Source organism: Anastrepha obliqua, chromosome 2, assembly GCF_027943255.1.
Source record: "Anastrepha obliqua isolate idAnaObli1 chromosome 2, idAnaObli1_1.0, whole genome shotgun sequence".
NCBI classification, from domain to species: domain Eukaryota; kingdom Metazoa; phylum Arthropoda; class Insecta; order Diptera; family Tephritidae; genus Anastrepha; species Anastrepha obliqua.
In genome coordinates, this window is record NC_072893.1 from 123,576,063 (window position 1) to 123,648,151 (window position 72,089).

General features: G+C 35.1%; 2 protein-coding genes across 2 annotated transcripts; both read left to right on the top strand.

Annotated features, from left to right (window-relative positions):
• The first annotated feature begins 8,637 nt into the window (after window positions 1–8,637).
• LOC129239019 (FAD synthase) lies at window positions 8,638–13,231 on the top strand. The gene is made up of 4 exons (XM_054874284.1): window positions 8,638–8,968; window positions 9,927–10,177; window positions 11,735–12,085; window positions 12,149–13,231. The coding sequence occupies exons 2-4, from the start codon at window positions 10,010–10,012 to the stop codon at window positions 12,566–12,568; spliced, it is 939 nt and encodes a 312-aa protein (XP_054730259.1). The 5' UTR covers window positions 8,638–8,968; window positions 9,927–10,009; the 3' UTR covers window positions 12,569–13,231.
• A 4,040-nt stretch (window positions 13,232–17,271) lies between these two features.
• LOC129239018 (atypical kinase COQ8B, mitochondrial) lies at window positions 17,272–22,706 on the top strand. The gene is made up of 6 exons (XM_054874282.1): window positions 17,272–18,744; window positions 18,820–18,978; window positions 19,102–19,292; window positions 21,747–21,939; window positions 22,080–22,250; window positions 22,309–22,706. The coding sequence occupies exons 1-6, from the start codon at window positions 17,536–17,538 to the stop codon at window positions 22,495–22,497; spliced, it is 2,112 nt and encodes a 703-aa protein (XP_054730257.1). The 5' UTR covers window positions 17,272–17,535; the 3' UTR covers window positions 22,498–22,706.
• The last annotated feature ends 49,383 nt before the right edge of the window (window positions 22,707–72,089 follow it).

Genomic DNA, 72,089 nt, shown 5'->3' on the forward strand with positions numbered 1-72,089 from the left:
AGGATGCATAAACATTTTTTGTGCAATTGGGTTGCTGATGTATTCAAAACTCAAAACGAATCCAACGCCATGTGAGTACTGTAGAAAAACTACAGTTCCTTTATGGCTCAGATGTTATATTGGCAGAAATTGTTTGCTGTACTTAAGGCAGCAGAGTAAGTGAATAAAGAAAAGTTCATTAAATTCACGTGTCAACCAAAGTTCCTTAAAAGGCTCGAACGTCTAAAAACTGTCCGCAGAATGGAAGAGCCATGAATTTTTGTATGTACGAGGACAGCAGTGCAGGCATTTGCAAAAGGTCTCAAGGCTGATTGAAAAGGAGAGCTACTTTCTCAAACAGGGTAGAAAAGAGCTACCAAACTCTTTTCTTGGGAGCATAAATCATGAACAACGCCGAGCATCTTTGCTGTACCTATTCGTCTTTCAATTTATTAGAGCGTGCAATGGCTGAGTTATGGTGATCCCGTAGTTCTTCTTCTTCTAAACTCCATAGATAAGTCAGCTAAGCGGATGATTCTGCTCGCCAATGAGCACAAGATGAAGTACCTGCTGTCATCAAACAGCCAGCGCATTCTCGTCTCCGCCCCCATGTTGATACTAGCAGTAACAAAGTCTTCGTTTACTTCAGCACCAGCATCATCAGCCAATCAGCCTAGTGACCAAACGGGGAATCTTTCTACTTTTGGACTGAGTAGGCAATTTAGTATTAAAGTTCGAACTCGACGAAGAAGTATCTTTCTTTATCAAATATCTCATTATTTGAGATCTACTGATAACAGCAGACGAAACGACGCCTAAGATATTGAGTGGTGAGGTTCTACGCACTAGACATGACTAGTTTACTGAGGCGGTACTCCTTGGTCGAAAAAAACTGAGTCATTCTGGAACATGGAACCGGCTGTCGAGGGAATGAGGTTGCTGGCTACATTTAATGCAATTAGCCGGCCGGTACTAAACGCAATGCGCCCGTCTGGTAACCTAGTACTAGTGATTCGCAGTGGATAAAGCTTCAGACCTGTCAAACTACTGCTATCAGACAACCACGGGATGGCTTTTGATGTCTGCGCTACAACAACTTCACAACGAGGCTTCCACGCTCCCGGTCAAGGAGCACAGGAAAATGCTCAGTAATAAATTTCTGCTTGGATGTTACCGTAGGAATCATCGCTGCAGACATTTGTTAGAATCTGAGTAACCTCACAGGCGAATCAAGAGATATCTTTTCCACTACACCATCGAGATCGGGGACCAAATACTACTGCTACTACTGGCTCGGACAGTATATAGATAGACGCTAAATTCACCGAGAGACTCTCACCACCATCCTAAACTTCCGACCACCGAATGCCGTCCAACTACCACCCAATGCAGGCGAAGAGCTTCAGTTTCCTTGTGAGATCCTCGTAACTGTGGCTCAAATACGGTGTAGATATTGTATAGTTTAAACTTCTACTTACCCAGAATCGACCCCAACATATTCAATATTTGTTCGGTATGCGATCGTAGGTACACCGTACGGTACTAACCCCCGTTTTACATGCCATCTCAAACCCACTCACCTAATACTCTCCTCCCTCTGGACCCCACCTGTCGAAAGAGCATGTTTCTTGGGCCTACCTTTAGATGAGTTAGACGATGACAATCGGTGACCGCACTGGCAGGGCCTAGTGAACAGCTACAACAGCAATAACAAGCCTTAGGGCATTCGAGAAAAGGATTCTGTTGAAGATGTATAGAGCTTTTTGCGTTGGAGACGATGAATATTGTATGGACTTCATAGTGATGCTTTAGCTTCTCAGGTATTCAATGCGGTTAATGTTGCTGCTAGTAGAAGGAAAGGAAGGTATTATCGACGTTGAAAAGATCAAGTGGAGAGAGTTGTTGTTGTTATTATATTTGTAATGGCCTAAGGAGAAGGGAAAATATAGACAGAGAGAAATGTACTACAAAACATAAAGCAGGGAGACTAAAATTTGATAAAGCCATCTTATCAAGGAATAACTCGAGTATCAAGTGGAGAGAGTTGTTTTTGTTATTATATTGGCATAAGAAGGTGAGAAAATATAGACAAAGAGAAAAGCAGTACAAAAAATAAAGTAGGGTGACTAAAATTTGAGAAAGTTCTAACACTTCATAGTCATCTCATCAAAGAGTAACTCGAGTATGCAGTTCCAGCTCACAGTTGGTAGAAATGTCCGCCACACAATGGTGGAATGACTCTTATCGGGTATGATTTACAATAGCAAAGCCTTCATACCAGCTGTTCTTAAAAATCATGAAATTACGGAAATATCAGAGAAGAAATTTATTGTCACAACAACAACACCTACCGCATTTATTCTATACCGCGTACCTTGTTTTGTTGTTGTTTTGCGCTCTTGTAATTTTTGATTTTTTCTCTAACCACTACTGTCAAAATTTCATTGTCAAGTTGCTTTCAAAAAACATCTAAAGCTGAGCTCTGTTTGTTAGCCACAACAATGTACTCGCACTAAATATTTTCAGCCACGTGCATTGTTAGGTGAGAAGAAACAAATACCTAAAACTATAATGGGAAAAAGTTGTGTTATCGTTAAAATCGCATTAAGAAGATACGCAGGGTTAGCACTCATTTATACTCGTACAATAAGTAAAAGATAATGGGCGCAATAGTAAAATGAAACGTTGTAATTTTTCAGCTGACTTAGCTGCTTAGCTCTGCGTAATTGTCAAATTAGAAATCATTCTTTAGTTAAACTGAAATGTTATAGGAAATACATTTTGTATTTGCGAAAACATGTATAATTTAATGTGACCTAGAAAATGAAACAAGTACCTGTTCAAATTTGATGACTCACATTTTTATAAAAAATGCAGCAAAAAGACTCCATTATCTTTTGACGGCATTGAAGGCTCTACTTAAAATTGTTAGAATAATCCGATATAAATTAAATAAGCACCGTTTTGTGCGCTAGCTTTGTTGCCTTTTTCAAGGTAATTTCATTATGCTTCTCTCATAGAAACACTCGTCCCTCTTGGGTAAGCAAACTAGGATAGTAAATTTTCAGAAACTTCTCAAGAAGCGAGGTTTTTAGTTGCGTTGGTAATTACTTGGCTGCTGGGACGAACTAAAAGATGGATGTATAAGAAACCTCCTACCAAGCTTTCGGAGCACCTGGCGTACCACTATCGATGTGTGTGGCCCTTCGTTGCCCAGATGGAACACAATTTCCCTCCAATAGGCAAAAACTTGCCACTTCCATTTAGTTGAGAGTACAGATTTGAATTAAAAGGTAGGCAGTAGGTAAGCAAAGTCAACAGGACAAGCAGAATGCCTGAGACAAGGTTTATGGAAACGAGTTCAAGTATACATTTTGTCAAAAAAATATCGGGAATTGTTCATTTTAATTCTCTCAGTCAACCGCAGATGTACTGTGCAATTTTCACTATGAATAAAAATATCGAACAAAGAATTTGTCTTAAATTTTGTGTTTTGAACGGGATTTCGTGTAGCGAATCGTTGAAAATGTTGCAGAAAGCCTATGGCGAGTGCGCTTTATTAAAAACACGGGTCTACGAGTGTTATAAGACTTTTGCAGAGGGCCGAGAAGTCATGGAAGATTTGCCCCGATCTGGTTGCCTATCAACGTCTTCAACGAATGAAAACATCGACAAAGCCAAGGAAATGGTGATGGAAAACTATCATTTAAAAAACCACCTCAAAGTCGGTCAAAAGTGAAAGTCATGCTACTCGTTTTTTTTTTATTATCATGATGTTGTGCACTCGGATATTATTTGGAAGTTATGCGGCGTTTGAGAGAGAATGTGCGTAGGAAACGGCCCAATCTGTGAAAAGGAAACTCACCGTCTCACAAGTCTCATATTGTGAACATTTTTTTGACCAAAAACTCGACAAATATCAGCGAACAACCACCGTATTCATCGGATTTATAGCCCCCTGTGACTTTTTTCTTCTCCCAAAACTTAAATTGTACGCCGAAGAAACTGAAGAAGATCTCTTCAAACGCCTTTAAAAGGTGCTTTGATGACTGGACTAATCGTTGGCATATGTGTATTGCTTCGAATGGAGCCTATTTTGAAGGCAACAAAATAAACTTTGATGATTAAACAATTACCTTGCGTTTTATTCAACAATTCCGGGCACTTTTTTGACAGAATATATACCATAAGTTCGATAGGTTCCTAATTTCACAAGTTTCTTACGAGGTTAATCTAAGTGGACTAATTTGGACGCAAAGGGACACTGAGCTGGGCATGTCTGTATTCGAAATTCGGAGTTCCGGATAAAAAATTTTGTAGGTGCTTTAGAGATGAGAAAGAGACAGAAGCGGACAGGCAACACTTCAATAAACTCGCTCCATATTCTCCAGAACCACTCGCTCGCGGAATATTACAGTTTAGGTACCGTCTTGCTGGAGAGGCTGACTAGATTCACCAAACGGTCGGTGTGGTTTAGGGGCATACAAGGATAGGAAAGCAGTCTAATCTAACCGTACGTTTTCTAATGTGAAGCTTGCAATCCACTTCAGTTAATAACCAACTGGATAGCTACTAAATAGCTTGAAATAAAAAAAAAAAAAAATTATCTTTTGAAACGGCATATTCTTGAAACTCATTTAGATAAAGACGGCGTCAGGCGTTGAACTTAAGGTGACTCGAATACCATACAAGCGATTTTCTAATATACAAAAATGCCGTAATGCTTGGTAAGCGGGCCAACTCAGCTCTAAGATATGGACAAACGAAATAACTATTATTTACCGTTAACTCAGGGAAGCGCACTTGTCGCCAGTGTCTAAAAATAGCGCTCCTCTTTATGAGTAATTTTGATTAGGCATGACAATTGTGCCTGCTGCTCGCACATTCTTATCACTTCGAATTATCTTACCAAAATTTAATCAAATGCAGGTAATGAGAAACTTTTTGATAAGATAATCGTTGGAGGTGCGCGTCGCATAGAAGTATGTACACACAGGCATGACTCTATATATGTATGTATGTATGTATTGATAGACATGTTTCCAAGTGGATTAGGGAAATATTGCTGGGAGATCCAGTTCAAATTAAGGCTTGCAGAAAAACAAAAAAAAAATTTTTATTATAGAAATAAAAAATAATGATTTTTTTTAAATAAAATTGGTTTACTAATTTACGAGTTTCATTATTTTCGTAGTAAAATATGTAGTAATAGTTGTTTTGCGGCGCAAAGGTGTGATGGTACGTGTATGTACATATGTATGTGTGTCACCTAATTGAAATGCCTAACGCAAAGTGGTTGAATTCAAGCGATATCATACATCTTCGATGTGCCCAAAACACAACATGCACACATATGCACATGTACATATACATACATATATGGAGTGTATGGATGTTTAGTAAGGAGAATAGGCACCCCACCTCTGTATTCGCATAAATAATTACGCTTACACTGTTGGACGTGATTACTTCAAACAAACAATTTTTCCCATTAAAACGTCAGTAAATTACTTTTCAGAAGATGAACAACCCAGATTGAATGTACGAGGTGTGTTCAAAAAGTATCGCGAATTTTGAATTTTCGCAGGTTACGTATATTCGAATTTCGTTTTTTTTGTGGCGATATGTTGGTACTCATATCTCTCACTCATGCCGACGAGTTCGGCCATTTTGAATGTGCAGTTAACTGTTGACAGCTGCTTTGCTTGCACGTATTTCGGCTGGCCTTCGCCCGAGCACTTCAACAACAAACGAAAAAATTGATGAAGTGAAGAAAATGGTATTGTCCAATCGTCAAATCACCGTTAGAGAAGTTGCTGAGGACCTAGACATATCGATTGGCTCGTGCCATTCGATTTTTTTTCAATGATTTGTGCTTGAGACAGGTCGCCGCAAAAGTTATAACTGGTGACGAATCGTGGATTTTGGGTTATGACGTGGGAACCAAAGCTCAATTATCTCAATGGAAGCTGCCGCACGAACCAAGACCGAAAAAAGCGCGCCAAACTCGGTCGCATGTGAAAGTTTTGCTTACCGTTTTCTTCGATTGCAGAGGCGTTGTGCGTCATGAGTTCTTGCCACAGGGTAAATTAGGGTTAATTAGGAATATTACCTGCAAGTTATGCGCAATTTGCGCTAAGCAATCCGCCCGTAACGCTCGGATTTGTGGAAGAACAAAAATTGCTCTTGCATCGCGATAACGCCCCTGCTCACACATCGTTGCTTGTACGCGACTTTTTGGCCAAAAACAACACACTAATGATGCCACAGACACCGTATTTCTCAGATCTGGCCCCTTGTGACTTTTTCTTGTTCCCGACACTGAAGGGGCCCATGAAAGGACGACGCTACGCTACGATTGACGAGATAAAGACGTCATCAAAGGAGGAGCTGAACAAGATAAAAAAAAAAGATTTTTTGAAGTGTTTCGAAGATTGGGAAAAACGTTGGCACAAGTGCATAATATCTCATGGGGATTACTTTGAAGAGAACAAAATAGATATTAATGAATAAATAAATAATTTTTGAAAAAACACAAAAGTCACGATACTTTTTGAACACACCTCGTAAGTATGTAATTATAAGTACAGGCATTATTAGTAAAGTATTTACATTTTCTTTCTCGCTATTCTACCCGATGTTACGTCATACTGCGCTATGTTATGTTGAATTTGTTATGTTGCTTTTTGGTTTGGTAATATTTGTTGAGCTATGGCAGAGCTGTTTTATTTATTATTATTATCATTTATATTATTTAATTTTAGGCTAATAATCTTTGATGGTAGTTGACTGGATTAATTAAATGATATTAATTTTTTTTAATTATTATATTGTAAATTAAATTTTAAAATTGTATTAATTTTAATTGAATGATTTTATATATGTATATTATTAATAATCATGTTTCATGTAAATAAATAAAATATTTTTAATTATAATTTAATATTCTTTCATTTATTCTGCTTTATTTTTTATTATTTTTAGTTTTTAAATTTTTTTATATTAGCTTATTTCTATTCATTTAATTTTCCTTTATTACTTAATTTTATTTTATGCTACTTATTATTATTTTCGTTTTGCTGTTTTATTAACTTTATTTTATTTTACCTTATTTTTGAGCTTAATCCATCTCGGTTATTGCCGGGGATTACATATCCCGTAGTCCAAGTTCTACGCCCATGCGATTTCTATTGCCTAAATATTTAGAAATCTACGAACTATTGTACATGTGTCCAGTATGGTCGACTTTTGCATGATTTCTAAGAGGTGTTGGCAGTCATACTTCTTCAAATTTTTGATTAGATGCTTAGGCACTAATCCAGTGGAAGATATAATTATTGGAATTATATTCACCTTCCTCGCTTTGTACATCTGTTTCAGTTCTATGGCCAAAGCAGCATACTTCGATACTTTGGTGGAGTATGTGCTTTGGATGTTGCGATTAAGGGGCACCGCTATATCGATTACTTCGATCGTTTTATTTGTCTTGTCGAACAAGATAATGTCAGGTTTGTTGGCAGCTGCGGTTTGATCTATAGAAATAAATCTGTCCTAGTACAATTTAAAATTTGCATTTTCGATTATTGCCTTTGGTTCATATTTAAAATACAAGACTTCTGCTTGTAAGAGACCGTGTTTTATCGCAAGTTGTTGGTGGAGGATCTTTGCTATATTGTTATGTCTCATGACATATTCACGGTGGGCAAGTACGCTACATCCAGCAATTATATGGTCGATTGTTTCGCCGTAAATGCCGCACCTTCGGCATTTATTTTATTGTATTTTATTTTATTTTATTTTATTTTATTTTATTTTATTTTATTTTATTTTTATTTACAATATTTTTATTTTTTTTCATTGTATATTCTTTTCACATTCTTGTAGTTTACTCCATTCCACTTCATTTATTTTAATTAATTTTTTTTTTTAATTTATTTTAATTTTATTTTAATCAAATGTTTTATTTTAACTTCTCTATTCTATTTATGATATTGTTTAATTATTTATTTTATTTTATTTTGTTTTAATTTTGAATTTTCTTTTAGGTGTTCTAATTTAAATTCGTATGTTAATTCATATTTTTATTTTAACGAGTTTCTTTTATATTACGCTATTTAATTAAGTTTAAGTTCGTTTTATTTGAATTGAATTTTCTTTATTTCTTTGCTTCTTTTTATTTTATTGTATGTGACTTTACTAGTTTTAGTTTAGTTCTAGTGTGTAATTAGAAATTATATTATTTAATTTTATTGTATTTTAAGTATTCTAATATTATTCCGCATTCTTTTATTCTGTTTTTTTATGTCTTTCAATGAATCCGTCTTCCGCACAATTTTGTTGCCACATCCTCGCTACCTACCTGTTTAGTGGTTATTTACAGCATGAATATATATCCAGTTTGTGTCATTTAAGAGTCTTATTAGGTTGTTAACGTCTAAACCTAACAGCCTTGTTTTACTTCACTTACTTTATTTTAAGTTTTTGATTTTAATTGAATTAAATTTACATTAACTTAATTTCTATATAATATTCCTTATGTCGGCTACCTAACCTAACAAGTATGTGGTTACTTGTATATCGCCATCACTAATCGGAAACTCAAACGAATATATCGATTGTCAGACAGCCGTTGTAAACACACCAATCAGCTGTGATGGCGATGTTTCTTGTGTCAACACGTCAATCAAAAAAGAAAAAAATTGCCTTCAAATGTGGTTAACATTTTTTTGATTTGCTGGTAATTTTGTTGGTTTCTGCTTTTACCTGATGCTATCTGACCATATCGAATAAAGTCGATTAAATGCATTGATTAAAATCAAGTAAGGGCATGCTGCTTTACGGTTCATTAATTCGCGGTGAAACATGAATAAAAAAATGAATTAGAAAGTGATGGAATCGAAAAGCAAACGTATTCATTAAAGCCGAGTTACCGAGTCTTAAGCCAAAGCATTTGTGATAGCTAAAACGGAGAAATTGGGAATCAGTTGTGGTAAGTACGTGTAGTGACCCGCTTTCGGATAGCTCGGAGATGACTTGCACATTGTTTTGCTAAATTGGGGCGATATGAATGAGTGATGTAATTGCAATGACAAGAATTGTGATAATCCCGTTTGAATGAAAGTTGGGTTTGCCTTGGCGGAACTAAATAGATTTACATGTGTCCGGTAAATGAAAAATTTTTGCCCAAAAATGTATGTGGACGGGACGTTTTATGCTGTTACAACAACAAAATGCTTGTTGCCGCTACAGCCGGGTATATTTTGCCTCAAGGATAGGGAATTATATTCCAGCAGCATTCTGCAAAATCGCTAACGCTTTATGTTGTTAATAGAAGATAATTTTTTTGAGATTCCCAAGATAAGATATCTGTGAGCAAGCGCTTGACAATGATAATTTATTTCCTGTCTAAGTTAGCAGCATTAACAAGGAAGGCTATTGAGATACATACATGTGTATGTATGTACTTTATTCCATATTTAGTGGATCCATAAGTATGGAGCAATGTAATTATAATTTTATATACGTTAACAATTGCTATTTTAAATTCTTTAGCTGCTTTATTTAAAGAACTGTATTGTACCACATTTTTCATGTTTTTTTATTGAATTTTTATTATATGAAAGCTTTTTGTTCGTCTAGCCTTTTGATAGTGCCTACTTAACTTCAGGTATATTAGTTGAAAGGCGCACGTTCTCATTACAAGTGCAGCACAAGTACTCATTATAAATTGCTCCTGACTTAAATCACACTACTTGAATATAATTTTAGGTTATAATTTACCCATTTTCGTTCAAATCCATAGGGAACGGATACATTTTTAGAACTCTTGTGATATGAAATGAACAGAATATTTGATTTTCTTAAAACTGTTCCAAATTATTAAATACCTTTAATTGTTAACAGTAAAAATGAAGTAAAATTTTCGCTTACCTTTGGTTTCTTTTCAGATATAAATAATAAAAAAAAATTAAACAAAATATCAAAATTTTATATAATACTTGCGATATAGATAACATATTAGTTCGATAAAATGACGAATATCGGAAATTTGTTACACTGTGTGTCCAAGCAAATTCAACGCTCGGATCGTGACGCTGCCATAAGTTCCTTTTTAGCTACAACTACGGAGACAGAAAATATCAAACCTGACCACTGTGCTATTAAGCGTGTTGAGAAATTGGAGAAGGAGACATATGCGGTAAGTATATATAAGTTAACACAGAAAAAGCACAAAAAGATAAAATTGTAAAACTTATTTCCATATTTTTTTATAAAGACAAATCCACCTGGTTAAGGAAATACACCGCAGTTAGTTAGACTTCAAACTTATATAGGGAGGAAAGTGTCCGAATAAGTGGAGAGGGCGGTGTGGTCTATTTGCGCATGACTGGCAAGTGTTTGTACTGACAGAATTTAACCCGATTCTGTAGCTCGAGGGGTTACAAACCGTTGTCCTAAGCTGGTTACATGGTTCGGTGGCCACTACGCCGGTGTAGCGCAGTTTCTTCATATAACCAAAGAACGATTTTTTTTGGAATGATGAAAATGCGCAATACTGTAACGGAAAAAATTATAAAAAATCAGTCACTAGCAGTCTTTTGCACATATGTTCAGCATGTGAAGGCACCCCGCACTACACTGACCACCTTTTCACATGCCCCCTCAAACCCACTCATCTAACACCCCTTTCCCTCTGGAACCAACCTGTCGAAACGGCAAGTTTCCTGGGCCTACCGTTAGATGAGCTAGACGAAGACGACTGGTGATTTACATTGCACTGACAGGGTTTAGTATTGCTGCTACAACAAAAACAACAGTTTTTTGCGCTAAAATTTAATACATTATATTGTAATTTAATAAGGGTTTTCCAATAAGAGGTGTTATTTGGATATTCAAAAAAAATGCTATTTAATATAAATGATCGGATGTCTATTTTATTATAAAGAGGAAGGTATGCCGTTAATAGTGGAAAATAACATCAGGCAAATGACCACCACGACCACGCTTACAGGACAATATTCTTTTCATGAAATTTTCCATAACCGAATTGCAAAGTGACTGCCCTATGTTCTCGATAGCGAATCCTCACGAATTCCACCTTTGAGGTCTTGAATCGGCCCTGGGCTGTTGGCGTAGACCTTCTCTTTCACGTGGCCCCAAAGAAAAAGTCACAAGGTGTTAAATCAAAAGATCTCGGCCAATCGGTGGCCAATTGTGATCACCTCTTCGAGAGATAACAGGGTCCGGAAACTTTTCCCGCCGCTTGTAGAAATTAAACGTTGTCCAGATCAATACCATCCAATTCTAGACATAAAAAAATCGTTAATCAGCTCTCGATAGCGATAGATAACACCTGTTATTGGAAAACCCTTATTTTAGAATTAATTTTGGTATCAATAGGCACGCCAGTTGTATGAAAAGGGCTGTAAAACAGCATAGCGAGAATTTTTCTATAAATTCTGTATATACAATTTAAAAATTAATGAAAATGCCGCAAATTTTGGGGAATTTTATAAAAAGTTTGCAGCTTGCCATTAGATGGTTTCTCTTGTAGTATGAACATATATTTTTTAATTAAAAAACAAGAAAAACAAAATTTTCAATGTGTGGTGACCTTATCATTATGTCACTCACTTGAATGCGTATAATATGGAATTGAGTTGTATACTTTCCACTTAATGCTCCCGCCTTCATATAACATAAGGCAAAGATAAAAGGTTAACGAAAATTAATCTTAATTTATCTTTTCTCGCAGCTCTTCGCGCAAGTTTTGCACCTGTATCGAGCCGAGCAATTGATGTTATCGTTTAATGGTGGCAAGGATTGCACTGTTCTACTGGACTTAATTCATGCCTACTTTAAGCGCAACAAATGCATTAGTCATATACGTTTGCCGGTATTGTATATTGAAACGGATGATGGCTTTGAGGAAGTCGAAGCGGTGGTACTCGATTGTGAACGACGGTATAATATAAATCTGGTGAGGCGCAAAGGTTGCATAAAAGAAGTGCTGGCGCAGATACTCGAGGAAATGCCCGAAATACGTGCTGTATTCATGGGCTCTAGACGAACGGATCCCTATTGCGAGAATCTCAATATTATGCAGGTAACCATATGAAAATTTAGTTTTTGTATTGAAAATTTACCTCAACCTAAACCTAAATCTTAGGTAACTGATCCGGGTTGGCCAAAGTTGATGCGCATTAACCCGCTCATCGATTGGAGCTATAATGATATTTGGTATTATACATTTGTGCGAGACGTACCATACTGCCGGCTATATGAAAAGGGTTACACATCTTTGGGCCAAAAGAATAACACAACACCAAATCCACATTTGCGCATGTTCGATCCGATTACAAGAGCTGTTACGTATAAGCATGCAGCTGAACTGGGAGATGCCAAGTATGAACGCGCTGGTCGCAATCGAAATGATTATGTGGAAACTTGCGTGACGGAAGAGAGGGAGCAAGAGCAGTACGACGTGAGTGAAGTAGAAGCAGAACCAGCAAGCGACAAGCGAGCAAGTGACAAACCAGTAGCAAAAGAAAAGTCGGGAAAAAAATCGAAGAAAACAAAAAAGCATTGAGGTTGTCAAAAATAGTAATTAGAAACGTTATAAATATAAATTTTACTGCAGTGTGGACAAGGCGCATTCATTAAAGGTGGTGGTACAGGACCGACAAAAATATTTTGTTTGTTTGATTGTCAAGGAAAAGTATTGGCAATGTAGAAAACAAAGAATGAGCTCGCCTTGTTTCATTCTGGGCTGACAGCCACATGGACACGGCGAAAGAAAAAAAAACAAATCAGCTGATTTACCGATACCACCTTTAATAGATTCGCCTTGAGTGTGGAAAATTAAAAAAAGTAGACTTTTACAAAAATAAAAAAAGACAAAGATTTTGTACGAAAATTAATGCAGAATCAAATGAGCTGCCTGTAAATAGTAAAGGAAAACTATGCTAGCTTTTAAGCTATTGATATTCAATTGTAATAAAAATTAATATAGCTTTTTGTTAATTATCGAGTGCAATGCACTTCGAAGCATGCGCGCTGATAAGCAGCGTTAAAATTGTTACACATTTTACAGTGTATGTACTTAAATGCACATTTATGAATGCCCTTTATAAATTCTTCCCAAGTATATATATATTTATATAAGCGCGAAATATTCTTCGAAGAACTGCTTTGTATGTAAATAAATTTAAATTTAATGAATCTGGTGCTAAAAAATTACAAATAAATTAAATCATACATTTTATTTTTGAAGTTAAGTAAAGTTTTACCATTGCTTTGTCTATTAATCAAACCTAATCCAAAGCAACAAAGGCCCCCATGATTTGCAAACGTCTAGCAGATAAGCGCGAGAGTTGTAGACCAAGAATCCAGAGATGGATGTACATAATGATAATAAAATCAATGATAACATATTGAGCGGTCGCTGGGGCATCGAGAGCCACTCTATCGACAGTGTAAGAGGTTCAGAATTGAGCTGGACGATAAGTTAAACTGGAGCACACCTGCACTTGAAAGGAAACTACGGGAGTGTACCTTGCACTGGTATACAGATGGCTCAAAGACGTCAGAAGGTATAAGCGCTGGAATATATTACCCCAGAACGATGTTTTCCAAACGGAGATGTACGCCATTTGTCTATGTGCTGAGAGAAACTTGGGTAGAAATTTCCGGGATGAGCGAATTGCTATTCTGAATGACCATCAGGCGGCCTTCAATGCTCTATCATCCTGCAAGATTAAGTTATTATTATTGTAGCAGCATAAATATTCCCCTTACATGGACGGGGAATGCTGCTAGAGTGACAGCCCTTGGCCGGATATAAATCCGAGTCGTTCCGGTAACGTAGAACCGACTATCGTGGGAACATGTAAGATTAAGTCTTCACTGAGCGTTGAGTGTATGTGGAAACTGAATTTACAAGGAACGCACAATCGCATTCGGCTAATTGAGGTCCCAGGACACAGGGGTATAATTGGGAGCGAAGTAGGAAACGCATTGGCGAAAGAGGCTGCAGACTCGCAATTAATAGCACCCGAGCCCTTCTTTACTATGGGACAACATAACGTCAAAGAGAAGCTTAGGAGTGAAGGGCTAAAGCTAAAGGAGATTCGCTGCCACTAAACTATGGCACCACACCAGGCGAAATCCTTATTGGGAGGGTACAACCAAAGTGGTTTTAAAAAGTCATAACCCTCGCCAAGGATAAACTAGGAATGCTCGAGGACATTCTCACAGCCCACTGCAGACTGCGTAGTCATCTGCACATGAACCAACTCTTGTCGTTTCTGCGACCAATCCCAGGAGACTCCAATGTAGCTTCTTAAATGTATGGCTATAACGCGGAGAAGGTTGAGACATTTCGCCCAACTGCAGCCAGAAGAAAGGCGCATACGCTCAATCCAACCCAGGTACATCCTGAGTTTAATAAGGGAACTGGGTCTAGATGAGGTACTGCAATGAGCAGACGGCACAAAAGACCATGAGGTTGAAGTGCAAGCCTCGTAGAAAATTTATTCATCTATTAATCATTGATTCGATGATTAAGATTTTGCCTTAAAAAAAGTTGAATAAACAAAGAAATACCGTTTTATTACTTTCTTGCTCTAAAAGGGAAAACCGCTTAATGCTGTTCAGAGTTTGTTGATCTAGTTGGCCGCCGTAGCCGAATGGGTTGGTGCGTGACTACCATTCGGAATTGAGAGGGAATGTAGGTTCGAATCTCGGTGAAACTCTGTCAGAAGGGAGAAAAAGTTTTTTCTAATAGCGGGCGCCCCTTCGAGTGTATTTCTGCCATGAAAAGTTCCTCATAAAAATATCTGCCGTTCGGAGTCGGCTTGAAACTGTAGGTCCCTCCATTTGTGGAACAACATCAAGACGCACACAACAATTAGGAGCAGGAGCTCGGCCAAACACCCAAAAAGGGTGTACGCGCCAATTATATACACATAGTAGAAAACGTCTGCAAATATTCTTTGCATTAGAAAAAGTTCAAAACAATAAATATTACAGAAATTTTTTTTAATGAGTTTTATTTAGTTCACTTAACCGTAACTATCACACATATTTCGCTACCAATAACAAAATCAAATTTAAAATGAGATCACATAAAATTAAAAAGGCCATTCAAACTAAACGGAAAAAGTTTGCGTTCACTTCAATAATAATAAAATAAAAGGCTTAAGATCCTAGAAATATTTTAAAATTAATAGCTAGTTGGATATCCACGCCTTTTTGTGACTTCTAGAAGGCGTCTTTTCATTGATCCAACTAGTTTGGCTGTTATTTCTGGACTTATGGCTTCCCATTCCTCTTTAAGCGCGTTCTTAAGCATTTCCTTGCTAGTTATTGTACGCTCTCGTATTTTTTTTTTCTAGAACGTCCCGTAAATACTCAATGGGGTTAAGGTCAGGTGATTGTGGGGGTGTGCGAAGTTGTTTTGGAACATTATACAACAACCACAACCTAACAATCTCTGCTGTGTGTTTCGGGTCGTTGTCCTGTTGGAAAACAAATCTTTCACCGAGTCCCAGTTTGATTGCACTTTCTCTCGAATTCGTTTTTAAAATATCGAGATAATCATGTCTGTTCATTATTGACTAAATAAACTGTATATTTCCAACGCCCGAACTAGCCATACACCCCCATATCATGGCACCTCCTCCCCCATGCTTTACCGTAGGTACCAGATTTTGCTTTCCAAGTGCCGTTCCGTTTTTCCTCCAAATAATTTTACGACCTTTTATCCCGAAAATGCAAAACTTGCTCTCATCTGAAAAAATCACACTATTCCAAAATACAGGTGGCTTGTTTACGTATTCCTTGGCGAAAGCCATCCGCTTAAGTCGATTTACTCGCGATATGAAAGGTTTTTTTCGGGCCATTCTGCCGTGAAATCCGATTCTTTTGAGAATTTTTCTGACTGTATCTGGATGTACTTTCTTTTGGTATTTTACTTCTATGTCTTTTGAAATTTGGCTTGCTGTTACTCGTGAATTAGACTTCACAAGACTAGTTATGTTGCGTTCTTCTCTTTCCGTCAGCTCTTCCTATTTTACCACAAACTTACAATGATTTTCCTTTCACCAATATCTATTTCTTTTCGCCTTTGGTCCATAGTAACAAAAAATGTATTTCTAATATCAATTTTTCCCTCTTTAGATTTGTTCTTAACCGCGTCAACTACATGAATGATTTAAAATTAAATTTAACGTAACTGCCATGCAAATAATCGTCACTATTCGAAATGAACGCACACTTTTTCTGCTCAGCCTATTTAAGTAACTGTACTACAATCCCGTTTCCTGAACACGACGCAGCTCAAACTCCAAAAAAGTTTGTTCATACCCTCTACGAATAATTTTCTTTGAAATAAGTGAAAAGAAATAACTGAGAGTTTTAAGATAAACACGTTAAATTATTTTAATACTTTATAACAGTGAGTGAACGCAGACTTTTTCTACCATGTGTATGTATATATTTGTTGTAAATGCAGAAACATTCCACAATGTTCGGCAAATGCTGGGGAAGCGCCGATAACGGCCAAAAATAAAGCCGTTTATGTAATGTAGAATCGACTGTCGTGGGAACTTACTATACACCCACGACACGTTATTCCCAAGTACCCTTCGAATTACGAGTTTCGTAAAATTTGAGAGCGAATCATCACGTCATTTGTGAAGTAATAATTTTGGTTTTCACTACCGTCGCCGAACAAATCTTTGTGTGTAAAACTCCAGTATAATTTCGAATAGTACTTGGCTGTTATCTTCTCATCCCATATGTCAATAAACGCCCTTTCGCCGGCCTATTCCCATTTGCTGGTACATTTTCTTAATGCTGCAAAATGGAAGCAATAAATTAATACAAACTTTGCTTTAAAATAAAAATTCTTCATTTAAATTACTTTATTGCACTTTCGCCGATATTTACAGCAAATGATAATTATAAGAAGCAAAGAATAAGATCAATAAAGCAAAGAATAAGATCCACGACAGTCGGTTCTACGTTACCGTTATATCCGGCCAAGAACTGTCACTCCAGCAGCATTCCCCGTATGTTGGTAGGGGGAATGTTTATGCTGCTACAACAACAACATCAATAAATATAGTGAACTACCAAAGCTGTTTCTATGAGTATTATTGGGGCGTATTACTTAGAGAGCGAGTTACGCGGCGTGTAAATATAGTTTTAGTTTAATACTACTCTCTTAGTTCCATTATTCTTTGCATACACCGTGACAATTTTCCGTTTTCTTTCACACTTTTTCAATCAGCTGTCCGCTTGGCTGTTATACGGCCTTCACATAACCCCACTTTGCCAGCTGTGTATGTTTTGACGAAATTTACATTTGTTTCGCAACCGATCGAGAGAAAATCGTACGCAACGATATAGAGGATTAAGTAAAGAGTTGAAAATTCCATAAATAAGCGTACAACAAATGTTTTGCAACGTACAAGTGGAAAACAAAATTAGATTTGGTTCGTGAATCATCGCAGAAGGAAACAAGTTTTGTTAGCACGGGGCGGGGCGGTGAACATGTCACGTTCAGCACAAGATGCGCTCGCCGTATTGCGGGGCATACAGCTAGTAGTGGAGGCGTTGTATCGCGAACAGAGCACACAATGTAAATTTCGCTGGAGTAACTCGAGTATACGCGAACTTTTGCAGGCCAATCTTCAACAGAGCGCAAACTATATGCAGCAAGTGGGTACACAACCAACGGAGGAGCTAAAAAAACTACAACAATTGTTGCAGGAAACTAGTGAGCGCACTGGTGTTGTATTTGAAGGTTTGCGTCAATTAACTATCGCCAAAGTGCCTAACGAATTGTGTCGAGGTCCGGAAACGTTGCAGCGGGCAATGAGTAACGTAATTGGTGCAAGTGGTGGTGGGGGTAGTGCACAGTCTGGTGACGTAAAAACAAGCGGAACAATTAATTTTAGTAGTAGCACTGGCAGTGGTACTACAGCTGGTAAGGCGGGCAGCCATTTGGATGCAGCACAACTTGATATATCGTCCATCACACTAAATGAATTGGAGGAAATATTGTCAAAGCGCAACAAAAATCGTGATATCAGCTTGCGAACTCCATCAACAGAACGTAAACAAGTGGACGAAAACAAGCAAAATATGGAAGCAGATACAGTAATAGGTGCTGAAAAAGCAGCAACCGGAACTTCTGCAACAGCTGCCGAAGCGCCTCTGTCCGCTGGATCAGTGAAAGCAGACACTGTTTATGTGGAAAATATATTAAAAACTATTGCCGGCCACTCGTCTACCACGGAATCCGCGGGTGCAACATCTATTGGCCTGCCTACATTGAGCACAGTGGCTAAGCAGCGACGTGTGCCATCCACTCGGCTCGGGCGCATGGTTTCGTTTGGCGGTCTCTTTGCTGGTTTAGGTGTCGGCACCATAAACGAATTAACCAAAGGCGCGCTTGGTATTGGTGGCTCAAAAAATTTGAAAGAAGCTCTCCTTAGTCCAGCTAATGCAGAGCGAATTGTTGACACGCTTTGCAAGGTGCGTGGGGCGGCGCTGAAAATCGGCCAAATACTTAGTATACAAGATTCGAATGTGGTGTCACCGCAGCTGGCTAAAGCGTTTGAGCGTGTACGTCAAGCGGCTGACTACATGCCTGATTGGCAGGTGGAGCGTGTGATGATCACACAACTGGGTGCCGATTGGCGCACCCAATTGGAAAGTTTCGATAATAAACCCTTTGCGGCGGCTTCGATTGGACAGGTGGCTTGCAAGCAACATGTTTAACGCTTATATGTGCCATGTACGCTTTTAATTATTTCTTTTTCTTTTTGATAGGTGCATCGCGCAACTTTGAAAAATGGCATGCAAGTGGCAATAAAAATTCAATACCCTGGTGTGGCGCAAAGCATTGAGAGCGATATTGATAATTTGGTGGGTATGCTTAAGGTGTGGGACGTCTTTCCGCACGGCTTCTTCATTGACAATGTGGTCAAGGTAATGATGCGCGCTTTAAATACAATAATATATTAGTACAAATTTATGTTTATAATTTTTTAATATTTTTATTTTTAAGACTTTTATTTTAATCAATTCTATTTTGTTTGTCCGAATTCCTAGGTGGCCAAACGTGAACTCAACTGGGAAGTGGACTACACACGCGAAGCTGAGTATACAGATAAATTTAAGCAAATGATTTCGCCCTACCCAGAGTACTATGTGCCAACAGTAATCAAGGAATTGACCACAGGGAATGTGCTAACAACCGAATTAGTGCCAGGTGTACCGCTGGACAAGTGCTTCGATTTAAGGTGAATCGGAAGAAAAACAGTAAACATAAAAAACATATGGAGCTGACAAATTTAGATCAGTTCACGTTAGGCACATACACTAAATGTGTATTTGACAGCTCTGTGAGTAGGCATCTTGTACCTCTGAGAGCATACTTCAGCCATTCGCGTGTATGTTAGCGGAACGACTCGAATATATAACCGTACGAGGACTAATACATAAGTGGCACTCGCTAAAAGTTTTGAATTGTTTTATGCTGTTGAAACAACAACCTTTGCAGCGTTCACTATTACTTTTCTATGGCCAGTCTCATAATTCCTAACAAGCGAAAAGCAAGAAGAGTAGTCCCCCTATTGAAACCTGAGGAACCCGGCAACCAAGGAGAGTCTTATCACCCTTTCCTTTCCCCAGTACTGCAGACTCTTGAGGCTCTCCTACTCCTACTACCACTCTGCACGAAACACCTGATCCTAGACATTAATAAGTATGGGTTCCGAAGAGTGCACAGCACCACTACAGTACACACCGCCTCACTCACCCAAATTAACCGCGGGCTTAACCAAAACCGCTCCTGCGTGAGGACTGTCCTAGTAGCTCTGGACCTGGAGACGGCTTTCGATACAGTCAGCCACCCCACGCTGCTAGAAGATGTTATACAGCCGATCGTCCCGCCGAGGCTAAAGAGGTGGTCCGCAAACTATTGGAATGGTCGGCACTCGACAGTCATCTGTCGATACCAAAACTCAAAACAGAGGAGGAGAAAGATGTTCTGCCGGGTGGTTTACTTTCACCCTTGGTTTTCAACTTCTATATATCGAATCTCCCCAATCACCAAAGGAAGTCTCACTGGTCTCTTATGCTAACGATTGAACGATTACCTCACCAGTCTTTCTCGCCTTTTCATTGCGAGGAATCTCCAGCTTTCCCCCACTCAATTCACGGCGACGCCCGGTCAAACTACAGCTAAAGGTAAAAGTCGATGACCCACCAATACCTACATTAAACAAAATTTTGGGCGTCACCTTTGATAGTTTGCTCTCCTCTTCTCCGTATAAAACCGCAATTGGTACTAAGATCCAAAACCGGCTTGCCGGCATTATTTGGGGCAAAGACAAAGAAATGTTGCTGGTCACATTTAAAGCAATTGGCCCGATGTTTCTGAATTATGCTTTGCATTTCTGGTCGCCTGGCTTTAATGATGCGCAGTGGATGAAGCTAAAGACAAGTAAAAATACTGCAATTAGGACAGTCAGGGGATGCCTGCTGATGCTGCCCATACAACACCTATATAATGAGTCATCAATGCTCCCGGTCAAAGAGCACAATAAAATGCTCAGCAAGCAGTTTCGCCTTGGTTGCTACGGACGGACACTTGCTAGAACCTGAACAACCTCTCAGGCACGTCAGTAGGTATATCTGCAACTACTTTGACGAGATTTACGACGTCACGCTTTACAACTACTGGACCGTCCAGTATACAGACAAACACTAAACAACATTAATCGGGAGACACTAACTACCCTCCTAAACTCCCGACCTTTGAATATAGTCATGGGAGTTCAACCACCAACTATTGCATACGAAGAGCTTCAGCTACCACGAGAGATCCGCGAAACTTTAGCCCAACTGAATCAGAATCGACGCCGGCATACCTAACATACGCTCGGCATGTGAAGGCACACTGACCGACTCTAACCACGTTCCCATTACAGTCGGTTCTACGTAACCGAAACGAGGCAAATGCATATCTGGCCAAGGACTGTTACTTCAGCAGCATTCCCCGTATATGCATGGGAAATTTTTATGCTGCTACAAAAAGAACCACTAACCACCTTTTCTCGCGCCCCATTAAATCTACCCATCCCCAAAAGTCCTCTCTCTATCTTTCTGGACCCAACCTGTCGAAACAGCACGTTTCCTGGTTCTACCGTTAAATGAGTTAGACGAAGACAACCGGTAGCTACATCGCACTGACAGGGTTTAGTAAGTTGCTACAAAAGCAACCAATAAAGAAGAACAAATCGTGTTTAATTTCAGTCAGAGATCAGATAAGATACTAAATAGAGGTATGCACTTCGAGCTTAAGGTCTATTGTGCCCTCTATTCTTCACTTTTCCTCATTTAGAGTCAGTTCTTTTAAGAATTTCTAGGGTGGGACTGGGCTGAGCTGGGAGTATGTGTTTCTCTTCCGGTCGTACTAGGCAGATATATTTATTTCTTGCCGTTATGGCGTCACATTCTAGAAGCCAGTTTCTTGATGTCTCTGGCGAAGTGTCGCATAATCGGAGCATGCGCAGATGTATTCGCAGTGATGAGTGAGAATGCCTGTTAGTAGTTTGGTTTTTGGAAGGTTTAAGGGAGTTTAAGGCTTAGTAGTATTTTTTAGAAATTAATGAGGAATGTTTTGTGCTGGCAACAATAAGAAAACAATTTGTCCCTAAGGTGTCTAAATAACATTTGTTTTATTTTTGCAGCTATGAGCATCGCCATCACATTGCTTCGTCTATACTCAAATTGTGTTTGCGTGAGCTGTTCGAGTTAGAGTGCATGCAAACCGATCCGAATTGGTCTAATTTCCTTTATGATGTTAAAACGAAAAGACTAATGCTAATTGATTTTGGTTCGACTCGTTTCTATCAAAAGAAATTCATCCAAAACTATCGCCAGGTAAGTGAAATCGCTCAATAATTCGCTAAATGAGCCGCTGCATTCGCGTGTAAATCACTTTATGTAGATTCATTTAGCTGTACTGGCATTTAATATCCATTTTATAATTTAAATTTTCTTTTATTTCTTCTAATTACTAGGTAATAATACACGCAGTTGAGAACAATCGCGATGGTGTTTTGCGTATGTCACGTGAAATGGGTTTCCTCACTGGCTATGAGACCAAGCAAATGGAAGAGGCTCATGTGGATGCCGTTATGATACTCGGTGAAATGTTTCGCTTTGATGGCGAATTCGATTTCGGGCGTCAAGTAAGTGCAATTAATTAGATATTTATTGTTATTTCTCAAATATTCAACACATTTCCAGAACACTACGGAGCGTATCGCACATTTAGTACCAACTATGGTCGCCCATCGTCTTTGTCCACCGCCAGAGGAAATCTATTCCATACATCGCAAATTATCGGGCATATTTTTGTTGTGTGCACGCATGAATGTACGACTGGATTGTCGGCCATACTACAAGGAAATTGTTATTGAGAAATTTAAAGAATAAAACCGAAAGTACACACAAGCTTTAGTTAATGCATATTTGTCAAAGCCCTTTAACGTGTAGTTTGCATAACCACTTGTCGATTAGTCGAGTTTTAAACGATTTGGTTTTCTAACATGTCAAAAAGCGTAAACTTGAAGTTTAGTTTAGCTTAAGTTTATAGTTAATTTTAATAAATGAAATAAATAAAATGGCTAACAGGTTTTAAGCGATTCAGAAGCATTATATTCATTGTGATATATTAAAAAATGCTTTCGATATTAATTAATAAAATTTGTATTACTTTTGTGTACTAAAATACGACTCTTAGAACATTTCAAAAACAAGAAAAGGGGAGTGGAATTCAAAACTGTTTGTTGTAGCGCAAAATAGTAATAGCTCCACAAATCTCTAGATATTCCTTGTAAGCAACTCTCTCTTAAATCTCTTATAACATAGACAGACACTGGCGTTAATCGGGATTAACGACTTAATTCCCTCCCGACAGTCAGTTCTACGTAAACGGAGCGACCCAGATTTACAATATATCCGGCCAAGAACTGTCACTCCAGCAGCATTCCCCGTACATGGATGGGGAATGTTTTTGCTGCTATAACAACAACAACTTTCAAAATTCAAAATTACTTTAAAATCTAAATAATATATTTTCAATGTTTTAAGCCTAGAAAAGCCTAAAAAGTCCCTAAAGTCAGTGAAGTGCTGAGCGTCGAACGAAAGATGAGTAAGAACGAAAAAATTAATCGCGTTTTTCTCGAAATACGTTATTTTCCGCGCTGTCGAATATAACTCAAAAAGTAATCAAGATATCAACTTACAATTTTACAGTGATGTTCTTTAACAAATTGGCCTTGTGATGTACGATACCTCCAATTTTATATTAATTATCACTAAAAATATTGTTTTGATCAATTTATTTATAAAACAAATGTAATTTTTTTTCTTTTTCACTTCAAATGAAATTTTTTTCGTTAAAAATTAGTAAGTGAAAGCGGAAAAAGTTTTTTATGTCTTTAAAAAAACAGTATAAATTTTATTGAAATCTACCAAGCGGTTTTTAAGTTACATTGATCACCTGTTGAAAAAACATAGTATTGAGAAAAACGCATTTAAAGTTTTGCTATCGATTCCGGAACGCCCGAGCGCCCTTTGTTAATTGTTGAATAACTCGAAAAGTAAAGGGGGTTTCAATAAGGGCGGGTAGATGTTGAAATGGAATAAAATGGCGTTTGCTGTGTGGCACGTAGCGCCGTCCTGCTGGAACCACATGCCGTCTAGGTCCATATGGTTCAATATGGGCCATAAGAAATTGGAAGGGCCACCACGTCTACCGAAAAATGGGCGCAATGCGCGCAACGTTTGCGTTAATGAACACTCATTTTGATAATAAAGTTTTATCATTTGAACGTGCTGTTCAATAGTGTAACTTGCCATGATGATTTGGCATAAACAACTGAATAATAAACAAAAAATTTGATAGATGTCACCAAAACAAAATGGCTGCCACAGGGCGCCAAAATCGACCCGCGCCAATTGAAAAACCCTTCATGTGTCGAATTACTTCAAATTTTCACACAATATTTTAAAGACTTTATACTACTTGCGGAGTGCCAGACCGGCATTTCAACCATTTCATTTCACCTATACTATAAGAAAATGCAAAAAAAAAATTCAATCTGACTACTACCCCTTAAAAAAAATATGTGTATATTCATTTCATGTAGTTTATTTTAACATAATTAATTCTCTCAATTTTTCGAAAAAATTACTGAAAAGCTAGTTGTCTGAAGGAGGGGGCACCCTTAAGAATCACACTGCGTATACTTGGTATTCCCTATTCTCTATTCATCTTTCCGTCTTTCATTTTTAAGTGTGAACAGTTAAGGCCTGCCTACCTTATTTTACGGTATTCCTTTAAAATAGAAAATTTCTCTTCACACCAACATATCCACTCGCCGTTGCTCATCTACTCTTTAACGTTATTCACATTGTTCGCTTCGCTATTTTACGTTATGCGATTGATTTTCTCTTGGCGCTCTTGACACTTTACGAACCGCAATTGATGATCTCCACTCAACGATCTGTGTTTGTTGATAGCATTTCATTCGTTTACGATCTTAGCTGTTTATATTTATGTTGATCGTGCCAAGAGTGCTCCGCTCTGCTATCATACATAGGTACATATGTACATACATACAAATGTATATGTATGCATGTGCTGATCAGAAATGCGATTCAAAGTTCGAAAAAGTTTTCATTCGGTTTTGTGCGAAAGGCCGGTCAATTGTTGGATGGGTGGAATTAGTGCGTTTTTGCATTTCGAACGAGGTGTTGGTTTCGAAGGCGGTCGATTATTGGGCGAACCAAGTGAAAATATATGTGTTTATATATGTGTACATATGTACATGTGTGTTCATATGAGTGGTATGAAGAAAATTACAAAATGAATTTAATATAGCAAAGTTGGAGGAAAAATTGAACAAAAACCGTAAAAAAGGCGGTGTAGAAGTTAACTAATAAAAAAACAAAAACAACATCAAACAAAAAAAAAACAAAAAATAAATAAAAGATAAACAAAATAGTGCTGTGAGAATTAAATGAATTTATATACGTAAATGTACATATGAATACGCGATTACAAACACCCGCACGTATGTTTGGCTGGGTTTACATACATATGTACATGTAAATATGTATATGGAAATGTGTACATATGTATATGCATGCATGACTTTTGTACAGCCGGGATTTGCGCTCAAGCTTCGCATGGAGCATTTGTGAGGGACACCTCTTCAGGGATTAATTGGATTTAATGAACGCAGAATGAATCGGATTGTCGTCGGGGCTTTGCGATAATAACAACAAGAATAACAAAAAACGACTCAAGACACAATACGATAATACTCATATTAATCAAATGAAGTGTACACAAACTGGCGAGCTATTAGTATTTACATACACACAACCACACATACGCAAATGCAAGCCAGTTTATACTGACAGTTAAATAAACAAATATATGTATATTTATACATACATATTTATGCATATATAAACATATGAATATATATAAACAAATACATATGTATGTATGTATGTATGTAAATGTACATATGTATGTATCTTAATATTTTTTATGTACGGCATCTCAGCTAACTTAACAGCTTTAGGAGACATACAAATATCCGATGATATACTATAAAATACGTAAATAACATACATGTGTGTGTATATATGCATGCACATATTCATATATATGTATGTATGTATGTACTTTGGCTTGGGCACAAAGATATGTAAATGTAAAAACTATCCCAGTCACTCGAATGTCCGCCGGCAGCGGGTGTTGCTCCGTATAGTCAGATCCTCATATGAAATCAATGAGAGAGCATCCAATGAGAAAGACTGAACCAATGAGTATGAGAACATACATATGTATATACATGCGTACATGTATGCATATGTACTACGTACTCGGACATATCTGCTGCTTATAAGCACAAACAATTGTTGCGGTTGAGGAGATCGTCACCTTATCAATGAATTATGAAGAACAAGTGTTAGCCACAAAAACGATGAAAAGAAATAAATAAAGCGCGGAAAATAATCAAATTTTTACAAATCACAAAGAAAAAAAATGAGTGTTACACGTGAACACAAAGATGGTGCATTTTTGAAAACTGTAAATGAGGAGAAAATTTAAACATGAAAAAAATGTAAAAAAAAAGTTTAATAAGAGGGATAATAATAAAACAAGTTAAACAAATACAAATACTTAATCAAAGAAAATAAAATGAAATAAAATAAAATAATGAAAAAAAATGAAATTAATCAATTAAAATACATTAAAAAATAAAGTGAAATAAAATAAAATGAAATAAATAAAGAACAAAATAAAAAATTAAATTTAATTGAAAGGTAAAATAAATTATATTTAATGAAAAGGTAAAGTAAATGAAGATTGTATTAAAATGAAAATAAAATTAAAAGGAATAAAATTAAAAAAAAAAAATTATAAAATAAAATGAAAAGAGATAAAATAAAATAAATAAAATATATATAAAAAAATGAGAAGAGATAAAATAAAACAAAAAATTAAAATAAGGAAATAAAACGAAATAAAAAATAAAATAAATTAAATTTAAGAAAGTAAATACTAAAATAAATAAAGAAATAAAAAAAAAATAAATAGTATAAAATAAATTAAATTTAATAAAAAGGTGAAATAAATCAAAAATTTTATTGAATCAAAAGTGTGCTTAAAATATATTATAAAAATAAATGAAATAAAATGAAAAAATCTTAATAAAGTAAAATAAATAAAACTTAAAAAGAAATAAGGCAAAATAAAAATATAAGAACATAAAAAAGGATTAAATTAAATAAAATAAACCACCCTTGCTATTCTCCTGTTCACTCCCAACTAGGGAAGAATGGAAGACAAATCTAACCGAAATCGATGGCCCGCTGATTATATATACAGATGGTTCAAAACAAGACGGCAAAGTGGGATTTGGAATCTTTTCCAAATCCCCTCACATCAATCTATCATTTAGATTACCCGACTACTGTAGCGTATTCTAAGCGGAAGTATGCGCTATCTGGTATGCTGCGAAAACTCTCTTAGAAAATAGAATATCACTAGAGGATATCCGCTTTTTCACCGACAGTCAAGCGGCCGTTCGAGCACTCAGCTCCTCTTATACCCACTCAGATGTGGTTCGATCCTGTCTCTTATCTCTTAACGAGATAAGTGTTCAGAATTCTGTCCAAGTTATCTGGATACCGGGTCACAGTGGATTCGAAGGTAACTGCAAAGCTGATGAGCTCGCAAGAGCTGGAGCTGCGCAATCAAATGTTAGTGACTTACCCACAATCCACATTCCGCTCTCAACATGTAAAATGCTCATCGATCGAGAATTTCACAGCATTGCTGATCGGAGGTGGCGAGTGGAAACTACTTGCGTTACGACCAGACAAATCTGGCCATCCTACAATCTGAAACAGACAAAAACCCTTATAAGTCTTTCGAAACACGAACTAAGGCATATAACATCTCTTATCACCGGCCACTGCCTTTTGGGTACTCACGTACGTCGGCTCGGGGTTCCTCAGAACGACCTGTGCAGATACTGCGAGGACGAAGATGAGGAAGTATCGAGCAGACATTTGCTGTGCAGTTGTCCGGGTCTAGCCAGAAGTCGACTCGCTCTTCTAGGCTCTACAACAATTGACAATCTTTCAGTACTCTCGGACCTGAAAATCGAATCTCTCATCAAATTTTCGAAACGAATTAATATCTTTGATCAAAATCTACAATAAAAATCTCGGTTAGGTGGGGAAATCATTTAAAATAATGAGCTCTAGGGCAACACAACGGACCCAACTTGCGGTCTATGTGGTACTCCGATGCGGGGTCACCCTTAAACCAACCAACCCAACCAAATAAAATAAAAATGATAAAATAAAATACATGTAAATTATTTTCAATAAGGTGAGCTCATAATGCAAAATATAATTTTCATTTATTTGAAATGAAATGAATAAAATGAAAACATTTAATAAACTAAAATAAAATGAAAAAGATTAAAAGAAATTTATTTGATTGCATTATATAAAATTAAATAACATTAAATTAAAAGAAGTAAAGAAACAAAATTTATTAAATAAAAAAAAATAAAGCAGAAAAACAAAATAAATTACGTGAAAATGAAAGTAAAAATAAAAGTGAAACAAAAAGAGACAAAATTAAAAATACAAATAAAAAAGAAAATAATGGAAATTAAAATTAAATCAAATATACATAAAATAACTAAAAAAATTAAAAAAAAAAATTAAGTAAAATTATATTGAATTAAATGGAGGAGGAAAGCAAAATTTAATCAAATTAAATAAAAAATTAAGAACATGAAAAAATATGAAATAAGAAAAAATAAAAAATAAATTTTAATTTGATTAAATTAAATTACATTAAATTAAGAGAAGTACAAAAAATAAATTCAATTAAGTCAAAAAAGTAAAATGAAGCAACAAGGCCCAATAAATAAATAAAAACACGTTGAAATAAAAGTAAGAATAAAGGCAAAATAAAAAGGGGGAAAAAATGAAGGAGAATTAAATTATATTAAATTAAAAAAAAAAAATGAAAAGAAAAAATTAATAATAAAAATTTAAAATTAAAAATTAATAATAAAAGGTGAAAAAATAAATTAAATTAAATTCTATTCAATTCAATGGAGGGGGGGAAACAAAATTTAATAAAATAAAATGAATGGCAGTGTGAAATAAAAATATAAGAGAGAAAAAAGTTAAAAAAAAAAAATAAATTAAATTAAATTCTATTCATTTAGGAGGGGGGAAACAAAATTAATAAAATAAAATAAATTTAAGTGTGAAATAATATATAATAAAATACATAAAAAAGATGAAATAAAACAGATAAAATAAATTTTAGTTTGATTGAAATAAATTACATTAAATTAAGAGAAGTACAAAAAACACCCTTTTTGGGTGTTTGGCCAAGCTCCTCCTCTTATTTGTGGTGTGCGTCTTGATGTTGTTCCACAAATGGAGGGACATACAGTTTCAAGCCAAATCCGAACGGCAGATATTTTTTATGAGTAGCTTTTTCGTGGCAGAAATACACTCGGAGGTTTGCCATTGCCTGCCGAGGGGCGACCGCTATTAGAAAAAAATGGTTCTTAATTTTTTGACCTTTCACCGAGATTCGAACCACGTCCTCTTTCTGAATTCCGAATGGTAGTCACGCACCAACCCATTCGGCCACGGCGGCCGAAATAAAGTAATAAGGCACAATAAATAAAATAAAGTATGTTGAAATAAAAGTAAAAATAAAGAAAAATAAGAAAAGAAAACACGAGAAAATGAAACTAAATTAAAAAAATATAAAATAAAACTCAATTCAATTAAATGGAGGGAAGAAAACTAAATTAATAAAATAAAATAAATATAAATGTGAAATAAAGTAAAATAAAAAGAGAAGACAAAAAAGGAAAATAAGAAAGAAAATTAAACTAAATTAAAAAATATAAAATAAAACTCAATTCAATTAAATGAAGGGGCAACAAAGTTTAATAAAATAAAATCTACCATTCACTTTATTTTATTAAATTATATATATTATTAAATTTAAATAAATTTCTTTTCATTTAAATTTAATGCAATAAAATAAATATAAAATAAAAAGAGAAGAAAAAAATGAAAGTAAAGAAAAATAAACTAACTTAAATAAATATTAAAAATAAAATTCTATTCAATTACAAGGAGGGTGAAAATAAATTTGATAAAAAACGTAAAAAAAAGATAAAAAAGATATAAAAAAGATACAAAATAAAAAAATAACCATTTCTTAACAACATATAAAGGATAAATTAGTCGACTGCCAGCACAACAGCCACTGTGCATAAAAACAAAATAATAAAAATTATATAAAAAATAAATTAAAAAAAAAATAAATAAATAAATATAAAATATTAATAAAAATAAATAAATAAATATAAAATATTAATAAATAAGATTTCCCTTATGCGTACATATTTTTGTATATTTTCAAAAAAGAGCGAAAAAACATCAATCATCAAAAGTCGTTCGTGAAGCGGAAACTCCAAACACTCATTACTACTTTTCAATATTTGGTCTTAAAATTAATTCCTTGCTATTTTTTAGATAGAAAACCAATTGCAAAATTATAAAAGTTTCTCAAAACATATTTAATTGACTGGAAGTTACTTTACCATATAAAAAAAATTATAAAAATAAAACTGTGTTTTAATTTGTGAACTTAGTAAAGTGTGTAGATTTTAAAAAATTAACGCAAAAAATTTTACGTAAGAGTTAAACAAATCAGTGTAGCGCACAAAGCTATCGTGAAAGGTAAGTGTATTTTGAAAATATATCTATAAAATTCACTGACGAAATCATAAGCAACTTAAAAGTATTGGAACTTTGATTGTCCCAACTCATTTGTTAGTACTCGTACTCTTTCGCGTTTCTCACTCGCTCTGGGTGGTACACGCATTCAAACTTGGGCTCACAAGGTACAAAAAATATGCAAAATTAAAGCTACTGCAGGAGATCGTGGAGAACCTGCGGAACATCGTGAAAAGATTTTCAGAGGTGTGTTCTCTAAGAGCAGAGCCTATATTCGGCGTTGAGCGAATTTGACAGTCGTCATTTGGGATGTGTTTACAAAAACTGAGATTGCGTTGGTGATATGCGAAACAAATCAACCAATGGCAGTTCGTTACCGTCTGAACAACGACTGATTGGACGAGTGTGAGAATATGTGTGAAATGATCGCGTAGAAATCGGCTTAATCTCCCAAGTGATTTGCCAGCCGAAGTTCCCTCACAATTTTCTTTACCACCATAGTTAAAGAGCAAACCTTGTAAATCTGTCATCTTTGGGTGTGTGCTCAGCGCTCGTCAGGCTCTACGATTGTAGTTTGCCATTGGGCAATTGCTAGGTTTAACAATGAAGGTTTAACGGTTCGGATGGCATCATGGACGCATTCAGTCTATGTGAGCTCAGTTCTTGACCTGCCAGCTCAACCTAACTTAACCTCGAAACGAGCGTTCATAGTTACCAGCTGTTGCTTCCATAGCAAAATTGACGAGGTTCATGGGTTTATATTCCTTAAACGGCTCTAGGTAGTGGCACTGTATTGTTTGGTAGACAAATAGATATAAATGCTAGAGATTGAGGTCTGCCATTTAAAGAGCCAGCTAAAGTTAAAACTACTCTGTGGCGTAAGGCAAAGGACTACGCGAAGGCGCACAGTTTTAAAGAATGTTCACATCGTGCTGATTCTACATCTATTCAAGCCAAGACATTTTGATTATCCATCCCTCCTTTGATAATTTTATGTACATGATATCCTGCTCTCATGCATTGCCTAAACTTTCATAGAAGCGCGTAGGACACATCGAGTTTTAATTCTTCAAAAGAGTATCTTCATCAACTCTGTTTCCGTGAATGTCGTAAACGACCTGGAACTGAAGGTAAAACAGCCATAATATCAATAAATATACGACAAAGTTAACCTACGTCATGCTACCGCTAGGCCTCGTGTCGCAAGAACGCAGCCACCCCCAGTCACCCCACGTACTATCCAGTCTTTGCTTTTGCTCTCTGCCATTTGTTTCGATTGATGGCACACACTGTAACTGATCAGCAGTTTCCCTTCTATGAAAAAGGCTAAAAAGGATCGGTTCTTGAGCAGTTGGTTCCATTAGTAGAAGTCCATGTAAGGGTGGAAAGTCGCTGATTGCCATTCACTTGAGAGTGGCCAAGACGTTTCTTCTGCGTACGGTTCAAGTAGCTCACAACTTCCGCGTTTCGCTCAAGTATCCTCTGGTAATATTCGCTATGGTACCAGCTGATGGTACCCAGAGGAAGTCCTCCTATGCGTTGGGAAGATCAGGTGAAACAGGACTTGGCTTCACTTGGTATGTTCAACTGGCGCCGGTTAGCACGAAAAAGAAACGACTGGCGCGCTTTGTTAAACTCGGTCAAAATCGCGTAGGCGGTTATCGCGTCGATCAAGATGAAGAATAAGAAGAAGAAGAAGAAAACGAAGAATAGAAAGACAGAAGAAGATTAAGACTTAGAAGAAGAATAGGAAGAAGGAAAAGAAGAAGAATCGACTCTTGGATTGCCTCAAAAGACGCGTTGCTCTTTCAGCGCGGAATTTGTGCGCCACACGAAATACAGGGAAAAGAGGTGGCAAAAGGCGAACAAATAGTTTGAAACGCAAATTTGAGAATTTTTGAGAAACAATTGACGGACGCGAAGTTGTACATCCAACAGCTTGAAACGTCTAACGAATTTCCTGGATTGGCTTTAATTTTACTAAAGTTTTATCGAAAATGTAAACCTGCTGGATAGAAACATCATTTGTACCTATTGGAATACGAGTCGTACTAGGTTTATAATCCCTTGAATGTTCACTGGAGACTTATTTTGTGATTCTTGTTTTAAATTGTAGTTTCTTTTTCGTACTAAGATCGATATCCATTCACAGCCACAGTTCTTACTAAGTAAATCCTATAGATGTGGCACCTTTAACACCCCACAACGCTGGAGTCGCTACACTTAAGCTCCGTCGTTTATTGAGGTCATCATTAAAGTCTACTCACCGAAATGCCATGTCGTGTCACTTCACTAGAATTGCAGACTCTTAGCGCTGCTCTGTGGTATCTTATTTGCTTATAATTCGCAAGTAACAATAGCGCCAAGAAAAAAAAAAACAAAAAAAAAAAACGAAAAAAAACTAAAGAAAAAACATCGCACACATACTCGTGTGTTAATGTTATCAGTAATACTATCGCGTTGAAACTCACTATCAGCTCCAGGTGTAGAACTCATTAATCACAAAAATAATAACAAATTAAATTAAAATTAAAATGTTTGTATGTAAGTGTGTGAAGAGTAATTAACTTTATGGAAATTTTGAGTCAACAACTATATGGTAATTTAAGAGCACATCGCTTTCGACATATATACTTATACATATGCATGCATATGCCTTATGTAGTTTACAACATCACCAAAATACGCATATTACCATTTTATTGACAGTTCCAAGATAAGCGTCACCCAATTCTCTATGCCGAGACGCTTAAGATCGCTATTGATTTTTTCTTTACAAATTGTTGCTATGCTCACGTCTAGGTTGGAAAATCCAACAGTTTATTTATTTTGTAATCAAATTTATTGTAATTTTGGACGATGGTAACAGGGATGTGTGTAAGAATAGAAGCCATGGTTGAAATTAATATCCGCTACACTGTGCTGAATTATTATAGCAAAGTGACTTATCGAAAAGTTTTCACAATTTATTTGTTTTTCATTTCCTTTTAATAATTTTTTATTAAAATACTAGCGAATACCCGCCCGTTCCGCTGGTCGTCTTTAAAAAAATCTAGATTAATTAATTAAACGTGGTTTTCTCTGGAGAAAAAATACTCACTTGTTGTTTGCTTGAAAATCAGATCAGAAAGAAAGTTTGAGCGCGTCGTTGTTCCGTTCTAGATTTGCATAGATGCGCTCCCCTTTACACATAAACAACAACATCAATCGCATGATACATAAACTTTGTCGTGTACGAAAAAGCGGAGAAGAGAACTGTTCTATTCCCCTCCGCTTCAACCCAGCTATGTGTTCAGGTGCAAATGACTTTTTTGCGTGAAGTCTGATATAAAATAAGTTCTATTTACTGTGCTTAAATTTATATAAACTTTTCCAGGCGAAGTAATTATAATAAAAAAACTGACATGTATTTGCTTCAACCGTATATTTGTGAGTACACAGGTAATACTTAAATATATGAATGATCTAGGTAATATCTCATATTAGCATAACCTTTCTGCAAAAAATTAAGGAAACGATCACCAATCACGCCGGCAATGATACAATGAATTTTTCACTATAACTGACTTCAGATTAACGTTTATATAATAAGCGTATATGTAACATTTTAGAATTTTTTTTAAATTTTTAATAATAAGTGGTCTTCCTCTTTCTCTTTCTCTCCCTCTTCTTGTATTTAGCTATTCCTTTTCCTCTTCCATCTCCATCTCCAGCTCCATCTCCTTTCTCACTTAAAAGCTTTCATCAACAGCTTCCATCTGATACCCATATTGTAAAACACATCCAAGGGTACCTTGGTCCACCTTTTCGGCTATATCTCGAGACCCTGGTCACTCAGAGATCTAAAAGATACTCTGTATTAAAGCACTCATCAGTAGCTTTGATTTGATACCCACAATGTAAAAACACATCCTAGCGTTACCCGGGTCCTCGTTTTGGCCTTCGGCAGCGCCACCTGGTGGCAAGTGGAATCACTAAGCATATCATACTAACCTTCACCGTGGAAAAATATATATATATACCAAATTTCATAATAATCGGCCCTGACACACACGACCAAAATGTATTCAATTCTAATGAATGTTATGTGCGGTACAAAAAATACGTGCGGCAAATAGCAAAAACACACTCACTTAACCGACGCACCGCACACACACGCGTTATCGGATTTCAACCAAACTTCACAGAAACTTTTGCCAAAGCAACACCAACAATGTGTGAAACTTTCATTGTTTTCCTTACACGCGTTGCTGAGATTACCCCGGACAAATGCACGATTTTTTTCGGCTTAATTTTTATACACATATATAGATAGTTCATTCTACTACAAAAATCGTGTTGATTTTTGAGAATTATTATTTTTTGCTGGCATTCTGTTGGCTTTTTTTCCATATAATAATTGCGCGACCATTTTTCTTAAATGAAAGAAAACAGCGTGTCACCTCCTCAAGTACATACGAGAAGGGTTCAATAGGTACCTGTTTTAGAAATCAATACACCATTTTTCCCCTTTCAGAAAGATACACTTCTCCTAATGCTTCGGCCATTTTTCTAACCCTTCCCAAAAATAAGACTTGTCGTACTCTCCAAAATACGCTTCTGTTTCGACGATGACTTCCTCGTTTGAACTACCATAAATTTTTTCACACTAGCCATTCGCTAATATGAAGCGAACAAGAAAAAGTCGCAGGGAGCCAGATCGGGTGAACACGGGGAGTGCGGCAGCAATTCATAACGCAATTCACGCAGTTTGGCGGCGACAACTCCGGATGAATGTGGTGGTGCGTTGTGGTGGTGAACAGCATCTTGTGTTTCGTCAAGTGCGGCCGTGTCTTCTTCAATTTTTTATGAAAGCGGTCCCATACTTCACTGTAGTATTGTCCTGTGATCGTTCTTCCTTTTTCTACAATAAAATATCCATGAGGATGACGCCGTTCGCATCCCAAAAAATCGTCGCCATGACCTTTTCGGTCGATGGGAATGTCTTCACCCGCTTTGGAGCAAATTCACCGGGGGAAGTCCATTGTTTTGATTGTTGTTCAGTTTTTGGTGTCTAACGATGAATCCAGGTTTCATCAACGGTGACAACTCAATGCAAAAATCCATTCGGATCCCGCTTAAATTGCTCCAACTACTGCTTCGAAGTTAACAGCCACAACCGCTTGTTGTTGCTTGTAAGCAATCGCGGCACCCATCGCGTCGACAATTTTTTCATCGCCAACTTATCATGTAATATATTAATTACCATTCCGGTGGACACACCTATGACCTCTGTTACTTCGCGTACTTTCGTTCGTTGATCAACGAGAATCATGTCGTGGATTTTTTGAATGATTTCCTCGGTAACCACGTCTGCTGGACGTCCTGGTCGCTCCTTATCAAAAACGGGTGTTCTCCTACGTTTAAATTCGTTGAACCGTTATCTAACTGTGGTCATATATGGCGAAGCGTCCCCATAGATAGCAACATTGCTTTATGTCAGTGTTGGTAACTGTCCGATGTTCACGCCGTTTTCAGCAGCCTTATGCGCCAGTTGTTGTTGTCTGAAGTCCGCCTTTCGCTCCAATTTTTCCTCTCGCAGCACTAATTTTTCTGCCTTATTACACATTTGCGTTCACTTCTGTTGTGGACTCACCGAAGGCTTCGAACAGCTCATTTCTTTTGTTACAATCCTCTCCGTGCTTCTACCAAGTCATTTCGCAGTGTCCGGTATTAGATTATAGGTACAACGACGCTTTGTTGAATGCTCCCAGCGCTGTTGCCATTCCCTTTGCTCTTCTTTTTTAACGCCACAGAACGTTTTCTCGCCTGTTGAACCTCTTCAAATCCTTGATGAGCAGTTATACCGGGATTTTCCTCGATATTACGGCTATGGAATAATCGGAAAGCGGTACGCGGTCGCGACTTTTAACGCGCTAAGTTTGTGTATCGCTTTTACTTCGTTTATAAACGAGACATGAACAGACTGGAGGCATTTCTTGGAGCATTCTTCGCAGATTACTTAAAATAACCTGGACCCACTCACATTTCTAAAAAAGAAGTGCTACGAAGAGTTCAAGATCCCAACCTAAATAACATGCAAATAAATTGTTTGTCTATTTCCTTATTTATAGTGACTAATCACGCGAAATTCGCGAGCAGAATCCCGGCACTTTGAGAGTTCGGGATTGCCATTTTTAGCATATTCACTTGTATCCGTATATGTATTCCCCACTTTATCTTCATGCCTAATAATTTAGTACTTACAGATAAACAAGTTTATGCCTAGACTATATCTTTAACATCGAAATCAAACGAATCTACAGACATATGTACTTCGACACATACACTACATATGCACGCGTGTGCTTACACACACACACACACATATGCCTAGGAAATGTACAAGTGTTCGTACACTTGCATGTATGCAGATAATTTTATTTGTTAAATAATTTTAACTTATCACTCGGATACGAGTATCTCTAACATTGGAGTAAGTCTTCATGCTGCGCTGATTGTATATACTCGTATGTATGTATGCATGTATATACACACAAGTACATAGTCGTGCAAATACATGCAGGCCCATATTCGAGTACATAGCCAAATGCAATGTTGCATAATTATTATCAATTCTGTGAGTTACTTTACTCGCCATGCACTTTACATAAGTGCATATGCACATAAGTACATATATTTGTATGCACTTAAGTTGATGTGCATGCAACAATTGCCAGCTGTAGGTAATAACTATATAATTTAAATTGGCTGACCGGATGCTTTTTGTGCGTACATCAGCTATTAAACGAGATTTCTGTACAAATTGATGCCACAAAGGCTGAAGATTATACATACATACATACATACATATATGTATGTCTATGTATGCGTGTATGCATTTGAGCTCGGTAGTTTGCGGATTAGGTGCTGCGCCGATGTAGCTGACAAACTGTCTGGGAAAAACAAAATAAAAAAAAAAAAACAAAAAAACAACCAGTCATTGCACCACATGCGCGAACGTATGCGGTTCATATCTCAGGTCACGCAGGCCTGTTTTACACTCGACCCCCTGAAACTCACTTCCCAGTGTTCTAGTGGACGGCTTCCCAAAAAGAGTTGAAAAGGGAGCTATTACTCATTCAGGGAGCTGAGATTACTCATTGAGTGAAAAGTTTAAAGATTTCCAGTCAACCATCGAGTAGCAAGTACCAGAAATACTACTTCAGTTTTCTGAGGAGTACAGCAATTTTCTTTTAAATTGTTCCACTTTGGCCTTAGTACGAGAGAAGCAGGGTGCTTAAAGTGCTGGAGATTCCCCGCCATTAAATTTCCATACTCATGATGGTGTTCACCGGCCACTGGGTGAGCAGCACTCATGCGGAGAAGCTTGGACTTCTGTGCAACTCCCATTCCAGAAGCGCCTACATACAGAGAAAGGTACCGTTGAACCTTGAGGTTCCTTAGTCTGTCTCTTGGGCATAGTCTGAGGTAGTTAGTTCTCCAGCCTAGTTCCCTTTTCTCTCCTCCACTACAGCAACAGCACTGGATGGCTGTAGATCGTTTTTTATTCCTCCTTTAAGTTTTGTAATTTTTCGCAGGTAGTGGTCTACATTGAGTTATGGTATAAAAACGGCACCCTAGTGCTACTTGTGGTGTAGCCGTGGTACTCTTGCCGTGTAACCAAACTACTTACCTGCTAACCTACCTCCTCCTGTCTTAAGAGTTTTGGGTCATAGTTGAGACATTATGGAAATACTTGATTTATCTAATGCCATCTTTTGGATTGCTGTTCGATACCCCGTCCCACGAGATCTTTTCTCACATTGTTTCTCTCTCACAGAACATGAAAGCGTGACCTCATGAAGATCAAGAGTTTGAGGTTAGCCCATTTAGAAATGCAAATCTTAAGGTAAGAACAAAGGCGGTGATCTTTTGACTGACATCTAGAGCTTACCTAAATTATGGAGGGAGTACTTCTCGAACTTGTTAAATAGTAACAGCTGCGCATGTTAAACAGAATGTGAAGATCCCGATACCCCAAACGTTGATGATGGAACTTTCGTTCACCTACCCGATCACAACAAGGTTAGAATAGCTATAACACGACTAATGAACAGCAAAGTAGCAAGAGCTGACGGACTGCCGGCTGAGCTATTCAAACTTGGCCGCGACGAGCCAGTAAAGTGCACGCATCAGCGCTTTTATGCAAAATATGGATGGATCAGAGCATGCCGATTAGAATTTAAGTGATATTCACAATACGTCAAGTGTTGGAAAATACCCATGAAGGGCATACACCACATTTTTGTTGATTTAAAAGTCTTGCGCGTGATTACCAGAGTTCGAATAATACTGTGGGCATGAATCACCGAATGATATAATTGGGTTTTCTAAACCACCGAGTTTATTTATGCCATTTAAAACAGAAAACAAAAATAGTCTCGTAAAATATCACTGTAGGCCTTTCCATTTGTAAAACAACATCAAGATGCACACCAAAAACTGCAAGACGTGCGCTTTTATCCAAAGTTAATTAAAGCGATCCTCGTGCTAAGGAATTTGCCATCTTCTGCTTTTTATGAAGGGGATTTATAGACTATTGTGAATTAGCGAGTGAATCTCCATCACCATCTTCTGAATCTTATGGAGGTGGTTTATGGACTCCTGCCGGTCAAGCGAGTAAGTCTCTATCACCATCTTCTGCCTCTTATGAAGCGGGCTTATGGACTCTTGCGAGTCAAGCGGGTAAATTTTCATCACAATCTTCAGCCTCTAATGGAGGCGGTTTATGGTCTTCTGCGAGTTAAGCGAGTAAATCTCCATCACCATCTTTTAAATCTTACGCAGGAGGCTTATGGACTCTCGCCAATCAAGCGATGGAATTTCCATCACCATCTTCTGCCTCTTATGGAGGAGGCATATGGACTCCTGCGAGTCAAGTGAGTGAATCTCCATCAACATCTTCTGCCTCTATTGGAGTGGATTTATGGTCTCCTGCGAGTCAAGCAAGTGAGCCCCCATATCATCGTCCTACTCTTATGGACGGGGCTTATGGTCTCTTGTGAGTCAAGCGAGTAAATCTAATTTGACTTATGGAAGACGATTCCCTCACTTTCAGACTACGCCCATCATAGCTAAGTTCAGCTGGCCACTTGCGACCTGCTTATTGTTGCCACTCTCTGTTGGCGAGACATTTAACCCAGCAGCAGTTATATCGTCCTTTTTCTTTCAGTCTCCTAAGAGTGTACCCACTAACAGCTAACTGATAGTTCTAATTTTCTGCAGTACATTAAGGATTTGGGCTTCACACTTTTCTTCACAATCCCACTTCAGAGTTAGCGTGTTTAGTTTTCTTTTGACTTCAGTAGCTGTCGTTCTAGAAGCACAAATACATAGTTCATTTCACCGTTCAGAAACAACGCCAGTGGTTGTTGAGTAAATGCGGACTTTATGAAATTCTTTGGTTTGCGGAAAAAAGGAAGCTTAAGTGGCTTGCCGAGTATCTCGATTTAAAACAACCTAGTACTGCATTTTCAATGGCTTGCAGCGATACTGTCATGATCTCATCTGGACTGGGGGTTTCTGCAAGGTAATAAAGTATTTGATCGACAAATAAGGAACATTTTGCGTTCTGCCGTAGCTCGATACATCTTTTAAGAAAAGGGCGCACCAAAAAATGGGACGAACTTTTAGCCTTAGATGTCCAACAAACCACACTGAACGTTTTTACAACCTGTTAGACGGTGCCAATCAGAAAGTTAGGTACTCTTCACTTGATGTGTCCAGCGCAGAGTTGGCTCTTTTTCCTCTGTCACCATCTGTAGTTTCTGCTGAACAATTGGCCACTAGTCACGTTCGACTGCCGAGCGTTTAGAAATTTTAAAGCCATTGAGTTTTTGGTAAGACTGTTGACTTTGATTGCAGATTTCAAAAATGTTGCAAAGAGTAAAAGTTTATAGAACTTTTAACTAAAAAAAATATAAAAAAATCTGTTGCCGAACTTTTGGCCATTTTTAGTTGAAGCTGAACCGAAACCGAACCTAACTTTTGTGCCCGAACTTGACTGAAGTCGAAGGCCGTTTGGTCTCTACATAAGATTAAAAAGAATTATCAGTATAGTTACTACTGATTGGTAGAATATATGTGAAAAATAAGTTCCTAAGTGATCGCGTAGTTGGGTGGAACAACAAAAGTGATCTTTGAAGTCACCAATGAGTTGTAAAATTTACAGTTCGTAGAAAGTCTTGAGAAAATCCATTTGTTTGAATGCAGTTTGCTTTGATTCAACAATAAAAAAAAAAACAAATAAACATTCACTCATACATATATACACACATCCATACATGAATATATCAATGTGAAGCCGTGTGTAGAAATTCGGTTGGCAATTCCGTGTTGTTTACTGCTCCACAATCAAGAGATTAATGACCACAAACAGCAAATACAATACAATCATTGTGTTGAGGCAATAACACTCTCATAAAACACTCACATATACATTCATATATACAAACATATTTATATGTGAGCGCTAAAATACATATTTACAAATGCACATTGTTTTCGTTGTGTTTTTCGTTTTTTTTTGCATTTGCCGTCTTCGAGATGCCGAGATGCCATCTTCTTCGCATTCATTGTCGCTGTTGTTGCTATTGTTGTACATTTTTTGCACTTCCATATTAGCTGCTGTTGTTATTGTTATTTTATATGTGTGCGCGAGCGCGCGTGTGCATGCTGATAGCCACTTGTCTATACACAGGCTGCAGGCCTGCAAATTACCCAAGAAATTCCAGTAAAATGCGGAGAGTCAATAGTCAAGCTATAAAAATTCAACAACACAAAGAAAAAAACCGAACATAAAAAGAAAAACAAACACGAAATGGAAAAATCTACAACCAACAACAATATTAAAGCCATCAGCAACTTTATCACTTAGTCGAATAAAAGCAGAAGAAGACGACAGCCAGAAAGCAGCCAAAGTATTTGCTCGTAGCTGCAACAGCGACAAAAGAAGAATAACAACAACGACCCAGCACTGCAACACAGCGCCGTACCAACTTTTGGTCAATGAACGATCTTGACCTTAGCAATATGTGCACATTTGCAGTGCGCCCCACCCGTTGCACACTCGCACGCTCACTTCACCCACTACGGCCGTGCGCCTCCATACACGGCCAAGATTGCGCGCGCTCACAAGCAACAAATCTCTTGGGGAATTATCATTAAGCTCTCTCTGCGCGCCTAAGTTCAAATAAGGAAATATGCAGGAAACCTAATACCGGTTTTTGATCGGTACGTAAGGTTGTCCGCCTGTCGGCAAGAGATGCGAAATGCTAAAGAGTCAAAAAATGAGACTGAGGTTTGGAGATATTGGCGAAAACTGTGTGTCTTTCTGGCAGTAGGCTCTGGATGTTTTCTCCACTGCGTGCATTAAATATCCAAAAAAAAAACTTGTGCCAAAAGGGACCGGCCTTCAGTGGGTAATAGCAAAGTCCTGGCATTGAAGGGACTTCTTATAAAAACCGAACCGCTCCAAAGAGTAGTCGTTAAATAATTTTCGATCTCTTTGGTGTTGGTTTGGATTGAAACTAAGTCAAAGATGTGCGAGTATGCGTCACAGATGTCGTTGCTGCTGTGCCAATAATTGATTTTCCTTAAAGCTCTTAGTTTTTGCTACAACTAAAGGAATCCAATAAGAGATCAAAGGAATACCCAGTCTATATAGAACAAGCAAACGTTTGGGGGCAACTGCACTCAAATTTGGTGATGCACCCGCAGTGAGGTCCAACCAAAACCATTCGCACTGCGTTGAAGCTAACGGGGACACGTTCAAGCCGCTGAATGACTGAGCTTTGTATGCACGATGCCGCATAGAATGGAAATTTTAAATTTTCTGTTCTTATATTTTCTTCCTTTGTGGCTCTAAGCCGTTTCTCAGGCTTAGGCAGAGGCAGAAAGTTTTACCTCCTCTGAGAATTTCATATCTGTAGCGTTTTGTTTGACAGTGTGATAGACAGATGATAGACGTGGCGGGTCTCAAACACAGAACGCCTGGATTGCTTCGCCTTCTCCCATTAGCTCGCTCTCGAACAGATGTTCGGAAGCTACCCAGAGGATACTTGGGCGAAGCCCAGAAGTTGAGAGCTGACTGAATCATAGAAAATGAAGGGATATTGAGAAGGATTCAAAGAAAGCTTAGGAATATAAATCGATCATGAGAACAAAGGTAGTTGCTTGAAGAGAGAAGGAGAGAGCCGGCGAAAGGTTAAACAAATTTTGTTGATAAAGACAGGTTAACAAAAAGTGGCAAATGAAGATAGCAGCTGAGATGACAATAAATATTAAAAGCAAAGAAAATATTAAGTAAGAAAAGCTTTAAAGATCGAGCCAAAGCATGTATGTCTCAGAGAAAAAGAAACAACGAAGATAATAGAAATTTATTTTCAAACAACAACAATAAGAACAAATACACAACTAACAATAGCTGCACAGATGTTGAGACTTTGGATAGAACCACAATTGAAATGGCAAAACAGCAATTTTTTTCCATTTTTTCTTTTTTTTTGCTGAAACTATGTTTGTCGATAAAAACTGCATTAACAATAACAATAACAAGTCAAGACCTAAAGGCCGTATATGAAATGCATTTTGCTCTTGTATAACTACCTACTGGAGCCGGCCGATTGGCGTCTGCTGGCAAACTGGTTGTGGTTGGGTGGCAGCAGCAGACGACCTTAGGGAGGGGCCGGAACGTTTGGTATATAAAAACAACAAAAATGCTAGCTGCAATAACAACCAGAATAGCTAAGCAAGTAAACAACTAAGGCGGTAGAACTGGTCGTGCAAGCTGCGCGTTTGGCAATTAAAACTTGAATTCATTTGTATGTGGTGCATTCCTGTCCCGAGTCGGCGAGATGCTTAGCGAAAAAGAGAAAAACGAATGCACGCACATATGTATGTACATAAAAATAGGTATATCATTTAATTTGTAGAAACAAAAGAAGTATGAAAGTGGGTATGACATAAATGAAATATTAATAATACAGAAATTTTGGTATTTGGTGGAGTAGAGATTTGCTAACTAAATGGTGATATTTTATTTTATTGCAACATGCGTGCGCCCTGCTACGCTAATTCTCAACTATTTTTGTACTTAATTCTTCAATTTGATTTGATTCGATTTGATTTGATTATCTTTTAACCAACGCGCCAACCATTGCCCCTTAATGCGCTAAGATCGTGCCGCGCATTTAAAGTCAAAACTACATTAACAACAGCGGTAACAATGGCATGTAAAAAAATCTAAGCACAGAAATATTGTGCCAAAAACAAAAAAAAAAAAAAGATTACGCTTGGTAACGCGTATGTGTGCATGGATGTGTGCACTATTGGGATATTTTGCCACCTCAATTTGTATGTAATTGGTGTTATTGTTGGCCATTTTTTTCTTTTCTTTAATTTTTGATCTAGTTTTTTAATTTTTCAAGCGTTTGCAAATATTTCGTTAACCTTCTAACCACAACAACACTTCCCTGAAGCAGTACTTCATGCGAATATGTGGAGAAAACTGCAAAGCTCATTATCATTTGGCGTCATTTTAATGCCTTGAGATCAAAGAGAAAAAAATTTATTAACTTTGCTATGTTTCGCATGGAACAGCTATTGTTTAGAGATCTTAATTTGGATTTTCAAAGAAAAATTAGCATTTTTACAATACATTTTGAAAATTTTTCGTTTTCTTGAGTTACAAATTTCGAAATATGTAGTAAAATTTTTTCAAAAAGTAAAAATTGTTTCAAAAAGTAAAATTTTTTCTTTAATTTTCAAAACCTTTTTTACTTGCATTTATTTCAAAAGACGCAAATTTGATTAAACAATACCAAATGGTGCGAATTGGTGGTCTGAATTATACATTTTTTATTTATATGATGGACGAATTAATCAAACATAAATATTGAAAAAAAAAACAAAATTATTATTAAATTATAAAAATGGGGCGAATAATTAAAACACATTTTAAAATAAAAATATTTTTTTTTTTTAAATAGCAAAATGTTAAAAATTTTTTTTTAATTTAATTTACATGTTTTCTTAATTTACATAAATTAAATTAAAACTTAAATTTTACGCAATACTCAAAGTTTCGAAAAATTTAAAGTATATAAATTTTGTTGCTTCGAATTTTTTTTTGCACCTAAATTTGTAAACAATTTTCAAAAAAACAAAAAAAAAATTGAGAATAATCAAAAAATTTTAATAACACCAAAAAACAAAAAAAAAATATTAGAAAAGTTCACAAATTTTGCAACTTATTTTTGTTGAATCTTAAAAAACCTAAAAAAACAAAAAAAAAATTGAGAATATTCGAAAATTTTTAATAACACCAAAAAAAGCAATATAGAAAAGTTCACAAATTTTGCAACTTTTTTTTGTTGAATCTTAAAAAACCTAAAAAAAAAACAAAAAAAAATTGAGAATATTCGAAAAACGTTAATAACAGAAAAAAAAATTTTGAAAAGTTCACATATTTTGAAAAATTTTGTTTTTCTAAATCTTACTTTTCAAAACTTATGAAAAAAATATTATATCTCATTGTAATTTTTCCAAATATTGAAAACTTTTTCCAAAAAAATGTGAAATTGCAAATATGTATGTACATACCTTTCAAAGTTTCTCAACTATTTTATTTGCTGAAACAATTTCGAAGAAAATTTAAAACATCTTGAAAAACTCGCAACAACTTTTATTATTATTATAAAGTTTTTTGAGGAATGCAAAATTTAAATCTGAACAAATCTTGTTAAACTAAAAATTTTTACACGAATTATAAAAAATTTAAGGTATTGTAAAAACTTTTGAAATATTCCAAATTTCAAATACCTTTAATACACGGTAGGCAGGAAGCATCAAATATCAAAAGTTATTTTCTAAATAGATATGTAAAAGTGTTGTATACTCAATACATGGTATATAATACGTATATCAATATTATGTAGCTATATTATATATAATAGTTACGATAAATGCCGCTAGGTGGCAGAGGGCAGTCGAGTGCTTCCCGCAATAAAAAAGTACAGTTTAAACTATTAATATTAGTGTTTTCTGGCAAATGTATTTTCTAGTTTTAGAAATTCTTATATGAGAAGATTAATTAATAATGAATAGTCAGCTGAATAGTCGGGTGAATAGTCAGCATCCGCTTTATAAATGCGATCATGAAGAAAATCGCACAAAAGTATGCGCTCTTTGTTGGAAAAAAATTATTTTCCAAAATAAACCTTCCCATCATTTCTTGCTATCTGAAAAACATATTGAAGTTATAAAAAAGCAGATTAATGGTGAATTTAATATTTATAATAGTAAATTCCCAAAAAGTTTATGTAGCTCTTGCCGACTAACTATAAATGAATATGGAAATGATATTTTCAAAAGACCTTGTCCAACTATGTCCAATTACGAGGATCTTAAATTCTCAAAAGAAACAAGAATGATGGGTTGTAATTGTTACATCTGTCTAACAGCACGAGTTACGAGTCATAAAAAACAAAAAAAAGGTAGAGGTCAAATTAGGGATTTCTCTACAAATATTGACGTAAACAAGTGTTTTGATGATACTTCGCAACAAAAAGATTTACTTTCTAAAAATGAGGCAAAGGCAACTAAACCGAGAACTTCTACTGAGTTATGTAACAGTTGTTTTCAACAAATAGGTAAAGGCATATCACATTCTTGCAGAGGTCCTTCTACTTCTAATTCTCGTAAGAATGTTTTGAATATAGTACAAAAGTTACCCGAGAAACAGCAGAACCAAATAATAACTAAAATTTTGAAAAAAAAATATCCAACAATGATAACGAAGATAAAGATGAGCTCGTGTTAAATACTCTGGGATCGAAGGATCGGGTAACTGTTAATAAAAAAAAGAAAAGGAATTAAGATTTTCTGCCGAAAGATTAGACAATTTCCAAGCTAATACTGGATCGTCTACAAATGATATGAAAAAATTGGCTAACTTCATTCGTAGTTCTACTGGTAGAAACTCAGTTCCCAAGAATTATAATCAACATTTGTATGAAAAATCTAATATCCTGGAACACATTTATAAAGAAGGTTTCTACGAATTCGAAACATCTCAAGATGGTATTAAACAGAGACCAGTTGTGTATGCTACTGCATCAGAAATCGTAGACTTTGTCTTTGAAAATCGAAACATTGAACATATTGAACAATCAAAAATAAAAGTAATGGCAGATGGAGGACAAGATTTCTTCAAAGTTTCTCTTTCAATATCAATTCCAGAAGACGACTTGAAAGAAAATGACTTGGATAAAAGTAAAAATGTTTCAACTTACTCTACTGGTGGAAGTATGGTAAATAAACGTAAGTTGACTAGTGTATTTAAATTGCTTTTATTAGGCATAGTGCCTCGGATTAAAGAGACCTATGATAATTTTAAAATTTTGGTTGAATTGACGAAACTCAATGAGATACCATTTAAATTTGTTGGAGATTTAAAGTTCGTTCTATTGGTCAATGGGCAGCAAACTGCAACGGCTTTCTACCCTTGCCCTTATTGCTTCGTCACATTAAATGAATTAAAAAGTTATAATAACATGATTGAGGAAAATTATATAAGCAGTGATGACAAAAATCTTGATTTAAAGACCTACAAGCATTTTAAATTCAAGAGCTTGGTACATTTTGGTTAAGTTTTTGTGTGAGTTTACAAGTGTAGCTTTAAATTATTCTAGTTATCAGCTGAGTTGGGGTTGGTCGTTTGAGCCGTCTGGAGTTTGCCTTTTCTGCTGTTGGGAGTTGTCGCATGCCAGTATTTGTATGGTTCATTAAACGGGCTATAAGATTTGTGCTGCGTTTGCGGATGATTTCTGCTACTGTATCGATGTGGAGGTCGCGATGAATAACTTCGTTTGGGACGTACTAAGGTGGTTATAGTTCTGAGTATTTTTGATTGTAGTCGTTGAATAATGTCAATGTTACTTTTACTTGCAGTTCCCCAGATTTCTATGCCATATGCCCAGATTGGCACAATCACAGTTTTGTATATAAGGGTTCTGTTCAGCAATGACAGTTTCGAGCGCCTGCCAAATAGACAGTACAGTTGTCGGAATCTGTTTTTTACCTCATTTCTTTTCAACGTGATATGTTCTTTCCAGAGAATTTTAGAGTCAATAGTCATTCCAAGGTACCTTGCTTTGGTGTGTATCGGGATTTGTGAATTGTTTATTGTCAGATTCTTGTGCCCTACTTTCTTGTTAGAATAAACTACATTAATTGTTTTGCCACTATTGATTTGCATACCCCGAGCATTAAACCATGTTAGTGTTTGTTCAAAATCTGTTGTAACTTGTTTGTTGCTACTTCTAAGGTTTTATGAGTTGACAATAGGGCGGTGTCATTTGTAAAGGTTGCTATCATGTCGATACTTGCAGGCAAGGGAATATCAGCTGTGTACAGCACATATAGTACAGGCCCTAGGTACACTGCCCTGGGGTACACCGGATTCCATGAGTTGAATGTTACAGTATTTGTCTCTATATTTCACGTAGAAGTATCTCTTTGCTAAATAGCTTTTCATTAATAAATAGTAGTCGAGTGGAAGATACTGTTTAAGTTTAAATATTAAACCTTTGTGCCACACGCCGTCGAAAGCTTTCGTTACATCAAGATACACAGCAACGCATGTATATATTTCTTTTATAAATTTCTGACAATATTTTATTTGTTACTCTATGTACCTGTTTTATTGTTGAATGTTTTCTACGAAATCCGAATTGGTGTGAAGGAAATAAGTTTCGCGCCTGTAGTATGGGGTCAAGGCGGTTAAGTATAAGCTTCTCAAAAAGTTCGGATAATGATGGTAATAAACTAACTGGTCTGTATCAAGAAGCTTCAGAGGCAGTGGAAAATACTTCATTCGTAATGCTGAGTTAAATATATTTCTTAAGTAGTGGGTGGCTTTGTCAGGAAACTCCTTTTGAATCCTTCGTGTGATTCCGTCATATCCTGGGGATTTATTTACGTCAATTTTTGCCTCAATTGCTATTTGTAAGACAATAAAAAAATAAGTTAATAAATAAATAAATACATTTGATATTTACAAAAATTTAGTTTTCCTTTTATTTTGCTAATTTTAAAATTTAAAAAAATTTCAAGTATTACTAAAATGCAAAATTTTGACTTTTTCCGTATTTTTACCTGTTTGAAAATTTTTTGAATTATTTTAATATCCTTACGTGCCAATTTCCTTTCACACTGCGATCTTTCAGTGTTTGTTGTTTTTCGGTGTTTTCCTTTTGGCCCATCAATATTTGTTTTAGCCCTTTTAGTTTCCTCCCCTATTTAATTATTTCATTACACTGCAGAAGTACTTTGTAATTAAAGTATTTTTTTTGTATTATAGCTATTGACAGCTAAATGGTATGTTTGCTTATACGAAATTCGTTTTTGGTTCAACGTACAACTCTTCAAACATAAATACATACGTTCTTATGCTCTGGTATCTAGAATACGCTTATCGCTTAACATCTTTTCAGGTTTTTGTCACGATACGAAAACAAAATAAAATCTGTCACTGTCAGAAAATATCAAAAATTAGTTAATGAATTTGCTTACAACTCAACATTTGACAGCAGTTTTCCGCTAACAGTGTTGGAGAGGAACTGTAAACGTTGAACGTGTGCATGTGTATGGGCCAGTGTGTGTGTGAGATTGTGCATAATTCCAAAGTGATTGCGGTAAATGCGAGATTGTGATTGTTGTAGCGGCGCAGCACAGCTGTTCTGTGGTGAATATGGACATTGCACACAAACACCTACATACATATAAGTGTATATGTATATACTTATATATAATTAATGTGAAGCGCCTAGTTGGTATTGCATAGATGTAGGCGAGTGCTGGGTTGAGGCGCCTAATGCAGCGGATAGTTGCATACCAGTGCATGAATTGTAAGACAACACGAGGAGGCAGGTAGAGAAATTATCGTTTTCATTAAATTGCAGCTGAATGATAATAGAGTCTGCCGCCAAGTACACAGTAGTAGAGAAATGCCAGAAAATATAATTAAAAATAAAAATATGCACTCTGCCTGCAGGCAAATGTACGTAGGATTGTATGTTCTTATACATGATTAAGATTAATTAGTTTTAAATTACCGCCTGGTTAGTAATGACAAATTCAAACAGAATGAGTGAGAGAATAATTTTCTCAAATAGAAAAAAAAATTGAGTAGACACATACATATAAAATTTTTTATCTCTCTTTCAGCTAAGCGGGAACACCAACCACATCTATTCATTCGTCATAAAATGTATTGGTGTTAGTGATAGTGATATAGCGACAAACAAATGTGCCATTAATTCGATTGAATTTACACAACAATAATTGTTAATTATAAATCGATTGTTGCTGGAAGGTGTGAGGTGAGTAAACTTTGGCTTCAATTATTGCTATTAAAATTTTATTAGTTTCTTTTTTTTTGGTTTATAAATTACCTCGTTGCATGCAAGATAAATGGCTGACAGTTTCATATTTAACATGATTACATAATTATTATACATACATATTTATTTACATAACTGACAGTTTGAACTACACCTAAACCTTCAGAGCTATATAAAATATGCAAAAAAGTTATCGACTTTAACAGCAGCGGCTCACAGTAGGGAATTATGATCTCTCTTAGCAGAATTTGATTAATATTTCTGCCCTTCAAAAATGCCAAAAAAAAACACTTTAAATATTTTTCAATGCTTTATTCTTATATATAAAAAATATGTATTTATATACACATACATACATACATATGTACATATATATATGTACATATATGAAGCATATGCCATCGGCTGGTTTCGTTAAAAAAATGGCATAAAAACACCTGAAAATATTTTTCAATGACTTTCTTTCTATTCTTATATATAATAATAGTAAAACCACAAGGGTAGGCCATCGATGGTGTATGTATAAAAATATCGTAAAAATAGCATGCGATATTTTTCAGTGATTTTGTTCAATTCTTTTCAGTGTTTTAGTTTTATTCGTACCCGTACGATATGTATATAAATAAATAAAGGGTGGGCCATCAATTCTCTTCTTATTAAAAATGCCATAAAACAAAAGACTTCACAACTTTCCAATTTTTTGTTGTAGTCTTAAATATGTAATATGTACAAAAATATATAAAGGGTGGGTCATTGGCCGTTCTCTAAAAAAATGATATTAAAAACAACTTTAAATACCTTTCAGTGATTTTTATTTTATTTTTGTAATTATTATGTAGCCAAAATTTACACGCACAAACACAAAGGGTAGGTCACCGATTGGTTTATTCCTAAAAATGTTTTAAATATTTTTCGGTAATTTTGTTTGCTGTTTTTGCTATTTTTTAGTATTTTAGTCTTTTTCAAACACATATAGTATTAATATAAATATATACAGGGTGGGCCATCTACTTGTGTCTTTTTATAAGTGCCATAAAACAACAGCGTTCAATACTTTTCAATGTGTTTAATTTAGTATAATTTATATAATATGTGTAAACATACATATATATAAAGGGTACGCCGTCGGTTATTTTCTTTTTAAAAAATCTCCTAACACAACAGTGTGTAATACTTTTTAATGGTTTTTGTTTTAGTTTTATATACAGAATATGTAAAAACTAATATAAAAGGTGTACCATCGACTTTATTCTTTTTAAAAATGCCATGAACAATACTTTACAATGTTTTTTGCTTTAGATTTATTTATATATTTAAAAATCATAGTATATGTGTTATGCAAAACTCTATATAAAGGGTGGGCCATCGGCTGGTTACTTTAAAAAAATGTCATTAAAAACACCTGTAAATATTTTTCAGTAATTTTTTTTCTTTTCCTATATAAACAAAATAGGGTAGGCCACTGATTGGTTTTTCACTAAAAATGCCATAGTTTTGAACAATTTTTGGAAATTTCTAACCCAAGTCGATACGATAGAAAGAAAAAATCGTGCCGATGTAATTCACGTTTTTATTCTAAGCCCCGTTTTACATTTTTGGCATCGCCTACTATCTAATGTATAATTGTACAAGTACAAAGTTCCATGTAAGTGAAGTACAATTGTTCGTATAAGAGAACAGGATTGTTTTGCAGAGTTGTATTTAGAATTCAACAATATAACATGTAAAAATCAATATAAAGGGTGAGTCATCGGCTGGTTTCTTAAAACAAATGCTATTAAAAACAACTGTAAATATTTTCAAGAGATTCTTGTTCTATTGCTATATATGTATTGTAATATAGCCAAAAATTTGCATGTTGATGCGTAAAGGGTAGGCCACCGAGTGGCTTATTATTAAAAATGCTATAAAAATAGTTTCGAATATTTTTCAGTAATTTTTTTTGCTGTTTGTTTAACATTTTAGTTTTATTTTATATATATTTATAATATTTATGTAAATATATACAGGCTGCCTCAAGAATTGGCTTAATTGTAAAAATGCCATAAAAGAGCACCATTTAATATTTTCGATTTTTTCAATAGTTTATTTATTTTATTCTTCTACATTCATATATAAAGGATGCGTTATCGGCTGGTTAAAAAAAAAGTCGTAAAAAACACCGCTTCGTATTTTTCAATAGTTTCTACTATATTAGAATGATTAAGTCTTCAGAAAATATTTATGAAACGAGCGCTTTTCCAGAGCCAATTCTTCAATGCGCGCTGCCAACGAAAAATTGGTTCGTATGTCTCTGTGTTACTCCGTTGATTGTAGCGTTGATAGATAAAAGTTAATAAAGGTAGATTTTAAAATTTATATTAGATTTTAGAAGATAGAAGGGAGATGATGGAGAGAAGAGATAGAGAAGATTTTAGCTAAAAGAGGGACATCGCGACCTAAAGCATTTCTTATCCTCCAGCGCCATTTTTCATCCCCTAGTGCCTCTTAAGACCCAGTACAAAAGACACCTTTTGACCAAATGTAGTCTAAAAGGTCATTAGATGTGTCATTCCTTATCCATACTGAGATCAGGTATACATTTCTTGAAGCACATCAAGTAGCTCAAATTTAAGAATTCGAGTTTTTAACGAGAAAAGCATTACCTCTGGTTTGCCTAATTTCACATCAATACCTAAAGTTTTATTGCATGTAGACAGGTAGTTGCCCTCCCATAAAGTTTTGCTTGCCATTTCTTTGTCACCTTTACATTTTGTCCGCCTATTTTCAAGAGGATATGGCGGCCTTATTATTCAGAAACCTCCCCTTATTTTCTTTTGGCACTGCATATGTAAATATCGTATATCGTAATCTGCAGCTGCTGTAATTTGTTTTTGTGCTGCGAAATACACTGTGCCCATTGACTGCAGATTCTAAAATATTGCTCTTATTCGGTCTGCCATTCTCCTTTTTCACTTTCTTTGCCACATTTAAATTCAACATAAATTTTATTATGAGGACGCGCTGCCTTTGTGTGTCTGTCTGTCTATTGCTTGTCGCCTTTAGTCCACTAAGTAGTCGCCAACTTATTTACACTCTGTTAAACAGTCAATTAGACTGTCTGTTAAAAAGTTCTATTGTCATCGCTTCAATCATCATTAAAGTTTTTATTTACATGTCTCAATTTTGCTTTGTTCAGTATTACGAGAAGAGTGTTTTTTTCGAATGAAAAACAATTTTTTTTAATATATTTGTATTCTTTTGCATGCTAACGGGAATCAATTGAATTAAACTAAGGCCCAGCATGCATACTTTTAGGCGTTATAGGGTAAATGCGGCATATTTTGCTTTTTCTGTCGATTTAACTTTGTACTTCTACTTAGTTTTAATTTAAGACTTTCCGTCGGCCCCTTGCTCACTGCCTTTTGCTGCTCTCCCACCATTTCTTATCGTTATCAGCGCAGTAATTTGTTTACTTACTCCTCAAACTTCTCTTTACGCTGCAAACAGTGGTAGGAGATATGCGTAAAACTTACTTTGAACGAACAAAACTCCGGTGAATCGAGAGCACAAAAGAAAAAAAGGCACTTAGGAGCAACGCGCCGCCTGTAAGTTGTAAAAAATAAACGTAAGATTTAGATAAGGGCGCAATTCCTACTCTGATTATGGTAATAGATATTATATATTATAATGCTTACTTTTAGGTGCAGATACATGATTTTATTATTAAAAATGCCAACACTGATTATTCTTGCGCTGCAAAGTCTATACAATTTTTAAAAGATAACTTTGAATGACACAATTGTAGCATACTTTTAGGCGCTAAAATATATGAACAGTAGCGGCTACAAAAAAAAAAAAAATTTATGAAATTTATATGAATAAAGTTAACGCGCTGCTAATAGCTATAGTAGCATACACTTTTGAATTTTTATAGCGGTCGTCGAGTTACATAGTAATTTCTGTAAGTTTCATGTTTCTTAATACTATTTGAAACTAGTAAGTTTGCTTTTAGGCGCAAATACACGATTTCATTGATGAAAATACCATCGTTAATTATTTTTGTGCCGCAAGCCGTATTTTTGAGATATAACTTTGAAGCATACTTTTAGGCGTTAAAGAACAAAGTTGGCGCAAATACACGGTTTTGCAAATAAAAGCTTGAATATAGCTCCGAGTTAATGTATAGTAGCTCCATATATTTTCTTATAGCGAAATATTGTATGTCAATAGCTTAATGCTAAAGGCATGTTTTTAGGCGCAGATAAGTTTTTTTTGAAGTAAGGAAAGACAACTGGGAGCTGTTTTTAAAGTTTTACGGTTCTTTTCGTCAGTAATACCGTGGGCGACTTGGCCCTAGGCTTTGTGTCTGGCGCTTTTTCAATTAAAATGCTTTTATTGAGGTTTTAGTTAAGCAAATGATGAGCATAAAGTAAATATAACATTTCCACTTGACTAAAGAAAAAAAATGCAACGAGTAACTATTTAGTAAAGCTTGAAATGACCGAACTTTAAACCGAATTTGTTCTGCTATTTGTGGTTTGCAGCTTTATTTTAATTTACAAGGGGTTAGAACTCTTGTATCAGACCGCTTTTAAACGGCAGCTGGTTTTCATGATAAGATTTCTTACAGCCAAAATCGACTCTGCGATCTTGGCGAGCTGCAACCGCTATAAGTAAAAAAGCATTTTGTTGCCTCATAATCGCAGTGATTTTGTAATCCGGAACTAAGAAAAATTACTCTAATTTTTCTTCAAAAGTATACTCAGCTTCGTTGTTTTCCGATCCCAATTGAATGCTAGTCGTTACTATTGGTACATTTGTTGTAATTTCGTTTACCTGGAAGCCTATTTTTAGGCGCTTAACCCTAAATCCATTTCTCAATTAGCTTTATAATTTACAATCCGAAAATCTTATAACGCATGATAAAATATTTTGAATAGTATATAATTTCGTAAGCATACTTTTCGCGTGTCTACTAAAGTACTTCATAGGCTGAAATACTTTCTACTTTACAACAAAGTTTTGAAAAAAGTCGCACATGAAAAAACAAAAATCTGTATGCATTTCTTCAATCAGAGCTAAACTTTGAATACATAATTTTAGGCGCTGCGCCAGCAAAAAACGCCTTAGAAGTATGCCAACGCCAGTAGTTGTTCATCTTATTCTCGTACCTTTTACTCATTTCATTGCTGCTGCTGTTGCCAACTGTTGATTCACAGCCAATCGTGCGTCTCTTTTGGTTTTATTCTTTGATGTTTTGCTTACTTTCAGATATTTTTGTTATTGCCTTGTCGGCCTGAGGCATTAATAGTTTTAACAAGTTCATTTTTCGTTGGGTTTTAGTGTTTTTGTTTGTTTTGTTTGTGAGTAGGCACTTTATGTGAAGCATAAAAAAACTGACAGGACAAGTATACACAAAAAGCCTAAAAGTATGCGCGCGTATTGGAAAAGAACAACAAATAATAGCAGCTAGCGAAGGTGGCGCGGTCGAAGCTGCATGGACTTTATTTGTAAAGAAAATAGCTGTTTGTGAAATTAAATATAAATAACCTCTGGTTTATGCTTCCATTTTTTTTGGGTTTTTATATTTATTATCAAATTATTAAATTGCGGTTTTATTTCACATATTTTTAGGCGAACTAAAATGTTTAAACTCACATTTACAACACCAATTTCATATACTATTTGCTGCATACAAATGAAATTGAAACAACGTGGCATATTTGAAAGCGTTTAAGTAGTTGAATGAATTACCAGACAGTTTATTTGCATATAAAAGTGTGGCTAACGATGCCAAGCAACAAAACACAGCAGTAGAGGTATTGCAAAGTAGCAAATATTGGAATAAGGGACACAAACCAAACATAAATGCGAATAATGAATGCCACATAAAAGAAGTAGTTGCCCCACAAAGAGAAAAAATAAAAATTTGCTAGTAGGCAAGAAATTTGGTATTTATTAGAAAGTACGCCCAAGCTTCGGATTGGGGGAAACTGGCGTTGAAAATATATAAAAATAAGCGCAGAAAATCCGTAGAAAGAAATAAAAAAAAAAAAATTAGCTACTTGTTGACAATTTTCGAACGACTTTTATTGCATTTTAATCAACTTCAAATTGTCTTTCTTACTTTTCTGCGTAATTTTGAGGAAGGGAAAAAGATGAAAAATACAAAATTCAATATTTACCAATTAAAGAGCGCCTACCAAGCGGCTTAAGTCCGCAACCATTTTAAGTTAAGTGGAGTTAGCTTGGACAGTCGTTTTTAGGTCGCACTCAGACTGCAGACACTTTGTGCTACCACAGGGCAGTAAAATAAATATCTCTCTTAAGAAAACAACTGGCTGCTAGGCTTCATATTATGAAATCGTTGCTCCTTTAAGAAACGAATGGGAGTTCGTTTATACCGATGGATCTAAAACAGACACCAGTACAACGTTTGCAGTCACAAACCAGCTTGGTGTCACAATTTCAGTCGGGGCTTTACCTTCCTACTGCTCAGTATTCACAGCGGAAGCAGCTGCATTGCTTGAAGCGGTAGTTTACACCTCCAACAAAGGCGGAAAATTCATTATTTGCAGCGATAGTAAATCCGTAATGGACGCTATATTGAACCACTCTAACGAAACTCCAATAATCACTGAAATCCGAAATAATATCGCATTAAATAAAAATTCCATAAGGATCATGTGGGTTCCGGGTCATGCCGGAATACAAGGCAACGAATGCGCTGATACTAGAGCCAAAGAAGCTGCCCAAGAACCCCTTCACATCAGTGCACATTTTACTACCAAAGATATTCGAAAAATTGCACTAAAATCTCTTCAGGATGCATACAATAGCCAATGGTTTAATTATCAACACCACTACAAGAAGTTCAACCCTACTGGCATCAAGCCGATATATCCTACACACATGCCTTCCAAGAACCTCAAGATATTTACACGCCTTCGAATCGGTCACACTATAGCCACCCATGTTCACATACTAAACAGCACAGTCAAACCAGCCTGTCCTTTTTGCAACTCAGACGACTACACGACTTCACACCTCCTCGATACCTGCCCAGGATTGAAATGCACTAGAAATGCAATTCACCCTAACTTTGAACTTTCGAAGCTACTCCACAACACAGATGACAATAGCATTAATTTAATTTGTAAATTTATTAAACTAACTAAATTAAAACTTTAACTCTTTGCGAAAACTAGATATACATACATATATAAAATTATACTCCGGTCAAACTCACACTACCCACTAATCTTTTAAAACTCCCTCAACTCCTCTCTCCCATCCTCTTGTTTAGTTACTTACCTATATTATTACTCTAATTAAGATACCATAAGCCGAAGGCCCTGCCAGCCAGTGCTTATTTCGTAAGTGGAATAGTTATTAATAACTGTTACTCTTTTAAATAAATAAAAATAAAATTCATATTATCAAATATTTGTCGTCTAAGCATGGTTTAATTAACTCTTCAACAGTAATAAATGTAACCAGGGCACTAATATTATCTAAGATAGACTATGGCCTTCCCATCTATGGTAACTGTGCGAAAAGCAACATAAAACTAATTTATTCAGCTTACCACACGGCTGTAAGCAGAAACATCCGTGCTATGCTAAGCGTGTGCAGAGATTTTGTGCATTGTGAATTTTATGGTCGATCGAAATTGGCAAAGAATTTGCCTAGCGGCTAGTGCAACTTTTCAGAGTTTTTAATAATAAATTTGTAAAAATTGTGAAAAAATTGATTTCATAAGTTGAAAGCAAAAACGTTAAGGTGGCATTGAACATTTTTTAAAATTTAGGCTCACAGCTGATTAAAGCACAGAATATTCCCTATGGAAAGCGACTAAATTTTTCAATGGACCAATTCAACACAGCGCTCCTGTGAAAATTTATGAGAAGAATTGTGCCCTAACAAGCGAGAAAAATGCGAATCTATTTGCTGAGCAAAATAAAACCTTTAGCTTTAATGAAGGCACTGGTGAAGTAGAACCTATTAGAAACTGCCTTGAGTACGATGAATATATTATTTCTGAAATACCAGAAGAATTCTACAAGGAAACAAACAAAATTAAGATTAAAAATTACCCTCGATTTGATTTAATCACGGCTGAAGTGCTTCGTAATCAGCCAAAAAATTGTATTGATTATTTGACCAGTTTATTTAACAAGTGGCTCGACTTAAGGTACGTATTTATATACCCCGAAGTTACCATGATACGAAGTGTTCTCTTACAGGCCAATATCTCTGTTACCAGTAATGGCTGAGCTGTTTGAAATAATACTTTTGAGGCCCTCGCCTCATTTGAAATGGTGACTTTTGCGTGTTTCATTAAAAGCGTGTAAAATGGAAACGAAAAAATATTTTTTATTTTTGTTTGAAGTATTTTATTTCCTGATCAATATTAAATTAAAAATTTTGTTTTGGCCACACGAGATTCGTTTTAAAAGTTGTCGCCTTCAAAAAATGATCTTGACATTTTGTCATCTGTGTCCATTGTACAGATATAGCCGGTACTACTAAACCGGTTTTGATGAAATAAAATTTAAATGACGTAGAATTGATGCTGTTATCGTGTGAACTACGATAATTCGGAAAAAAAAATTTACTATTTTTTTCGGACCTTTAAAGTCAAAAAAGGGCCAAAAATGAGTTTTTCATCTTTGAACGTCCGCCATTTTGTCAAATTTTGTCAATTTTTGTTTTTTAAAGAACGTAATTCTGAAGGGTCAAAGGGTTTTCATCTTTGAACGTCCGCCATTTTGTCAAATTGTATTTTGTTTTTTACAGATCGCGGTTTCCACGATAACAACATTCATACTGAAAAAGAACCTTTTCGTCTTTTTGAGTTCAAACATCCCGAAATCCGTGTCGTCAGCGACAAAGCTGTTTTTGGAAGACCATTTTTTGAAGCCTGACAACTTTTTGAATGAACCCCGTATGGCCAAAAAACCGTTTTATTTTTTAATGTTCTTACACAGACCTTACGCTGATTTAGAGGAGGACATCATCTGCAAAAGCTTGGATTTCATATGCGTTGGGTAGTCGCAGCCTATTACCATTTTTTTTGGAAAAGGTAGCCTCAGCGTAGTTTTAAGAGACATTTTGACCTGTGGGGTGACTTGTATTGCGTTTATATCAGAGAAGGAAAATATTTTTCAACCAATATTATAATTTAGTTTTTAGCAAAACAAAAAAAAAAAAATAGTAATAAAAAAAAAATAAATAAAAAAAAATAAATAAAAATATTTCTCTGAACAAAACGCTAGACATTTTTTTGCCCCTAAGTGAGATATATAAATCATATCTATTGAAGAATTTTGAAAATAAATATTTGAGCGTGCTTTTTTACGAACTATTTCATTTCTGTTGAAAATGAATTTCAGCCAAAGTTTTTCTCAGACAAAAATAGAAATAATTTTTTTTTTTCGTAAATTTTTGAGAATTTTGGTTATTTCAAAAATCGTGGAAAATATTGAAAGATATTTTCGATTTCTGGGCTTAAATTAGCAAGAGTTTTTATCAAAAAAAATAGAAATTATTTTTGTCCATAAATTTTTGAAGATTTTGGTTATTTTACAAATCTTGGAAAATGTGGATAGATATTTTCGATTTCTTAGCTTGAATCAGCAAGAGTGTTTCTCAGAGAAAAATAGAAACTAAGCAAAAGTTTTTCTCACACAATCATAGAAATTATTTTTTGACTCTAAATGATTGCCTTTCAGTGAATGTTTCTTTGAGAATTTTTGTTATTTTAAAAATCTTGATAAATATTTGCAAACTCAGGCTTTCATATGCCTTTGAGCTGATGCAATAGTGCTGTTCACTTTGCGTGGCAGAATGCGACTTCCAAGCCTAGAGAAATGGTGAGGATTTGGTTAAATTAGGACAAGTCAAGTTAGCTTAGGTTATGCAAAGTTCGATTAGGTTGGGTCAGGATACGCTAGGCATTTTTAAGCTCGATTGAGCCAAGTTATATAACTACTGGATTAAAATTATGGTATTGTTGTTGGTGTTGTTGTAATAGTAGCAGCATAAAGATTCCCCATATATGCACGGAGAATGCTGCTGGAGTGACAGTCCTTGGCCGGTTATAAATCTGGGTCGTTCCAGTAACGTAGAACCGACTATAATGGAAACGAGAATCAGGCTGTATTAAGCTCCGCTGTGCTAGGCGGTACTAAGTTAGATTTGAGTCGAGAGTTTGGATTAGAATAGTCTATAGTAAAATAGGCGTGATTATATGAAGTTACGTAAAGTTGAAAAAATACTACTCGCAGAAGAACCGACGTGTAAGAATCTACAAAAAAAAATTTTAAAAAAAATATTATTAAATAAAAAAAAACAAATAAAAAATAAAAAATATTTAAAGCTGTCTCTCCATTCCTATTATCAGCTTTTGATGATCATACCGCAAAATTTTTCCATGATTATATGCACAAGTCTATGGAAATATCTGAAATATTTTATTGAAAACGTAAACTATACGAAATTGTCATACTCGTTTTTCTAAACATTTTTTTTTATTTAGCTATTTCACATAAACAGCTCTTAGCAAAAGAAAAAATATTTACAAAATTTGTTATCGAAATATTCGCATGCAGAAATGCAAATAAAATAGCAAAGAATTAACTTTTTGCGATGTATACATTTTTATATTTCCAACTGTATATTCTCTATGTATGCGTGCACAATCAAGCAAACAAATCACGGCCGTCATAAAATAGTACAATAATAGTAAAAGTAATGGCATATGTACAAAAGAGCAAAAACAACTGCAATAACAATAAAAGTTGGTAGCCTGCGGACTCAATTTGATTGAGTTTTTCTAACTTTGAAAGCAACTCTGAAGCCATAAAAAAATAGCTCTAAAAATATAATAGAAATCAAAAAACAATGTAAATTAAAATCACAGACAATAGAAAAAAGTTGCAAATTTGTTTGATATTCAAATTAACGCACAACAAGTGCCTAGTCGTCGGGCAACAACAAAGAAAAGTAAAAAACGAAAATTTCAAACAAAAAAAACAAGCATCGGTTAAGGCAATAATGCAAAAAGCTACGAAATGAATTGCTGAAAATTTACGCTGAGCACACGAAATTTAAAGAGTAACAAATTTAGACAAAGATAGAGAGAGAGAGAGAGTATGTGGAGAGAAAGCTGAAAAGTGAGAGTGAAAGTAAAGTACCCAGACAGAGCGCGAGTGGCGTGAACAGCTGTGAGCGCTTGCTAAAAGCTTATGAAATAAAGTAATATTGAAAAAATAAATAAATAAAAAGAAATAAATAGGAAAATAAAATCGGCGAACCGCAAAATCTGCATGGCATTAATGCCGAAAAGCTCGTGTTGCGTATACGACACGGTGTACGGGCTGTTAGCATACCAAATGGTGCTGAAATGCGCTGAATGCACATAGAGCCGTTGGTAGCGTTGCTGGGTGGCAAAGGGGAAGATAAAAGAGAAGGTGCAAAGGACTTACTATAGAAATTTTTTAAAAGCGAAAAACAAAAATGTGGTAGCATGGTAAGGGAAGGATAACTAGAATTTGATTTAAGGCAAATTTTCTATAAATAAAAGTAAAAAAAAAATAATAAAACTAAAATAAAAAAATGACATGAGTGGTTAAAAGAATAATTTAAAAAAAAGTTTTATATACTTTGACTTAAAATCTCTAGTAGTCTACTAAACTGCTCCGTGGATGAGCCGAAACGTACGCCACCAGGCCATAAAGGGTATCTCAAATGACGCGCCTAGATGTTGTTTTAAAATAAAACACAATGGAAAGTCCAAAATAAAAAAGACTGAGCTAAAATAGAAAGGACAGGAGCTTTGTTCTGATAACTTCGAGTTGATTTACGCAACTTCCATTTTATGGTAAGTCAGTCCTTAACAGAGCAGAACAAATGACAACAAAACATTTTTCATCAAGCTTTGAATTGTCGACTCACTCGGACGATTATTTCTACCAAAAAAAATTACGAATTTTGCTGTTTTTAAAGATCGACCATTTTACAATAATTTTCATGGGGAGCTCTATCTTGTAAAAGTGTTCATTTGTCTACTTAACAAATGTTAAAGATGACTGAAAATAAGGAACGGTCCAGAAATTATTCACCACTCATCTAGGCGTTACTTCTGAAGAACCGTTGGTACGATTTCAGAACTGACAATAGAAAACCGCTAAGATACTAGAAGATTCGTATCTTTAAGTGTTTTAGTTCCACGTGATATTTTACTTGAAATCCCGAATAATCACACATAGTTGCTCCAGGCATACCAAACAGGAAGTATGAATGGAAAACAACGAGCAATCCAGGCGGTCAGTTTTCGTTACCCAAACGATGCGGACTGGTATCCGGCCAAGGATGGGCACTTCAGTAGCTACAGCAGCTTTTATGCTACAACCACAACAAAGTTAGTGATGCAGAAGGATATTATTATTAAAAAATTGTTGAGGAATAGAAAATATGACTTATTCTGACCCAAAAATGCGCCTTTTTACTCTAATGCTTGTCGTTAAAAAGTACTCTATTCTCTCATCTTCTTGCCAATAGGAGGCATAAACTAGATTGTTAGGGATGCCTATGGCAGCTTTGTCTTGGCTGCTATCGATTGTGGCTCTTAATAAGCTCAATTAGCGCTCGAAACTCCTTTATTTTTTGCTTGATACGGAATTCCATTGCCACCCTAATCGGGTTTTCAAGATGAACTTAGTTTCTTTTGTGGGTGCAGAGGATGCAGGATTAATCTCTATGCAGTTTAGGGACGAAGTCATGGATACACCCAAAAGTTCGTGCAAAGCTTGAAGCGAGAGTTGGCGCTAGTCCGAATGGATGAGCCATAGTTTCGGAAGCTAAGATTTTTGTACTTATTGCCACTTAGTTAGCATAATAATTAAATTGAAATGTGAAAAGCAGCGGTAGACGCCCCTAAACAAAGTTTTTATCTCAAGAATTTCAGGTATAAGCTGCAATTTAAATCTGATTTAGAGAATTTTTTGAAAGATTTCGAGACTTTCTTCCCTTTTGAGGAAGATTTGGTCCCCTGCGGTTAATTGATAATTCTATTCCTGGATATAATAGCTGGTAACTGCGGCCTACCTATCAAATGAAATGCACTAAATAAAGAAACTTTTCTACTTCACTTTTCAGAAATAAAAGGGCAAACATTTAATGTTTTTATTCGAAACTCTTGCATACTGCATCTAATAACAAGCAACTATTTTCGTATTGAAGTTTAATTGGCAACGCCATAAGAAATAATTTTTATGCACAACCCTTATAGTCATACAATGGACCCTAGAGGTCTAAGTGAGATTGTTTTACAGATAGGCCGTACTACCTAACTTAACAACCTTTCTTATTTTTTATAATAAATTTTATTTGAAACCCTAATACGTAATTAAATAAGAAATTAAGTTTTCCAAGGCGGCAACATCAATTGGAAATAGTTTTTTAGTAAATCTGTCCAAACATCTTACGCCTAATACCCATATACTGGTGCTAAAATCAAATTTTAATTATTTTATATTTTTCATCAAATATAAGTGGCTATGTCGATTAAAACCAATTTTAGATGAAAGGTTTCTTAAAAATCGCTCATCTAATATACAATTAATGCCATATTAAATTAAATTTGTTACTGATTTCTATTTTTCATTCAAATATATATGTGCACAAAGGTGGCAACGCTAATCACGCACTTTTTTTATTATGTTTTGAAACATCTTTTGTTTATTACACCTCTACCGCTATACGAATCAATTCGAAAATAATTTAAATGTTTGAGTAAAAATTAGGTGGCAACGCCAATCGCGCACGTTTTTTCGTTATGTTTTGAAACAGCTTTTGTTTATGAAGCATACACTGCTACATAATTCTATTCGAAATTAATTTCAATATTTGAGTAAAAATTAGGTGGCAACACCAATAATTCTGTTTTTATTAAAAACACTTTTCCAGTAATACCTCTTGACTCATATGTGTACTATATGCTTGAAAAATTTTCCAACTGTTTCATAGGTTCCTACATTCGTAATAAAATTAAGGTGGCAACGCCGATGAAAAATGTTTTTGGAGTAAAGTTTTCCACAATATCGAACTTTGCTTTGAAATACGTTCTTTAATATTTATGTTAATAAATTACGTTTTTTAAATTACAAAAAGGGGGCAACACTCTTTAAGAAGCATCTATTTATGCAACGAAAAGTTTCAAGGTAAAAAAAAACAGAATTGCTTCTTAATTTTTGAGTTTTGCTCTTTAGATTTTTTTTAGTTTTGATGTATGTATGTATGTATGTGTGTATAAGTGCTTTTATGTCTGTACAAGGAACCATATCGCTGGCTAAGTTCTTGACCGATCTTTTCCTCCAATTTAGTGTTCGTCTTAGTGTCGTCCTACAAAAGTAACGAACTAAAGTTTTACGCCATCTCTGGACGGCAGTTGCGTTTCATGAGAAGCTTCCTTATTGAAGGAATGCGCTTGGAAGTTTGAATTGCCTAACGATGGGCATTCGTTACTAGAAGCCCCTCATATCATTTCATCTTGCATTCCAACAGTAGGCATTGAGATCAAGCTCAACCGGATGCCAATCTCTGGGTTCAAGTCGATATTGCACAGCTTATGCAGACCACCAGCGAATATTTTCTTTCTAAACAACTAAGACACTTTACCGTTACATATTCTGGCGCTCTTTTCTACCGCATGCACTCATCTATACAAGCTAGATTCGATTTCTTCTGTCAGCTGCAGCAAAAGAGAGTAGTGAATTGTACATCAATCCTGTACAGCCCTTGTACCGTTAATTACACTCTGCCACACATTTTTTCTCACCTTTCAATGTCTCGCAAACACACTTACCCTCTCAGCTCTCAGTAACGCGCTCTGCAAATATAGTAGCTCTCATTCAATTTAAACAAAAATGCGTTTTTCGGGGTTGCGCCAGGGCTGCAATCGGCATTGAAAGCCGAACGCAAAGCTTGGCAGACGACGCAGACAGAGATAGCAGCGACATTGAGTCGGCCAGTGGACGACGAGTCGATAGTCGATACAGCTTTTGCTTACGCGCAGGCTTTCAGTTCGATTTCAACAACGGTATTGTACGGATTACAAAGCGTCTTGAAAAGCGCAAATGTTCAACGCACAAAAAACGCTCAATGACGGGTAGAAAAAAACAAACAAAAGCAAAATAAATAAATATTCGCAGCAACAAAAAAGGTTGGCTGTGATGCACTAATGCAACAAGAAAGTGAGCCAGGCATAAAAACTAAAGTTAAAAAAAAGTCTTAGAACTGTGAATTCAAGGCAGGTGAAAGCAGAAGAAAAGAAAAAACACAAAAAAGCAGTGAATACACAAAATATATATATTCGGATATATGCACGTACGCACATATGTACGTATAAATATTGAGACGATTGCAATAGAGAGCAGTGTTAAGGTTGCAACTGCAATGCGAGTGATGGTAAAATTGATTTGAAATATATCTGCGCTGCTGGTGAGCCTGAAAGCTTATTAAAAAATTTTAATTTTTAAAGAAAAGTGTTTTATTTCACAAAAAAAAAAAACAGAAAAATATGATTGCTGAGCGGAACGTATTTTGAAAAAATCGATTGCAACTAGCGAGAACTGCATTACATCTATGAGCAAGTGTATGCGCCCGTAAGTAGGCTAAAGTGATTGAAGCTCCAGTTCGGGCAAGTACAGGTAGCGCATTGGTGCGCGTTTGAAAATAAAATAAACTAAAATAAAATAAAATGCAAAAAAAAAAATATAAAATAGAAACAGGAAATGCAAAACAAAAAAGAAAAGAAAAGAACAAAAAAAAAAAAAAAGAGTAGATAATAATAAAATAAAATAAAATAAAATGAATTGAAATAAAACAAATTTAAATGGACTAAGTCGAATAAAATAAAATATATTATACAAAAAAACGTATATATATAAAAAATATTAAAAAAAATAAAACTTTAACATAAAATAAAGTAAAGTAAAAATGAAGTAAAATCGAACAAAATTAAGTAAAATAAAAACATATAAAAAAAAAATAAAATCAAATCGAACAAAATTAAGTGAAAAAAAAATAAATTAAAATAGTCCAATAAAATGCAAAAAACACAAAAATATATATATGTAAAAAATACAAACAGGCAATGCAAAAAAAAAAAAAAATAATAATAATAAAAATATAAAGCAGAACAAAATAAAATAAATTTAAAGGGAACTAAGTAGTCGAATAAAAAAACAACAAACAAAAAATAAAATAAAATTAAAAACAAAGGAAAAAATTAAAAACAAAAGAAAAAATATAAAAAAAATTAATATAAAATAATATGAAGTGAAAATTAAAATAAAATAAATAAAAATGATGTTAAATAGAATAGAATAAAATAAAATGAAATAAAAAACTATATATAAAATAGAAAAAGGAAATAACAAAAAAAATAAAAAACAATAATAATAATAATAAAAATATAAAGCTCAAAAAATAAAATAAAATAATATTATTTTAAATGGAACTAAGTAAGTCGAATAAAATGAAATAAAAAACATTAAAATAAAATTAAAAACAAAAGAAACGAATATATAAAAAAAAAAATTAAATAAAATAAATAAAAATAAAATTAAGTAGAATAATAAAATGAACAAAAAAAAATGCAGTACATTAAATTAAATATATAAAATAAAATAAGATAGGAAAAACTATAGCAAAAGAGTAAAAAAATGTAACATAAAATAAAATAAAGTAAAAATAAAAAATTAAATAAAGTCACACAAAATTAAGTAAAATAAAATAAAGCATAAAAAAAACAACAAAATGAAATAAAATCAAGTAAGCTAAAGAGAAATAAAATAAAATGAAATAAAAAAAAGTAAAATATATTAACTGAAACAAATTAGACAAAATATGAGAAAATAAGAAAAAAATTAACATGAAATAAAATAAATTTAAAAAAGTCAAATGAAATAAAATCAAACAAAAGTATGCAACTAAATTAAATAAAATTAAATTAAAAAATAAGAAAATTAATTAAGGAAATTAAAATATAAAAATGTAATGAAAATAGAAAACTTATAAAAAAGGAGTAAAAAAATAAAATAAAGTAAAATAAAAGATATAATGAAGTAAAATCAATCAAAATAATTAAAATAAAATAAATAGAAAACCAAAATAAAGTAAAATAACACAAAATTAGGTAAAATAAAATAAATTAAAATAAGTAAAAAATAAAAAATAATACAAAAAAAAAGGAACCAAAAAATAAAATAAAGTAAAATAAAAAATCAAAATAAAATAAACACACACAAAATGAAGTAAGGTTAAATAAATTAAAATAAGTAAAAATAAAAATGTATTAAGTAAAATAAAATAAGATAAAAAACAAGAATAAAATTAATTAACATAAAATAAAATACAATAACATTATAATAAAAAAAAATTCAAAAGAAGAAGTATAACTTAAAACTAGGTTATCTCTTTCCCAGCTAAACGTCTGTAAGCAGAGCGCATTGTAAGCTCCATATGGGCACGCTTCATGGTCTAAATTTGCTAAGCGCAGTTTCTTATGCGCCTCAAAATATGTTCAAAAATCTATATTACTAACACAAAATTGTTACACTACAAACAAAATGCCTAGGAAAGTAGAAGAAACCACAATGTACACTTAACATCTTTGGCATTTCTTAATTTTGTGTACCTCTAAGGCAGTAATAGCTGGGTTAATGCAAAACACTTGTAAATCGCATTTACGCCTTAAAATAGACTAGCTTCTGTAGCAACTCGCTTTCCTAAATTTAGAATACCATATTTCAGCGCTAAATGAACGTTTACAACAAAACGCCAAACGCCTAGAGGTATGCTTCATATATTATGCTAATGGTTAGGGGAAATACCATTAAAGCTTAAACTATAAATTTAGCAATCCATTAAGCACCTGCCGTATGCTCCTCCAGTCTATTATGTGGAAGCCATGTGCTGCACCTAAATATATGCAACATTCCTTGCTCTCAACTGTATACCTGTGCTTGCATAAACCTGTTGTTGATTTTTTATTCATACCAAATACTTCTTATTGTTGTTGTTGCGTGCGGCCGTGCAAAATGGGTTAGAATATGGTGAGCAGATATTCAAATCAAAACAGGTGCAAGTACACATAAGCGCACACGCAAGCAGAGGCGGGAGAGGCGTTGTGATTTGCTCTTTGGGGTTGTGGGCACTCGCTTAGTGTGGCCAAATAGCTGCACACGCACGTGAGGGTTGAAAAAACCATGTGTTAAGTGTTTTTACAAAAGGAAAAGTAAGCAAAGTGAAGTTTGAAAAAAAGCAAGAAAAAAACACCACACTTTAAACGGCTATCCGACGCGCTTGGGCAAGGGCTAGAGGGGAATTTCTTTTTCGGCTCCCTGTCGCTGCTCAGGATTGTGAAAATACATAGAATCAAACAGCATACAAATGGGTTAGTATCGCATAACTAGTGCGTGTTTTCGCTCAAGTATGTGCAACGTCTCAAATCGCTTGCTTTCTTCACCACCCTCCATGTCTGTACAATTTCTTTCAGACTCATCTATTTTCTTTTCTTTTGTTACATTTGAATTTTTTCCGCTTAGGTGCATACTTTTAGATGTCGCTAAAAATATTTTCATGTCATATACAATGGCAAAACATGTCGTTCATAAATATGAATTTTGAGTGTCAGCAGGTTTGGCTGATGGTATTTTTAGACGCTCGAGTTTCGAAGTGATGCTTGAAACACTTTCTCTGAGCTATTTTTAGTTCTAAGCCTTTGGCATATGCCAGTTATAAAATGTCTTTTGTTTTTCAACTATGACAGTTTATTTTAAATTTTTTCCATTTTCATTTTCATCCATTTTGCCTCATTTGCTATCACCCTTTATTCTTAGTACACAAATTTCCTGCATGCCTCTAAATAATATTCTTTTTTAAAGAGTTCTTTAACTTTGTTACGCCGTTGGCTGTTAGTTTTGTTGAGCCTTAAGGCGTAGATGCCTTTTCAAAGGTTTAAAGCCTAAGCGATACGAATTGCTTTAAATACAAATTGTTTGTTGTTCCTGTATCTTATATATCCTTTGTTTTAGATACATACTTACGCTCGCTATGCGCTCTCGGACATAAGCTCATAAATTGCTTTTAAGCCTCTTTATGCCCGCATTAATTTCCACTAAATTAAATTTAACTTTGAACTTTTTTCGTTGCTCAAAATAATCACTTAAGCATTACATTACAACAACATTACGCACAGGCATTTACCGAAGTACTTATCTGTCAGGACAAAGAGGTATGCCAAAACCTTTGTAAGTCCCTACTGCTGAAAAATTTACATAACTTTAGGCGCACATCCCTTTTTGGGCACAACTGAGGTTTACCATTGAACAAAGCTTATTATAATGCTCATATTCATAATAATTGCATACTTTTAGGCAGCAGAAAACAAAATGCTTTAGTATTTATTGACAGCAAAAAGTTTAAGTCAAGCCAAGTTGCATACTTTTAGGTGCGTTTGCTTTATAATCGCAGATTTTGTGTCTGCTACATTGCAGTATTTACCAAAGTGATATGGAAAAAGTTGTTTGTTGTCTGCTGCGTTATTTTTTATAGTAATTCCGGCTTTTGCAGTTCTTAGGAAAATATTTTTTATGGCCAATGAACTCGAACAAGAACTGCGCCTAAGGCGCTCGCCATTTCTTTGTCAAATGTAAAGCTCATAGCAAATAGTCTAAGAAATAATAGTCTTTTCGAATTGGTATTAATATAATGTGACGCAAAATTAATCACTCTTTCGGATGATATATAATTTTTTGCAAATGGCGTCGCACATCAAACATATTTCATACATAGACAAAGTCCATTTCTGTTTTTAATTAGTAAAAAAGTTATTCCCTAAATAAAAGTAGTTGACAAATTTCGATTATTTTTTATTAATTTTGATCACTATTATTTTGATTTACAGAACTGTAAATACTTGCATATTTTTTGTCGGCTATTGTAAAATTTGCAGGGCATTGGAAGTAATACGGGTCTCATTTAGGATAAACCAACAAATAAAGGGTTTTCTAATAAGAGGTGGTATTTTGATATTTATTTCATTATAAAAAAGAAGGTATGCCGTTAATAGTGGAAAACAACATCAGGGGAATGACCACCACGATCACGCTTACAGGACAATATTCTTTCCACGAAATTTTCTATAACCGAATTGCAAAGAGGATGCCCTATGTCCTCGATAGCCTCACGAATTCCATCTTTCAGGTCTTTAATCGACCCTGGGCTGTTGGCTGTTGGCGTAGTCCTTCTCTTTCACGTGGCCATGAAGAAAAAAGTCAGAAGGTGTTAAATCACAACATCTCGGTGGCCAATTATGATTACATCTTCGAGAGATAACACGGTCTGGAAACTTTTCCCATAAAATATCAATGGTTTTGTTGCTTGTGTAGCACGTAGCGCCGCTTGTAGAAATTAAACGTTGTCCAGATCAATACCATCCAATTCCGACCATAAAAAATCGTTAATCATTTCTCAATAGCGCAATCCATTCACCAATAATACCTGTTATCGGAAAACCCTTTACATGTGGGATGAGCAGCGATTATCAAAACACACTTTGCATACTTTTAGGCTTCCAGTTCTCCTTTTACCGCTCTAGGCTGTTAACCCGTTATTGGATCTTTATTTGTTGTAAGCACACTAAAATTACTAAAACTAAATTCAATTTAGTAGCCTACTTTTAGGAGCTCATATTGCAAACAACTGTTTCTTAAATAAAGAGCAAATTAATTGCTTCTACCAAAATTTAGCAACAGAGTTACTGAAAAGCACACCAAATGAGCAGAAATTGTGTGCATACTTTTTAACAAAATAAATTGCATACTTTTGGGGTTATGAATTAGACTTGGAAGAAGGAAAGCATCTTAAAATTTATTTGCATATATTTTTTCGAGCTCTTTCATATTTCAAGTATGACTGAGATTTTTGCTTTAAGGCTCTTCGCACTTATGCTGCATCCCATAAGTATGCTTTTAAATTATTAGCAATAAAAATATTTCTACATTGGCTAAGCTAAGTACGCAGAAATGTATGCTTCGTTTTTTACTTATAAATTTCCAGGTATAAAATTTCTATTATATATCCAATATACTTAGCCTTTCAAATATACATATATTATATATGAACCTAATGGTAGACAATGCGGCTCACATTAAAGTCATTAGCATCAGCCATTAGCTGCTTGAATGGCTGCTGCATTTTGTGCGCTGCTCGTTGTATTCTTCGCCATTAATCCTGATGGATAATGGAAAGTCTTTTATGTTAATTGCAAATTTTTATGGATACTAAAATAATCGCAACGGAGCTTGGGTATATGGATCGCTTAAGCGCGAGAACGGAAAGTGTTCAGTCAGTGGCTCAATAGCTTCACTACTTTTCTTTCGAAAATTGGTATTTTTTGCAAAAATTGTATCATTGTACCAGGATCTCCTTGAAAAAATATTATTTCTAAACTTTTTTTTAATCTTCTGGTAGCTTTTGGGGAGCTTAGCTTTCTACTTATATTTAATCAATTTTTGTTATGCTTTCCATTTTTTTTTTCTAAAAATTTTTATTTTTTATTTTTAATTTTGAATTTTATACTGAGGGTTACATTACAACTGCGCATAACAAAATTTATATCTTTACTAAAGTAAGACATCGTTGTATATTTTCCCTATACCCTACTCAAAGCACTAATAACTAAATTAATGCAAATTTACTGCATACTTTTGCGCGCTTTGATGTTAGAAATAAAAAAAAACTAATTCGTGCTCTTATGTGAGCTGACTTAAATTATTACACATAAAAAATAATAAAAAAATATATAATTTAAATATGCGAACAAATATGTGCTTTGCCTCGCAACTGTATAGAATTTTGTTGCAGTGTACTGACTTCGGAAACTCCCGCACATACTACTGCAAATACCTATGCAAATCAAGTGAAATTGACCCCGTGCAGCGGCAATGTTTGTTCAGCAATTTTCATGAAATTAAATTTTGAAAAAGCATTTAAGGTCATAAATAATTAAAGTAAAATATTCAAGCTGGAGAAATATTAGTTCGAGAAAATTTACGACACATAATATATTTACATGAAATGCTCAGCTGTAAGTAAAAAAAATTCTCATACACATTTACAGATACTTTTTAAAATAGTATAGCAATGACCAGTATAGTAGGAAAGTAATTGAAGGTATATAACTGTTTTTTATTAACTATCCGCCTAGAC

Bases quoted from the DNA above. Each gene is read 5' to 3' on its own strand.
- LOC129239019 (XM_054874284.1), top strand. From the start codon at position 10,010: ATGACGAATATCGGAAATTTGTTACACTGTGTGTCCAAGCAAATTCAA. The intron at 10,178-11,734 runs GTAAGTATATAT...CTTTTCTCGCAG, and splicing joins TGGAGAAGGAGACATATGCG to CTCTTCGCGCAAGTTTTGCA. The intron at 12,086-12,148 runs GTAACCATATGA...CCTAAATCTTAG, and splicing joins AGAATCTCAATATTATGCAG to GTAACTGATCCGGGTTGGCC.
- LOC129239018 (XM_054874282.1), top strand. From the start codon at position 17,536: ATGTCACGTTCAGCACAAGATGCGCTCGCCGTATTGCGGGGCATACAG. The intron at 21,940-22,079 runs GTAAGTGAAATC...TCTAATTACTAG, and splicing joins TCATCCAAAACTATCGCCAG to GTAATAATACACGCAGTTGA. The intron at 22,251-22,308 runs GTAAGTGCAATT...ACACATTTCCAG, and splicing joins AATTCGATTTCGGGCGTCAA to AACACTACGGAGCGTATCGC.